Raw genomic sequence first — 72,089 nt, forward strand, 5'->3', positions numbered from 1 at the left:
TCCACTAATCCCTCACAAGATCCATCAGGACAACATCCACCACGCCTTCCTACACACAAGATATGAGACTCACAGAATTCAGTGATTTCCCCAGGTTGCTGTCTAAAGGTTGCCATCACTCCTGGCTTGTGGAGAGCCCCCAAGAACTAGTTACAAGACCTCACGCTGGAGTTCCCCCCTCTGCTAGCCACCTTGCTCTTGCATTCTTGGACTTTGCATCCTCCCTCCCCAGGCAGGAATGGAGTGGCTACATTGACCATCACCTTTCCCCCTCTCACAAGCTCCACACCTGCCAATGTGTGTAGTGATAGTTAATTAGTCACTGATGTGCAGCAGTAGAGGAGCCCCTGGGACATTTACCCCTGACATAGCTATGCAGGAGAGCCAGCAGTGACACAGGAGTGAAGTCAGGGGAGAATGCAGATCCAGTCAGCCTCAAAACCACTCTGACCTGATCTAATCTTCTCAACCTTCACTGTGTGCTCAGCATATTTTTCCTTTTTTGTTTTCTAATTTCAGGTTTTGCATATATTATTATAGAACTTTACTTGTCTTCTTTAAGTGTCTTCTTTTTTATTTTTTTTAATCTTTTTATTGGGGCTCATAAGGCTTTTATCACAATCCGTACATACAGCAACCCTTATACATTCGTTGCACTCGGCATTCTCATAATTCACCTTCCACTTGGGTTCCTGGAATCAGCTCAGTTTCCCTTTTTTTCCCGTCCCCCTCCCTCCCGAATCCCACCCCTGGTCCCTTGATAGTTTATAAATAATTATTATATCTTATCTTACACTTCCCGGCGTCTCCCCTCACCCGCCTCCCCATTGCCCATCTCCCAGAGAGGAGGTTACACATAGATCTCAGAGATCGGTTCTCCCTTTCTACACCCCCTTCACTCCTGGTGTCGCCACTCCCACCGCTGGTGTTGAGGGGTTCTTCTGTCCTAGATTCCCTGTGCCTCGACATCCCCACTGCACCGCTGTACATCCTCTGGTATAACCAGGTCCGCAAGGCAAGGTAGAATTGGGGTCATGATGATTTTAAATAGGTCTCCCTCTCCATGCTCCCCCATCTCCCTCTCCTCCTACCTCTCCCACCTTCTCTTCCCCTCCTTCCTTGCCCCCCCTCATTCACTCTCACTCTGATTGCTCCCGGATCCCTCCCACCTCCTCCTTTTCCCTTTTCCCTTTTCCCCTCCCCCCTCTCTCTCTTTCCCTTACCCCTTAATGCTCTGGCTCAACCCTGCCTGACTCAAACTCCAAAGTCCACGCTCCATCCTGGTTCAAACTCTGGCTCTGCCCCTCTCGGTCAGGCACCATGCCTGACCCTTTGTTCTCTGGAGCTCAGGGACTTCATTTCACCATGTTGCTGCCTCTCTGGCTCAACCCTGCCTGACTCAAACTCCAAAGTCCACGCTCCATCCTGGTTCAAACTCTGGCTCTGCCCCTCTGGGTCAGGCACCATTCCTGACCCTTTGTTCTCTGGAGCGCACGGACTTCATTTCACCATGTTGCTGCCTCTCTGGCTCAGCACTACCCGCCCCCCTCCCCCGCCCACCCCGCTCTTCTGTGGTCCCTGATCACCCTCTGTCCCAACCCCAGAGCTTCCCAGCCCAGCTTCCATGTCAATTCTCAGGGCCATGAATAGGACACTCGGAACAGCAAAGGAGCCCGGGTGCCAAAGTGGTCAGCAGTTTGAAACCATAAGCCACTCCCTGGGAGAAAGTAGACTTTCTAGTCCTATAACAAGTCATCGTCATGGAAACCCACAGGGGCAGTGTGCCCTGTCCTTGGGGTCAGGATGAATTGGAATCAACTAGATGGCAGTGAGTGCTCGTGAAGTGTTTTATGCAGGAATAGCTAATATAGGAGCATGTGACTCCTGCTGCTGGCCATTGGGCTAATGCCCAAATGTACACCTCCATCCAGCGGTTCTCAATCTGTAATGATCCTTTCACAGGAGTCGCCCGATTCATAACAGCAGCAAAATGACAGTGATGAAGTAGCAACAAAAATAATGTTATGGTTGGGGGTCACCACAACATGAGGAGCTGTATGAAAGGGTGGCGGCATGAGGCAGGTTGAGAACCCCTGCCTTCATCATTCCACCAACTCTCCTCTTCTGGGCCACCAGCTTGGCCAACCCTTGCTTTCACTCTTAGATCCCTCCCCGTAATTCTTTCCCCACACAGCAATTACCACTTTCTTTTTCAACATGTGAATTATATTGCATCACTTCCCTTTCTAAAAGACCAACAGCTTGAAGCCCGCCCTCCCCCCTCTTCACCCTGGCCCCCCTCTGTGTCCATCTCCTCAATCAGCCGCCTTGGTCTCCTTCTCCTTTCCCCAAACACACTCTGCCCAGAGCCTGCCCTCTGCCTGCAACATGCTTTTTCTGGTTTTCAGGGGTTTGGGGTCCTCCGGATCACTCACTCAAATATCAGTTCCTCCGGTGGGGGCAGTATGTGTGGGTGGGGGGGGGTGTCTTTACAGTCCCTTATCCCACCCCTTTACTACCTCCAGTTGCTTCATAATTCCCATTAAACTTCTGAAATATGTTGCTTGACTTTCATCTGTAAATGCTTTTGCCTACTGCCTGGCTGAGATTTGGAGCTCAATAAGTGTGTGTTGAATTAATGAACTCATTGCCTGATTTAATTCCTACAACAAAACTCCGTGGTTCTCAACTACAACTATAGGTTATAATCCAAAGGGAACGCTTTAATTTAAAAAAAAAGTACTTGATGCCAAAGCCCCAATTCAGAGTGACCCTACAGGACAGAGTAGAACTGCCCCTTTGGGTTTCTGAGACTTTAAATCTTTATAGGTAGCCTCGTCTTTCTTCTACAGAGTGGTTGGTGGGCTTGAACCTCTTACTTTGTGGTTAGCAGCTCAATGTGTAATGTACAACACACCAAAGCAGCTCCAACCCGAGAAGGTCTAATCTAATTTATCTGAGGTGAGGTGAACCTGAAAGTCTGTTTAAAACCAACCAACAAACAACCCTGAGGCAATCCTTATGTGTAAACATCTACGCCAAAGTCCACACTTAGATTTGTAACCGCTTGGCAGGGAGAATGCCATGAGGAAAGGGGCCCCGGTCAGACAGAGTATTCCTCTCCACTCAAGCTCCTACCTGGAGGAAGCCTTGTTTCTCTCAGCCTCCCTGGAGAAGCTCTGTGGCACTTTAGAGAAACGTTGGCCCGCAGAGCAGGCTTCTGGTGCTGGCTCCTGGCTCCTCCTGGTGTTTAGGGCAGAAGCTCCAGGCAGCCTGGCAGTCTAGAGAAATTCAGCAGCCTAATGAGGTGCTTCACTCTTGAAATCACAGTTAGTATAGTTGCAGTGTTCTGAGTTCTGGGGTTCTGAGACACCAGGGGTGCCCCCCCCCTTCTGAGAATAATGAGCATTGTTGAGTAAGGCCCTGCCCAGGAACCCTTGCTGAAGGGAGTTTTATCCCAGCATAATGGGTCCTAGAGTTTTCATGGAGGACCAGAAGAGCATACTGTGGTGTGCATGGTGTGGTAGAGAAGGGTCTCGAACTCAGAGCCTACAAACTTGGGCTTTGAATTCCTACTCTGTCCCTAAAGTGCTGGGTGGCCTCTAGTGTGCTATTTACTCTTTCTTTGGATGTTTCCTCACTGTGAAACAGCATATAACCCTGAATAGATAGATAGATAGATAGATAGATAGATAGATAGATAGATAGATAGATAGATAGATGATAGATAGATACTAGATTGTGATTGAGATGCCATTGAGTCTATTGCCACCCATGGTGATCTTACATATTACAGAATTAAATGTTTCCTGGTCCTGCCCCATCTGCACGATCACAGACATGTTCAAGTTCATGTCTTTGACCCTGTGCCAGCCCCCCTGATCTTTCCAGCATCTTCCTTATGGTGCCATGCTGTGCATTAGCCACGTTGTAGCGGCATGTGCTAGATGATTATGGATAGACAGGGATTTCGATAGCTGGTTACCCAAACCGTGGTAGCTTTATATTAGTTGTACTGGGAATAGTTTACACCACAGGCATTGGTAAACATTACAACTTGGAACCTTTTATGTTGGTTCTTCAAGAGCCAGTTTATCATAGCCCATGACAAGTCAGACTTCAGAGAACAGAAAAATCAGTGTGGCTGGAACAGTGAGCAAGAAGTTAAGTGGAGAGAAGAGCACAGAAAATTCTTTGGACCTTTGTATCTCCCCCTACACCCAGCTTTATTTAGGTACCTAAGGGAAGTCAAGAAGTATTGCTATAAAATCATAGAAACATTTATTAAACAAAAATATTGAAAAGAAACTATTGTTTCTCAATATATCCTCCAAGAAGGTCCATACTCTTTTTTTCATTCGCCGCATCCTCCTCCTTCCCAATAATATCCAAGCACACCTCTTATTACTGACGAGCATTGCCCATCAAAGCAGTATATCATTTGATTGTTATTTATCCTTTATTCTTTGCTGTTGCTTTCACTTTTTACTATGAATTGTGTGAAGATTTACAGAGAAAATTATTTTTTTATTCCACAGTTCATAAACATTGTGTTAGTCTGGGTACTTTAGAGAAACAAATCCACAGAAATGCATATGTATAAGAGAGAATGTTATATTAAGGTTAAGTGCACATCAAGAAAACATCCCAACCCAGTGCTCCCAAAGCCCACACGTCCAACATTAACCCATACATCCAACACCAATCCACAAAGTCCTCCTCCATCTCACAAAACACACAATATGACACCAACTACAGGAGGAAAGTCAAATCAGTGAGTGTGTAAACATCTCAGTGCTGGCAGGGGTCTCCACGCGGCTGCTCCAGCACCCAGGGCTGCGTCAGGGTAGGTTCATGTGTCTTCTCCTCAGGGATGTCTTACAGGAAGTCAGCCTTGCCAGCTGAAGCAGGGAACTGGCTAAGGCAGCTGCGCCCTGGTCCAACTATCACAAAGAGACCTGAGAATTAGAAAGGCGAAGCTCACCAAGCCATTTATCTCTTTGTCCTTCAATTAACCCCACATGTGTTAATTGGCCAGGTTGGCACAATAAACTAACTACCTCACCATGCATGGATGAGCTGGGACCTTAGTAGCAGTACTTTTTTGACTTCTTGTGATTTATAGATCACACAGTGGACTTTCTCCTTCTTTTTAAGTAAATGTACAGAGCTATGAAATTGTCACGACCACTCAGACTTAGAACATTCTGTTGCCCCAAGGAGAGCCTTTCTGCCCATTGTAGTCATTCCTATTTGCATCCCTATCCCCAGGAACCAGGCATCCTGGGCCATAAGTATGAGTCTGTTGTTGCAGCCTCTTTGAGGTTCTTCCTCTCTTTTGCTGACCCTCTACCAAGAACGGTGCCCTTCTTCAGGGACGGGTCCTTCCTGACCTTGTGCCCAAAGTACGAGAGACAAAGTCTCACAATCCTCACTTCTTTATGATTAGTATATCATTCTGCATGGACTTATTCCAAGACAGATTTGCTCATGCTTCTGGCAACCCATGTGAGCGTCAAGATTCCTCACTGACACATAATACAAAGGCGATGATTCTGATTCAGTTTTCTTTACTCATTGTCTAGGGTACACATGCATGTGAGGTGACTGGTTAGGACAGCTTCTTGGTTGAACCCAAAGGCAGACCTTGCTTTTGGCCCCTCAGTCTTTGGCCCTTGACCCTTCCATGGGAAATGCTACAGCGCTCTCTGTCACTTCACCAACGAGTACCTGGAGACACCCTACTTCCCCAGTAAACCTCCTGAATTGCCTAGTGACCCCCTAACTGTGAGTAGGGTCTCTACATTACGTGTGGTCATTATAACAAATGAGCGTGCCTCGCTGGAAAGTAAAGAGTGCCGTGGGAGGGATGTGTAGGAATAGGTTAAAAAAAAAAAAAAGGTGAAGAGGGATGGTGTGTCTGTCCTCCACCTCTTAGGAATCAGCCTGGGGCTGATGTTGATTCTGATTCCCACCCCTCCCCCTGGATGACGTTAGAGGAGGCCTGATGATGCCCCTAACTTCCCCTCCCCACAAGACCCAAAACCACTGTCGATTAGAATTCATAGTGACCTCGGGGAGAGGTCTTGAGACTGCCAAGCAGGCAACCTCATCTTCCTTCTGAAGAGTGACTGCTGGGCTTCAAATGCCGACCTTGTGGTTAGCAGTCCAAGAGATGCCCTGCAGCGACACGAGGTCTCCACCATGATGTCCTGAGTGCACCCCGGGACCGGGCCGTTGTGATCCATAGGCTTTTCATCAGCTGACTTGCAGAAAGATATCTCCAAGCCTTTCTTCTTAGGCTGTTTTAGTCCTGAAACAATGTGGAATGTGTTCTGCATCACAGGAGCATACAAGCCTTCACGGAAAAATGGGCAATAGCTGTACATGTGGTATTTTGACCAAAGATCAAAACCTGGGTCTCCCTTATCAAACAAAAGCCAAGCCCACTGCCGGTGAGCCAATCCCCACTTAGAGCAACCCTACATAAGGTCCCAAGGCTCTTTATCTTTACCGGAGCAGAGAGCCTCATCTTTCTCCCACGAAGCAACTGGTGGTTTTGAGCAGATGATTTTGTGGTTAGCAATCAGACACTGTGGTAGTAGCATAAGTTCATGTCAACTTGAAGATATAGGTAAGTGTATGGAGGGTATTCAACCTGTCAATCAGGTCACAGCCTGATGCTGCCGCCTTGTAGGGAATGCCCTGGGAACCTCCCCTCTGTCTCTGCCTTCACCTTCCTGCTTGCAGGCCACTCTGAGACCTGCCATGGCCCTGTCATGCTTCCACCGCCATTGGTTCCACACCACATTGCCCCTAGCAGCCTGTGATCTTCCTGCCTTCTGCATCATTGCATGTGGCTGCGTGAGTCTGAAGAGGGATTTACGGACTAGAGTTGGACTGGGCTGGGAAGTCTTCTCGATAGGTAATGACGTCTTGATGCAAAGCTCTTTCTTAGACATAAATGCGTGTCTCTGAACTTGTTTCTTTAGTCAACCTGGCTGGAAACAGACACCGCACAGTGATGCCAGGGCTCCCTGTACGGTCTCCCATCTAGAACATGCGAATTTGCTCACAGAATCACCATGACCCTCCTTTTAAGATTAGATCCATTGAGTTTTCAGCAGTGAGGGGGAGGGCACCCACCAGGCCTTGCGGTGGTTCACTCATGGGTTGCCACTGAGGCCACTCAGTGACTGTTAGAAAATGCGGAATCGGGCATTGGTGCTGTGAGATGCGAGAGTGACTTGGGTCGGAGTGCCTGGACAACAGTAGCCACTGTGTGCCCTGCTGGCTTCAGGCCCGGTCTTCTCTTGGCTGCACTTGCAGCCAAAATCCCCACGGGCTGCTGAATCAGCCTTGCCTTTGCCAGTGTCCTGAGTAGTCACAAAGCACAGGGGCAACAAAGCTGCGCTCAGAGGAGGCAAACCCAGAAGCCTTTGTTTTTCCTGGGCTCAAGAAGGAGGTAATTCTTGGAGAAATTCCTCAGCAGCAGGTGTCCACTTCCCCTGCGCCTTTACTGATTAAGCTACAAGGGGGACGTGGCCTGGAATGACCTGGAGGACTTAGTAGCGAGACCAGTGGATTCTAATCACCAGCTGTTGAGAGACCTAGGGGGGCAGGAGTAGGGAGGCAGAGGTGAGTGGCGTGTGGAGAGCAGGCGGGTGGGGGGCAGGGACAGAACACCTCTGAGGCACCGCAAAGTGGCCATGGCAGAGGCCTGGGCCTACCTGAGACCTCAAAGTCACTTTGCCTCTCACGTATTTTCTTTATCTATAAAGCGGAGACAATGAAAACCTCAGCGTTGTTCAAAGGACTCGATGAAATGTTTATAAAGCGCTTTCGAACTGTTGGGCTCCCAGTGAGCCTTCCACGTTCTGGGCGGTAGCTGGGGGTGGAATCGACGCGGGTTCGCGGCTACCTCGCGTGTTACAGAGGGAGAAGTGCCACGCAGGGGGTTCTTCCTTTTCTTGAAGGACACATTCATTAAATGCTTAAACAGGACAAGGACAAGACGCTGAAGGCATACAATCAGGTTGAGACCATTAGCATAAAATCCTAATGGTGTCCAAGGGTTTGCTGATATACAGAACTTCCAAAGGACAGGACAGACCAAGGACAGCGGTCACAAATGCGTGGTGGGCAGCACATGCATCCATCAAGGTCACAGGTGGATGCCTGGAGTGGAAACGGGGTCCTGCTTGGGTGAGGCACACTGCAGCCGTCAGGGGCTTTTCAAAACTGGTCCAGGGAGGCCTCCGCAAGAACTTAGCGCACAACTGGGGACTTGGATGGGGGCTTCTTGACTGGAATCTTAAAGGTTGCCCTGAGTCCGAATTGGCTTCGTGGCGGTGAGCGGTTTGGTTTAGCATCTTCAGCATATCGCCAGCCTTTCCTTCTGTGCTGCTGCTGGGTGGGCTTGAAGCCACAACCTTAAGGTGAGCAGTCACGTGCGCTGTTTGTACCAACGAAGGACCTTTTCAAGATCCCTGGTGTCACAATGGTTCGGTGTTGTGTGGTTCACACCCACCATGCCGCTCATCAGCAGAAACACTAGCGAGCCGCTCCTGGGCAGACACGGTTTAGAAAGCGCAATGGGGTCCTTCTACTCTGTCACGCGGGGTCACTTTGAGTTGAGCCTAACCCAACGGTACCTAACTACAATAACAACTACAAATAGGGATCTTTTAAATCGCATGTGTGACTCACATTAAGGTGACCAGATTTTAACATTGGTAAAGTGGGACACCATCGATAAAACTCATATCCTGGTGAAATAGCCACATCGCAGCCGAAACCCGTATACCCTAGCTTGTCATGCATTTTTTCCAAAAATCGGAGCTTTTTTAAAACGCCATGGGATGCGAGAAAATTTGTTGAAAATCGGGACTGTCGATTTCTCTTAGGCATCACTGCCCTGCAGCCTTTGTCCTTCTGGTTTAGGGTTGGCCACAGTCTGATTGAGGGCGTACTGCTAAAGCGCTCAGTCTTGGGGAGCAGAGTGTTGACTTATTGAACAGCAGACTCACGGACACCCTAGGCAGTGTCCACTTAGCCAATAAGCAAGGCAACCACGAGCTTACTTGTGCAGAGTTATTAATCTGCAGTGAACAGTTTCACATGCCTTTTACTACTGATTAGTAAGTAAGCACAAGGGAGCCCATGCTTACCTTGCTTCCTGGTCATCTGCACCTGTGGCCCTAGCTAGTGAGAGGTGGAGGGGATGGACCGCAGACTCAGTGATAAGCAGTGACTTGACCACATCACACAGCAGTACGGAGACCACAACTCAAGACTGTGTCAGCAAGTCAGCATGTCCTACCAGCACCGCCAGGGCTCACTGCAGCCTTCTCTTCGCTCTCAGCTTGCTCCCCGTGCCCAGCGTTCAGGGGCAATGCTCTCTCCTTTCTCTGGTGGCAGGCAGGCAGCAGCACCATGAGACTATGGCTGAGAAGTCTGCTCCTCCAGAGCCTGAGAAGTTCCCGAGGATTCTGTGGGCCCCCAGGGAGGCCACCCCCCTCACCTGTCCCTTCCGAGATGGTGGCCACCTGGGAAGCCATCAGTCTGGGGAGGCAGCCGGTGCCCGAATACTTCAACTTTGCCCAGGATGTGCTGGATGTGTGGAGCCAGATGGAAAAGGTGAGCCTGCTGGTGTCCTGCTGTACACGGTGGGCACCTGAGACTGACCTCGGGCACCCCCACGAGTTATTGACTTATTGACTTATTGAACTTTTTGAGACTTTAAAACATGTCTCACAACCCAAGCCCTTTGCCACCCAGTCAAATCGACTCCAGTTCACATCGACCCCATGGGATGGTGTAGCACTGTCCCTGTGGGTGACAGAGGCTGTGATGCTTTACTGGAGTAGAAACTCTCATCTTGCTCCCACAAGGTGGCTTGTGCTTGTGCTTAGCAACCGAACAAGGACTCTGCTTTGCCGCCAGGGAAGGCATGTAGGCGTGGAGATTTGGCCCTGGAAGCTTGGTGAGTCGCTCTACCGAAGAACGAAGTAACACATCATCACTGTTATTCATCTGTTTTGTGTGAATTAGGGGGAAATTTTACATTTTAGATGGCTAATTTTTTACACAATAGTTTAAACTAGTCGTCAAACCCCATCTTGTGGATTAACAACTTTATTGAAGCTAATACTTGTCAATAGACCCTGTAGTCTATTCCTTCGTCCTCCCTCTCTTGCCCTCCCCTGCTTGATCATCTCGAAAACTAGGTTCCCTTTGGTATGGAAGACTTTGGCTTGGTGCGTTTTTTTTTCTATTTCTTTTTCTTACAACCATGGTTTCATACAATATTTGTCCTTTTGTGATTTACTAATTTCATTCCATTTAATGTTCTCCACATCAATTCATGCTTTGTGTTTTATAGTTTCATCATTTGGGGGGCTCTGTTTTGTTTTCAGTGATGTGTACTATGCCATTATCCATTCCATAGCATTCCATTCCATTTTTTTTTAATGATACACAGTACTGCCTTTAGGCATGCATAGTGTTCCAATGTCTGGGTACCTATGATGCATGTAGCCAAGCTTCTTTATCCATTTGAGTTAGTTTATTGTGCCAACCTGGTATTAAACACGTGTGAAGTTCATTGAAGGGTGGAGAGATAAATAGCTTAGTGAATCTCACCTTTCTAGTTCTCAGGTCTCTTGCTTTGTGATGGTTGGACCAGGGTGCAGCTGCCTTAGCAGGTCCCTGCTTCAGCTGGCAAGGCTGACTTCCTGCAAGACATCCCCAAGGAGAAGCCACATGGACTTACCCTGATGCAGCCCTGGGTGCTGGAGCAGCTGTGTGGAGACCCCTGCCAGTGCTGAGATGCTTACATATTCACTGACTCGGCTTTCCTCCTGTAGTCGGCATCATAGTGTGTGTTTTGTAAGATGGAGGAGGACTTTGTGGATTGGTGTCGGACATATGGGTTAATGGGTTAATGTTGGACTTGTGGGTTTGGGCAGCACTGGGTTGGGATGTTTTCTTGATGCACACTTAACCTTTATATAAAACTCTCTCTTACACGTGAGCGTGTGTGGATTTGTTTCTCTAAAATATCCAGACTAACACACCATTCTTCTACTTATGGGCATTTCCATCTTCTTGCTATTGTGAACAGCGCTTCAATGAGCACAGGTGTGCCTCTGCTTGTCCGTGCTGACTCTAACATCTTTAGGGCATACTCCCAGCAGAGGGACAGCTGAATTGTATGGCATTTCTATTCCCACTTGTTTGAGGCAGTACCATATTGCTTTCCACAGTGGTGATACATATTTGCAGTCCCACCAGCAGCGTATGAGCATTCCAACCTCCCTGTGCCCTCTCTGGCACTTGTTTCTTTCTGTCTTGTTTTGTCTTGAATTTTTCTGTCACTATTGGTATAAAGTGGGATCTCACTGTTGCTTGGATTTGCATCTCCCAGATGACTAGTGATGACGAATATGTCTTCATATATGTAGCCATTTAATATCATGTGTCCTTTGCCCAATTTTTAGTTGGGTTATTTGTCTTTGCCTTATTTAGTTATTGTAATTTACTATAGATTTTACAGTTTGGTCCCTCATCCATTGCGTCATTGCCAAAAGTCTTCCCCCGGCTCCACGGGTCATTTTTACTCTTCTGATGAAGTCTTTTGATGCACGTAGTGTCTCATTTTAGTAGGGGCCACAATCATGTTTTGCCTTCCTTCATTATATTTGATAGCGTGCCTAAGCCCTGCAATAGGGCACTTATGTTAGTTCCTATTTTCTCACTGATGGCCCTTATAACTCTGAGCTCTAGGTCTTCGATCCACCTTGAGTTCATTTTGGTACATAGGTTGAGGTATGGGTCCTGTTTTATTCTTCCTCCTATGGATTCCCAATTTTGCCAGCGTCATTATTGAAGAGACTATCTCTTTGCCATGTAATGTTTTTGACTCTATTGAAGATCAGTTGTCTGTAGGTGGACAACTGTCTGGGTTTTCTATTCTGTTTCATTGGTCTATGTACCTATCATTGTACCAGTGCGGGGCGCTATTTTTGTGTTAGTACTAATCATTTTTATTGGGCACTCTTGCAGATATTATAACAAACCATAATTCAATTGTATCAAGCACACTTGTACATATGTTTACATCATCATTTACAAAACATTTTCTTTCTACTTGAGCCCTTGGTATTAACTTCTCTTTTCCCCCCCTCTCTCCCCTACCCTCACACCCTTGTAAATCCTTGATCAATTATATATTGTTATTGTTATTTTATATCTTACACCATCCCCTGTCTCCCTTAACCCACATTTCTTTTATTCATCCCTGTTGAGGTGGTGGTAGATATTCAACCTTGTGATCATGTCCCCCTTTCTTGCCACCACCACCCCCCCCCCCACCTCCATGGTATCACTACTCCCACTGCTGTTCCTGAGGAGTTTATATGTCCTGGGTTCCATGTGTCCAGAGCTCTTATCTGTAACAATGTATATACTCCTGTCTAGTCAAATTTTTAAGGTAGAATTGGGTCATAAATGGGGGGGGAGCATTAAAGAACTAGAACAATGTTATGTGTTTCATAGGTGCTACACTGCACCCCAACTAAATTGTCCCTTCCTTATGACCCTTCTGTGAGGGAATGTCCAATTGTCTACAGATGGGCTTTGGGCCTTGTGTTAGTCTAGGTTGACTCGAGAAACAAATTCATAGACACTCACATGTGTATAAGAAAGAGCTTTATATAAAAGAGTAATTGGATATTAAGAAAATATCCCAGCTCAGTCCAGTTCAAATCCATAAGTCCAATATTAGCCCATATGTCCAATACCAGTCTATAAATTCCTCTTCAGACTCATGCAACACATGTAATGATACTGAATGCAGGAGGATCACAGGCCAGGGGGTGAAAAGTCTTGTAGATCCAGAGGCAGTGGGAGCATGTCAGTGCTGGCATGGATCTCCACCTGTCTCCTCCAGCTCCAGGGCTCTGGTGCCATGTGGCTTGTCAACAGGAATGTCTTGCAGGGAGAGTGTATCTGACCTCAAGGGAGCTGTTTATCTCATTCATGCCTCTAAATGAGGTCATCAAGCTGCAACCTGGTTGACACCACCCCTTCACAGGTTGACAGGAAATTATGTAACTGCCACAGGTCTCCACTCCTGACACCCCTCATTCGCATGGATATAATTGTTTGTCTTCAAACTTTTGATACCTGGTACCTAATCCCATCGACACCTTGTGATCACACAGGCTGGTGTGCTTCTTCCATGTGGGCATTGTTGCTTTGAGGCTACATGACTGCTTGCTTAACTTCAAGCCATTAAGACACAGATGCTATATCTTTTGATAGCCAGGCACCTTCAGCTTTCTTCACCACATTTCCTTATGCACCCATTTTGTCTTCAGTGATCATGTTGGGAAGATGAGTAATACAGAATGCCAGGTTGTTAGAATAAAGTTTTCTTGAATTTAGGAAGGCCTTGAGTAAAGGCCTACTATCTTAATACTTAACATATTAACATATGTACATCGACCTATATTCTTATCATTATAAATTAATATATTTACATACATACATGCCTATACCTATACCTCTATAAATGTCTTTCACCTCCTAGTTTTTTCCTCTATTTCCTTTCACTTTCCTCCTATCCCACTATTTTGCTCACCCTTCATTCACCTCTCAGTAAATCCTCTCAGGTACAATGCACTTGATCAAACCCCACTAGGCATTCTACATCATCCTCACCATTGATTCCAGGTCCCTTATTGTTCCCTTGTCCCCGCGTTTGTTGGCTCCACGCTCCCTCTCCCTGCCCCCTCCTCTTCCATGCCCCCCTGTAACTTCCATCCCTTTGTTTTCTCCTTGGTATTGTTTATCTTGCCTATCTTATGTAGACAGACATAGAGAAAAAGAAAAGAAAGAGAAGGTAAAAAAAAAACACATACCTATAGATTGTTCCAAGTCTGTCTGCTGACCCGTATGAATGTTTTCCAATTGGGTTTGATGAGGTGCCAAGCCCTGTTCCCCAAGTCAGAAGTCTAGTTTCAGGATTTCTCAGGGACTTTGTTACTTTGCTCCCCTTGCTGTCCTGTTGCACTTCCTACGTGTTTCATTCTGCTGTGTGGTGGAGGGAAGTCTGAGCACACTTTCCACACTATGTCTCCAGTGCTGCCCCATGTAGTGCTGTGGGTCAGTGAGGGACAGCATGTCTCATGGCAGGGCCAGCCCTATGGTCCTCTCTGTGCCTTGGCTGCTCTGAGCAAAGATGTTGTCCTTAGGGCTTGGTGGGCCTTGAGGTTATCTCTCTCTCTCTCTATCTCGCTCTCTCTCTCTCTCTCTCTTTCTCTCTCTCTCTATCTCTCTCCATTCTATGGTTACCTTTTGGCACCTAACAATAACATAAGTGATGTTAAGGACCCCTGGTGGTAACCACCAGCAGATCAAAGTAAGAAAGACTGAGCTTCCTACTCCCATAAACAGTTACAGATTGAGCTTTCTACTCCTATAAACAGTTACAGATTGAGCTTTCTACTCCAAAAAGCAGTTACAGATTGAGCTTTCTACTCCCATAAACAGTTACAGATTGAACTTTCTACTCCCATAAGCAGTTACAAACTGAGCTTTCTACTCCCCAAAACAGTTACAACCAAACCACATGCTGCCCAGTCCTGGGCCAGTCTCACCATTGTTACATTAGAAACCATTGTTTCAGTCACAGGGTCAATGGAAAGTTTTACTCTTTTCATCAGATCCTCAGAGCCCTAATGATGTAGTGGGCTATGCGATGAGGTGCTGATTGCAAGGTTGTCAGTCTGCGACTACCAGCTTCTCTGTGGGAGAAAGGCAAGACTTCCTACTCCAGAAAAGAGTTACTGTCTCAGAAACCCACAAGGGCAGTTCTATCCTGCTGTCCTGTAGGGTCACTATAAGTCAGAATTGACTTGGATGACAGAGAGTTCAGTCCGTAGGAAAGTTGGAGGGCAATGCAAGTGGTGTGATCTTTTACTGTAAGAAAATAGGATGGGAAATAAAAATATACTTGCATTTGCATAAAGAAAAACTAGAACTATGGAAGAAACTAATCAAAGAACCATAGATACTCGAATATAAGCTGACCCGAGTATAAGCCGAGGTAGCTAATTATTACCTAGGAAACCAGAAAAACTGATTGACTCGAGTATAAGCCTTTGGTGGAAAATGCAGAAGCTATTGGTGAGTTTCAGTCATCAAAACAAATGAAAATAAAATTACTAAAAATTGAGACATCAGTAGGGTAATGTATTTAAATATTTATTTTAAACAAAAAACATAAAGGGCAACAAGTCATTTAACATTAGTAAACCAGCACAGTAAGTGGAAAATAGGTTCAACAAAAACAATAAGGTATCAACAGTGATACCTTAAGAGTACTATTCCCTGAGCTCAATCAGCAACCGAGCTAAAATGTAAAGAGTTAAAATCCTGCAAAACTGGATTCCTCATCATCATCCATATCCCAATGTAGAGCTTCAGCTGGTATTAGGTCATCATAGATGCTGTCCTCACTGAGATCGCCGTCATCACCATCACTACCGTCATTTTCATACAAAGCGCAGTCTTCACTGCCATCCATAGCATTACTAATACTATATTTCTGGAAGGTACGTCGCACCATGTCTTCTGGAATGTCTCCCCATGCATCTCGAACCCACTCTGCTATTAACTCTGTCAGGCTTCATGAGATTTCCTCCTTTTGTTAGTCTGGCTTGACCAGATGACATCCATTCATGCCACATCCTTCGCACATGGTTTTTAAAAGGCTTATTCAAATATACAACCAGAGGCTGCAGTACAGATGTAAGCCCACCTGGAATAATGGCTAGAGCAACTTTACTAGATCTTGTCAATTTTTTTATGTCATCCGCTACGTGGGCTCTGAACATATCTCAAAGAAGTAACGATGGCTTTTTCTTTAAGGCTGCTCCTGGTCGTCGGTTCCAAATTTCTTCCAGCCATTTTTTTGTTCTGTCTTCATCCATCCAGCCTTTAACATGTGCACACACAGTAATTCTTGGTGGGAAATTGATCTTTTTAGGCAAAGTCTTTCTTTTAAAAATAATGACAAGACACAGCTTACTTCCATTAGCCAAACATGATAGAACAACTGTAAAGTGTTGTGTTTTTTTTTTCATTTCTGTGGTTTTGAGAAAATGGATTTTTCTCCTAAACTTGTCACAGTTCTGTTGCTTGGAAGATCAAAAGTCATGGCAGTTTCATCCATATCCCCAATATCTGCCAGGTCATAATTATATATCCTTCTTTGTTTTATAATAAATGACTGGAATGACATACAGTAATTTTTTTTCAAGGTCTGGTGGCAATTTCTGGGAAATCTTTGTTCTTTTTCTTAAACATAGTAGGCCAAACCTATTCATGAAGTGGGTGCACCATCCAGCTGATGCAGCAAATTTTTCAATGCCTGGTGCTTTATATTTGTCATCCTTAGCTATTTGTAGAGCACGTATGCGGATTCCCATGCGTGTTACGCAGTAACCATTTTGACGACACTCCATAACCCATTTATGCAATTCACTCTCTAGAACCCCATAAAAAGATGTTAAACCACTACAAGTTTTATTAGCTTTTGGAATCTGTTCCCAGTCAGCTTTCATTTTCTGCCACTCCTTCACTTGCTTTTCGTCAACACAGAATTCCCTACTTGCAATACTGTTATTGCTCTTTTCTGCTCTTGACACAACCTTCATTTTGAAACCAGCCTCATACGACTGGCGTTTTTGTTTTGGTCCAAGAGTATCAATTTCTAATAGGATAAAAAAAATAAAAGACTTTGAAAAAGAACTTTCATGGTAATGTGCGGCCCCCACCCCCCACCCCGCAACGTGTTAGCTGGGAGGAGTGGGGGGGGGGCGGCGGGGAGTCCATGCGGGCGGGGGATGCAGGATGTGAATTAACACAGAGACCAGAGGGGAGGGAGAGACGGAGCACAGCCACAGACACATCCTTACCAGTTCAGCTGCCAGCGTAAGTGAATCACTACGGGTGTTTCTGTGAATTGGAGCCATCCACGTCATAGGATGGCTCTGATTGGTTAGATGTGAGTAAACAAGCATTCAAAGCCCTACAGTGTCAACGGGGCTTTGAATGAACAGCAGAGAAATGGCAATCACTGGCGAGATAACTGGCACTCATCCCTTTACCTCGGGGGTGGGGGGTAGGGGGGTGGGGAGGGCAACAAGATGTTACACCTCGCCAGGGTACCACTGACCCGTGCATAAGCTGAACCCGTTTTTCAGCACATTTTTGGGGCTGAAAAACTCGGCTTATACATGAGGATATATGGTAGTTACACATCTAGGCAAATATAGATAGCACACATGATGGGAGCCAACATCTCAATTCCTTTCCATATTGTTCTGATTTTTGTGACTCTTCTAACTAGTTGAAAACAATAAAAATTTTAACTAGTTTTTTTTAATGAAACAAATATCTTTTAAACAAGCAACTTTTATTTTGTTTCTGCCTACTATTATGTAGGCTGGACACCGACCTCCAAACCCTGCATTCTGGTGGGTTGATGGCCTGGGAACAGAGGTCAAGTGGAGCTTTGAAGAACTGGGGAAGCAGTCCAGGAAGGCGGCCAATGTGCTTCAGGGCATGTGTAGCCTGCAGCCTGGGGACAGGATGATGCTGGTGCTCCCTCGGATCCCAGAGTGGTGGTTGGTGAGTGTGGCGTGCATGCGGACAGGTGAGTAAGCACGGCTAGATGTTCTGGGTCAGGGCCTATACAACCCACCAGAACTTTTTTGTCTGGAGAACAGATCAAAACGACTCTACAGGGGAGGGAGATGGTTTCTTCCTACCTTGTTGCTCAACTATCTGAAATGTGGGTTGTTTACAGGAACTAGGCAGTGGTGCAAATGAGGAAAGCCAGATACCCCTCGCCTCTTCTAACAGTAGCAGCTGCTTCTCAGCTTCAACCGAATGCTTCGGGGCAGGACGAGGGCCAATATTACCACAACTTATGATTTTGGAGTAGGTCTTGCATAATAGATATGATCATTATTATCTAATACCCAGGGCTGTAAGGGTTAAATGAGATCAGGCAAAGCCTTTAACTCCACAAACATTTTTGAATATCACTGTTATCTTTTTCAGCTCATACAATCCAACCCTCTCCAGCCCCATTTTCCTCCCATCTCCCCAGGGGGTTACTAGGTTTAGACCTGTCCACAGAGGTCTCTCTCTTCCCCTACTGCCAAGCCATCATCTCCTCTTTGTGTGGTGTCAGGGGCCGTCATGATCCCTGGTGTCTCCCAGCTGACGGAGAAGGACCTCAAGTACCGGCTGCGGGTATCCAGGGCCAAGACCATTATCACCAGTGACGCCTTGGCTCCTCGGGTGGATGCCATTAGTGATGACTGCCCCTCCCTCCAGACCAAGCTGTTGGTATCAGATAGCAGTCGGTCTGGCTGGCTGAATTTCAGGGAGCTCCTCGGGTAAGTTGGGGCTCTCCAGGAGAACGTACACACAATGAAGTCAAGGCATTCATTCCCCTTGAGACAAGACAAAGCATTGCTGGTTGCACGCAGGGACTGAAAGCAGAGGGGGACGTTCACTTTGGTAGCCAGCCTGATCTGAGGCATGCTCCTGATGAACCACTGCAAGGTTGTCCAAGGTCACTCGCTCACTCAGCACTGGAGGTGTCACTAGCTTTGCTGTGTCTCATTTGCCTCTACAGGAGGCCTGGCAGTACAGTGGGTTGCCTGTTGGGCTGCTAATCACAAGGTCAGCAGTTTGAAATCACCAGCTGTTCTACCTGAGAAAGACAGGGCATTCTATTCCCATAGTTACAGTGAGAAACCCACAAAGGTGCCTGTACTCTGTCCTACAGGGTTACTATCAATTGGAAGCTACTGGATGGCAGTAACTCTTGTTGGTTTTCAGGGATTCTTTTTGGTATTTGTCTCCATAATGGCGATGATAGTTAAAACACTGCCATCGGTTGATTTTGACTCATAGAGACTCAATAGAACAGAATAGATCTGCCTTATAGGGTCTCCAAGGCTGTAACTCTGTATGGAAGCAGAGTGCCACATCTTTCTCTGATAGACTCACTGGTAGATTCAAACAACTGACCTTCTAGATAGTGTCATGCACTTAACTAGCTATTACACAGCTATTGCCCAGAGTAAATAAAAAATCTACATGGTGTGGTCAATACACAGTTGGTAGTTCATTATGAAATAAATAAGAGATGCTATGTATTAAGAATACAGAGTCACTGGACCATGAAGAACTAATCGACATTCAACCATTTCAAAAGGTAGCATATGAGCAAGAATCAATGGTAATGAAGGAAGAAGTTCACACTGCACTGAAAACAAAAACAAAGTTCCAGAAATTGGTGGATACCAATGGGAATGTTTCAACAAGCTGATAAAGTGTTGGAAGCACTCACTCTTCTATGTGAAGAAATTTGGAAAACAGTTATTTGGCCAGCCGACAGGAAGAGATCCATACTTGTACCTATTCCAAAAAAAAGATGAACCAACAGAATGCTCGAATTATCAAATAATATTATGAATAGTATATACAAGTAAATTTTTGCTGAAGATCATCCAACAATGGTTGCAGAAGTACACTGGTAGGGAGCTGCCAGAGGTTCAGACCAGATTGGAACAAGGGATCTCAATTCTGATGTCAAATGGCTCTTGGCTGAAAGCAGAGAATAACAGAAAGATATTTACTTCTGTGTTTCATTGACCATGCTAAGGCATTTGACTACATGGTTTCATAACACACTATGGATAGCTTTGAGAAAAATGGGTATCTCAGAGCACTACATTATGCTCATGCCAAAATTACATGAATCAAGAGGCAGTTGTGGGAGCAAGACAAGAGAATACTGCATGGTTTAAAATCAGGAATAGTGTGTGTCAGGATAGTATCTCATCACTATACTTATTCAAAATGTACACTGGGCAAATAATCAGAGAAGCTAGATTATCTGAAGAAGAATACAGCATCAGGATTGGAGGAAGGTTTATTAATAACCTGAAATATGCAGATGACACAACTTTGCTTGCTGAGAGTGAGAAGGACTTGAAACATTTGCTGATGAAGATAGAGGATTACAGCCTTCCGTATGGGTTACAAATCAATGTCAAGAAAACCCAAATCTTTACATCTGGACCAATAGATAGCATCGTGATAAATGGAGAAAAGATTGAAGTTTTCAAGGATATCTTCTTGTTTGGATCCACAATCAATGCCCATAAAAGCAGGAATCAAGAGACCAAATGATGCATTGCCTCATGTAAATCAGCTGCACAAGACCTCTTTTTACAGTGTTGACAAGGAAGGTTGTCACCTTGAGTACTAAGGTGCGCCTGACCCAAGCCAAGGTCTTTTCCATTGCTTTATATGCCTCTGAAAGTTGGACATTGGATAAGGACGACCAAAGAACAATCAATGCATTTGAATTGTAGTGCTGGCTAAGAAGATTGAGCTTACCATGGACTACCAATAACACGCAAACAAATCCGTCTTAGAGGAAGAATGGGGTATTGAGACTTGTCTCGTGTACTTTGCACATGTTGTCAGCAGAGGTCTGTCCCTGGTGAAGAGTACCATGTTTAGTAAAGTAGACAGGCAGCAAAAACGAGGAAGACTCTGGACAAGATGAGTTGACACCATTGTTGCATCAATGGGCTCAACCATAAGTACAGTTGGGAGGATGACACATGACTGGGCAATGTTCTGTTTACATAGGGGCACTATATGTTGGGACCAACTCAACGGCACCTAAGAACAACATGTAAGAAGCCCTGCTGGTGTGGTGGGTTAAGTATTAACCTACTAAGTGCAAGGTTAGTGGTTCAAACCCACTAGCTGCTCCTCAGTAGAAAGGCGAAGCTGTTTGCATCTGTAAAGATTTACAGTCTTGGATATCCTAAGGATACTAACTATACAACGGATTGCCAGAAAAAAATAAGCAAAATTCTCTTGGAAGAAGTATGTCTAGAATGCTAATTGGAAGCAAATGTGAGATTTCATTTCACTGACTTTGGACATATGATCATGAGGGAACGGTCCCTGGAAAAGGACATTATGCTTGGTCAAATAGAAGGACAGTAAAACAGGAGCCGCCGCTCAGATGGAGGGACAGTGGCTGCCACACGGGACTCAAACAGGGTAATAACTGTGAGGATGTCACCGGACTGAGCAGTGTTTCGTCTCTTGGGCATAGGGTCACTGGGAGGTGAAACAGTGCCTCACAAGAACCCTGAGTCCATTCCGACCCATGGTTAACCTGGAAACAGTTCCAGGGCTGTAAGTCTTCACGGGACCAGGCAGCCTCATCTTTCCCCCTTGGTGCAGCTGGTGGGTTCAAAGTGCCGAAGCAGCAGTAGCAGTCCAAAGCTCACCCAGCAGTGCCACCAAGGCTCCTATGACAACAACACATTCAAAAAGTCTCTTTTCATTTTAGACAGGGCAAGGCAATGGTATTTTTGTCGTTGTTTTCACTTTCCAGTTGTAAGTTGATTTCATCTGTGTCCTTAACTAGTTAACAGTAGTACAGTTGCTGTCTTTAAGTGGTGACACGTGTTTGAAGGTTCTTGTGGTTGGGGGCCAGCAAATCAGCTCTGAACAAAACACTACCGGGTCCTGCACCATCCTTAGCCACCAGAAGCGTAGGAGAATAAATTTCTGTTCTTTAGAGCCTCCTGTTTGTGGCATCGGTGAGACACCAGCACACAGAATTTAAGATACCAGATAATTCTAAGGTGCAGTCAGAATTGAGAACCTGTGGGTTAGATGATTGTCCATACTACTTCAGGATTTATCCAGATCTTAAGCCTCCAAATTTGGGGTGCCCTTTTTGTAGAGACGATCCCAAAGTCATCAGACCTGGTGTGGAAGAGAGGGGAGGCCATGCCCAATGAGGTAGGCACATGGGCCTGTGTGTGACCCACCAGAAAGTCCTCAAGCTCTGGCCAAAGAGGATGGGCTCTTTCGACTTGAGTCTTTTCACCATTTGGAGCCTCACTTTCCTGCCCCACAGAAAGGTTTTAGCACCTGCCCAGTGAGGGGGTGGTAAGGATGAGAGACAGTGCAAGCATGTGCTCTCACCACGATGCTTGACCATGGGATGCATCAAAATAGCAGCCAGTATTATGGTTATAAATAGCCGAGAGCTTAAAAACAAACCATGGGGGAGGGGAGAATGTAAGTAAAGGGTAATCGGAACTTTCCATGAACTTTTGGAAGCACTCCTATGTTCTTGGTATTGCTGTTATTTTTATGACTGGCACGTTCACGTTTTACAGAGAAGCCTCTGCAGAGCACAGCTGCGTGAGGACCAAGAGTGGAGACCCACTGGCCATCTACTTTACCAGTGGCACCACCGGAGCACCCAAGATGGTCGAGCACTCCCAGGGGAGCTACGGTCTGGGTTTTGTGGCCAGTGGAAGGTACGGGGGGGGGGGGGGGTAGCTCGCTTGGTGAGTCCAAGACACAGACAGTTGGCAAGTGAGCTGGGGAGTGGGAACCAGCCAACAGAGTTGTAGAAGGTGAAGTCGGAGCTGACCCAAGGGGCTATTCAGGTGGGAGAGTGGAGATTCTCTCATTTAATCTGATGAAGTCAAGAAGCCAGTTGATGGCCTTCAGCAAACACGTGATGTGATTTGATTTTTTTTTAAAGGACCACCTGGAATGCTGAGTAAAAAGAAAAGTGTAGTAGGAAATGGATTTGGCAGGAGATCATTATACTGAGAGACCATGGTAGTAAGAGATAAGGGAAACAGCAATGGAAGGACTCAGAAGAGATCAGATTCTGAACGGATTTGGGATTCTGAACGGCAGGCCTAATAGTATTTTCAGACAGAGTCAATATGGGATCAGAGAGGAAGAGAAGAGTCAAAAAGATGATTCCATGGTTTGTGTGCAGTCGGAATCATCGAGAAGGGAGTCTGTGAGATTGACTGTTCAAATGGAAAGAAAACCAGGCACTCATTTTTGACGCAGGAAGTGTGAGATGCCTGTTAGACATCTCCATACGGGTAAATAAATTGTAGAACCAACACACACAACACTTTCAAAGACCGATCTTTCAAATTCTCAGGTCTTTCTTCCCAAGAACCACTTGGTGGACTTGAACCCCCAACTTTTGGATTGGCAGCTGAGCACCTGAACCATTTGCACCATTCGGGGGCTCCAGACATCACTGTACCCATAGTTAAAGGGGGATATGCTGAGAAGGTAGTTAGATATCCAGTAAAACTTACAAAGTCTAGATCCTGGGGAAAAAGGAAACCTGTCAGAAAAGGGGTGCTCAAATTTTTTTCTACCTAAATGAGCAATGGAAAAGTGTCAATAACACATCTGCCACAGGTAGAAAACTTGAGAGGTTGGGAAAAGGCAGGCACACTATGTTCTGGCTCTCACAGGTTGGGCTAGCATCTATAAGAGAGATTCACGCTGAAGCATCAGCAGCAAAGTGGTGTTGAAAGCTATTGAGCAGGGAGAAAAGGTCTAAGGACTGGGTATTTTGACATTGAGGAGACCTTGAATACGAGGACCAAAGAGCCAGTGGGAAGCTAGAACTGCAAAATTGAACCATTTTTTTCTGTCTTCCATGTTTTCGAGAACCCTTTCCCCTTCCTAGGGTGGCCTCCGTTCATGCCTCCCCCATGTAACTAACACCCCATAGGTTTCCATCTAACCCAGGTGTTACTTCCTATACAAAAGCATTTCTGAGACCCCACCTCAACCCTCCCTGGCTCTGTGTTAGATTGTCTGTCCTGACACCAGGTTCTGTATTTCCTCTTGCGATGTATGTTCTTCAGGGTGTTCCCGTGTGTTTGTTATATTTATTGAACTACAAGCTCTTTAAGACAAAACTTCCTGTTCATTTCCATATCCCTAATGTCCATCATAGGCTATGTGCCAATTAATGTTGACTGAGTAAGCAAAGTTAGCTTGTCACAGCACATTGAGATGATTTGTTCTCTCCTGTATCACTCGCTAGACTGTGAACTCCTTGAAAATAGGGGATTTGTCTTTTAAAAAATCTGGATTTTATAGCCTAGGACATACATAATTAGAAGGTACTCAATAAACACTTGCTGAGCAAATGATTGGCTTCATGGGTCTTTTCCACATTTGATCGGCATAAGTGAGGCCCGACTATGGGCAGGCCTCTGATTACAGGGGGAAGACGGTTGAATCCTTTTGAAAGGCATAGGGATTCCTGAGAATACTGATTTTATTTCTTGGCAGGCGGTGGGTGGCCTTGACCGACTCAGACATTTTCTGGAACACAACTGACACTGGCTGGGTGAAGGCGGCCTGGACCCTCTTTTCTGCGTGGCCCCAGGGGTCCTGCGTCTTTGTGCATGAACTTCCTCGTGTGGATGTCAAAGTTATCCTGAATGTAAGCTATAAAACTGTTAGGTCTCTCTTGTGGGAGAAATCTACCTCAGTCGTTGGCTTCACGTGAGAAAGAATTCACGCCAAAGCCTGGTTTGTGATCCAAGTGAGTTTTATGAAGGTTAGAAGCAGTTTCGGGTTTTACAGTAAATGGAACACGAGCCAGACAGAGTCCACGGCATGGTTGCATGGGACTGTGACCCGGCCACACTGAACTGTGTGGCAGCCATGGGGGGAGAGAGCCAGAGAGAAAACTTCTGGCTTTTCAGGGCCTGTTGGAAGGTGTGGTCAACGATGCTGTTTGACCCCACTGACTGAATTAAGTCCACCTGGCCTAGATGGGATCCCACCCAGGTTTACCAGCTTCCTGTTTCAAAGACTTGAATGTGTGTATGCCCTCCTGCCTTGAGCAGCTTCCAACTTCCTGTTGGGGGGGGAGAGGAAGGGAGGCTTTGACATGTAGAGAGACAACCCTTTGTTCTGCCTCTAGCTACCTAACAAAACCACCATGATGTGTTGAGTGCCAATGAGTGAGAAAGAGGTTTCAAGTTTGTAAGAGAAACAGCATGAATCATTGGCACAGCCAATGCTTATATTAACTAGCAAGCTCTCAGCAACTTCCATAATCTGGCTTCTATTCACCTGGTAATCTTTTTATGTTGCCCATTCTCTATCTAGATCCCTGGACGTAAACTCATCCTATTTTTCCATGCTGTGTATTTCCTGAATAAGTGCCTCCCCTCCCTCCCTCTCTCTCCCTTCATGATCCTGTCAAGACTGTATTTAGTTTTTAAAAGCTTGAGCAAAGTCAAAATTGACCCCCCCGCCCAAGTCCATGTGGTAACATCCATTAGGTTGGGCATGATTATTTTGCTCAATCTAAACCTCTGATCACTCCTGGCCAGCCTCCAGGGCCTTCTCATGGGGAGGGGAAGGAACTGATGCCCCAGTAAGACCATGGGGCATATTCTTTCTGTCTGCTGTCCATAGTCTAACTACCATTTCTTAATACAGAGGGCCCATCTGCCCATGCTCCACCCATAGTGGAATCCTGGTGACGTAGTGAGATACATGTTAGATTGCTAACTGCAGGGTAAGCAGTTAGAACCCACCCCACGGCTCCTCAAGACATTTCTTACTTCCCCAATGTTTCACGGCTCAGAAATCCTAAAGAACATATCTACTCTGCCCTATAGGGTCACTATGCACAGAATCGGCTTGATGGCAGTCAGTTTGATGTGTACCCTCTAGTTGTTTATAGCTCAAACTGTGCAGTCCATCAAGCCTGTCCTCGGATCCATCATCTCCACTTGTTAGCTGTGTGACCCATAAGTCATTCCACATCTGCTTCCTTATCTGTAAGAAAACAATACCTCTTCATAGGATTGTTGTGACGGTGCTTCCCACAGAGTGCTTGACTCAAGCAAGGGAGGGAAAGTACACATGCCCAAGACAATAGTCATTTCAGAGCCTAGTCTGGATGTGACAGACCTCTGCAGTTGGCTATTGGTCACACAGGCTGATCTTGGTCCAGTTCAAAGGGGACTCCACACGGATCTGGAAGATATTAGGAGGTAGGGTCATGAGGGGACCTCTTGGAGGCTGCCCCCCCACCCCCCAACACATAGACTTTGCAGTCATAATAGCATAAGGACCCAAAGCATCTCTGGCAAGTTCCACCTCAGTGACTCATCATCCAACCTTTGTTTTTTGTTTAGACTCTTGCCCGATTTCCTATTACCACTCTCTGCTGTGTTCCCACCATCTTCCGGCTGCTTGTGCAGGAGGATTTGACCAGGTACGGCCTCTCTGTTCAGTACTTTGGGGGCCTCGTGTTTTAATTCAGTGCTGTCGAGTGGGCTCTGACTCATAGGGACCCCATGTACAATAGAAGGAAGCAATGGTCAGCTTGGTCCTGAGGCATCTGAACAATTGTTCTTATGTTTGAGGCCATGGCTGTAGTCACTGTGTCAATTCGTCTACTTGAGAGCCTTCATCTGTTTTGCTGCCCCTCCACTTTATCAAGTATGATGTCATTTTCCATGGGCTGGTCGTCCCTGACAACATGTCCAAAGTACTTGAGATGAAGCCCCGCGACCCTTCTTTTTTTTAATTGAAAGATCATTTTATTGGGGGCTCTTACAGCTCTTATAACAATCCATACATCAATTGTATCAAGCATATTTGTACATATGTTGCTATCATTATTTTCTAAACATTGACTTTCTATTTGAGCCCTTGGTATCAGCTCCTCTTTTCCCCACCCACCCTTGTAACCCCTTGATAAATTATAAATTATTATTTTCATATCAAACACCGATTGCTGTCTCTCTTCCCTGTGGTTTCTATTGTTGGTCCCCCTGGAGGAGAAAGGATGTGTGGTTATGTGTTGATCATTGTGATCAGTTCCCCCTTCCTCCCTTTCTTGCCCCATCTTCCCCCTACCCTCCTGGTATTGCTACTCCCATTCCTGTTCCTGAATTCCGTGTGTCATGAGTTCTTGTCTCTTATCTGTACCTGTGCACATGCTCTGGTCTAGCTTGCAGTGAAAGGCAGAACTGGAGTCAAGTTAGTGGGGAGTGAGGAAGGCTCAAGGGACATTGTGGGTTTCATCAGTGCTTTACTGCGACCTGATTGATTCATCCCTTCCTTGGGACCCTTCTGTGAGGGGATGTTCCATTGTCTATAGATGGGTTCTGGGTTTCTGCTCCAACCCCCTTAATTCTCAACACCATGGGTTTGTTTGCTTGTTTGGGGTCTTCGGATGCCTGTTCAGGATGCCCAATCCTGTTGGCAACTCATGATCACACAGGCTGTGGTGCTTCTTCCATGTGGACTTGTTGCTTCTCTGCTAGATGGCCACTTGTTTAACTTCAAGCCTTAAGACCCCAGATGCTATATCTCTTGATAGCCAGGTGCCATCTGCTTTTTTTCACCACATTTACTTATGCATCCATTTTGTCCTCGGGGATCATGCTGGGAGGGTGAGCATCACAGAATACCAGGTTATTAGAACAAAGTGTTCTTGCATTGAGGCAGGGCTTGAGCAGAGGCCCAAAGTCTGTCCACTATCTCAGTGTATTGCCATATAAATATATGTGCATAGGCCAATACCTTTATTTTTATGAATTAATGTATTTACATATATACACACCTATGTTTATACCACGATCCATAGCTTTGCTTCCCTAGATCGTTCCTCTGTTTCCCTTTACCTTCCTCCTGCCTCACTATCATACTCGCCCTTCTTCTGCCTCTTGGTTGTTCTTTCGGAAGTCCATGGTACTTTCACTATTCTTTGCCAGCATCAAAACGGGGGGCCTAAGGATGTGAATGTATGCCACCAAACTCATAGCACCCAGACCTCTCATGCCACCTCTCTCTTTCCCTCTATCCCTTCCTCTTTTTTTCTCTTACACACATTCCCTAAATAAGCACTCAGGCACACCCACTCCTCTATCAAACTCACTTGTGTATGCACACACACACACACACACACACTCAAGGACAAGCTTCTGACTGGAACGGAATAAAGTCCAGGCTTTAAGGAGTTTGACATTTCAAGTAAACTGTCTCCTCATTATATATCCTTGGACCATTTCATCAGCAGCAGGTCTGTCACTTACATGAGATTAGAACAATGTTGGGTAATCATTAGACACCTCTGAAAGAGAACTTGTAACCCACAGCCAGCACAATGAAGGTTTTATCCCTCTGATCCTAGTCCACGACAAGCCTCATTCAGTCACTCTCTGGGTGCATGCCATTGAACACCCAAGAGAAAGGCACCGGAATGTGGATCCCTCCCATCCTGAGTGCTTTACCAGCAACACTCACAGAACACAGCTAGTTGCTGGGAACATGCAGGGAGGCAATCTCAGATTCTTCTCCCACCATTTCCCACGGCATGAGGAATGGGCCATCTTTCCTCAATGCATGTGCCTCAAAGATAGAGTGCTTACAGGAAACTCAATGAACTTGTCTACAAAGTACAAATTCACCCAGTCATTCACCTGTTCTCTGTATCTCCACATTGTGGCTTTGACCAAAAGTAGGTTCTGAGTTATTGATTCAAGTATAATTTGGTTAAAAGATATTTAGTAATATTATGTTATTTAATGAAAACTAAATCAATCCAAAAGGGGGGGGGGGGATTGTTTTAAAATTCATTTGCAAGCACTGAATTTTACAAGTTGGGTAGTTGGTCAGGCTAAGGGAGAATCTTATTTCAATAAATATGTAAAAGCATTAAATATCTTTAGGGATCAAAAATTAAAATAATTAAATATATTAAATATCTTTAGGGATTTGGTGTTTATTTGTCTAAATTTAGAGATTCTTAAGAAAAGTCTTGTCTTTCCAATTTGTAAATTATTTCATTATCAAATTTTTGTCATGATCAATTTATTATAACTTAGTATGTTTCCAATTCATCTGGAGCTCCGCATATTATATCAAAGCCTATTATGAGGCTCTGAGTTTATTGAAACTCAGGTGGGATTAATTTTGTCCATGGGGAACACCTTTGAAGAAAGAGTATCCAGGTCCCCAGAGAAGATTGTAAGACATGAGTATTGAACCTCCAGTGCTTTAGAGAGAGACTGACACCTGGATTGGGGGAGCAAGTCTGGGGGACAGGGTGGAGTGGGTATCCTGAGATCAGCCATTCACCTTCCCGGCTACAAAAGGTACCAGTTTCAGAGTCTGAAGCACTGCGTGACCGGAGGGGAATTCCTCAATCCCGACGTGAGGGAGAAATGGAAGAGCCAGACGGGCCTGGAGTTGTATGAAGGTTACGGCCAATCTGAAACAGTAAGTGCTGTGGGGCCAGGTTCCTCCCAGGGGCCTCCACCAGCAAGTCAGCCTGCAGCACACTCCAGCTGGCCTGGCCTTATCCCAGGGAGACTGTCCTGCCCACAGAGAGAAAAGCTGGTGACAAAATACCATCTGCTTTTCTGACCTGTGGGTCTGAAGGAGTACATCGCAGATCTCAGATCCTGCTGTTGCTGCTGTGAGTTGCCATTGAGTCTCGCTGACTCTGGTGCCCGCCCATGGGTGTGCAGTACGCTCTGGTCCACAGGCCTCTTGATCCAAAGCAGATTTCCAGAACTGTCTTGTGAGGCACCTCTGGGGAGCTTGGAACTGCTCACATTTAGGCTCATTGTCAGGCACCTAAACATGGTGCCACCAGGAAGGGGAGATGCAACTATATATATCTTGCACCATGAAAATATTTCTGTGAGAAAAAAAAGCTTGATGAATTCAGCAGTTTGCTGTCTCTGAGTTGGTTATGTCTTGAAACTCCCTGAGATCTGAGAGCGAGGCTAGGGTGTATGCTGCCATGATCGGCTGGTTGAAGGTTTAGAATGGGAAAGGTTGAAGAGAAGAGTTGAAGGTATAGAATCAGAAAGTCAAAAGGTATAATTACTTTCTTCAAAATTCAACCACTGTCTGCAAACCAACTCTCACGGCCAAAGGGTACTTTAGAATTCCCCCAGGACAGAGAGCGGTCTGTAGTCTGGAGGCCAGGATGCTAAACACACTGCTCTATAGCTGTCCTGCTGGAGGTGTGGGGATCAGCTAAGTCCTTTGGCTTAGTGACACCCTAAGTTTGTGACTTGTGATAACCCATTAGAGTCCCCAGGAAATGTTGATTGTAGAAAGAAAAAGAAAAGGGGATAATGAAGTAGAAAAGGAGGAGAGAAGGTGAGAAAGATAGCGAGACAGTGATAGTGCGAAAAAAGCTGTCAAGATGAACGAAAAGGTGATCAAGAAGACAGGAAAGAAAAAGGAGAGGAAAGAAGAAAGAATGAGAAAGGAAGACGAGAAGAGCGTGGAGGGGAGGAAGGGAAAACAAAAGTCAAGGCGGAGAAAGAAAGGAAGGAAGAGCGAGAGAAAGAAGAACATTGCGAAAGAGAGACGGGGCTAGGAGGCAGGGGCAAACAGAGAAGCAGGAAGCAAAGGGAATAAGGAACTAAGCCTCCGCCTAACTGCACTGTCTCTCTCCAGGTTGTGATCTGTGCCAACACCAAAGGGAAGAACATCAAATCTGGATCCATGGGGAAAGCATCCCCGCCTTATGATGTGCAGGTAGGCAGCCTCGCCCAGCTGCTGGTGCTGAGGCTTGGTTTCAAGAGGAGCAAGACATACACCCTTGGTGTACTAGTCTGGGTAGACTAGAGAAATTCATAAAGATACTAATATGTGTATAAGAAAAAAATTTATATACAAGAGCAATTGAATATTGAGAAAACATCCCAACCCAGTCCAGATCAAGTCCATAAGATCAATATTAGCCCATATGTCCGATACCAATCTATAAATTCCTCTCCAGGCTCATGCAACACATGTAATGATGCCAAATGCATGAAGATCACAGGACAATGAGTGCGAAATCTTGTGGATACAGGCGGTAGAAGCATCTCAGTGCTGGCGTGGGTCTCTATGAGGCTCCTCCAGCTCCAGGGCCCTGGCTACCATCAGCATAGCTCCATCAGTCTTGTCAGTAGAAAGTCTCTCGGAGAGTCAGCCTGTATCCCGCCTCCAGCAAGCTCTTTATCTCCTTAGCACCTCCAAATAAGGTCATCAAGCTGCAACCTGATTGACAGGCCAAACTCCACCCCTTCCCTCTCAAGTCTCAAATTGACATCAGATTATGTAACTGCCACACTTGGGTTAACAACACTGGGCTCAGCTGGTGAGGTTGCCTGGCTGTGCAGCCTCCAGACACCTGTCTCCTCTCTGCCAGATTGTAGATGACCAGGGCAACATCCTGCCTCAGGGAGAAGAGGGGAATGTTGGTGTTCGCATCAGACCCACCCGGCCCTTCTGTTTCTTCAGATGCTATTTGGTAAGAGGCAGAGAATGGCCATTTGTGGAGGAATTGCTGTGTGACACACATTGCATGCCACACTTTATTAGCATCTATTTCTTTAACCCTTACAATAACCGCATAAGGTGGTACTTTTACTGATAGAGAAAAGGGAGCTAGACAGGCAAAGTGGCTTACCCAATGGCACACAACTAGTACTTGCAAGATGTCAAGTTTAAAATAAAATGTTTCTGAGAAGGTCCCTGGATGGGGGGGGGGGAAACGGTGTATCGTCATCTACTAACCTAAAGGTGGCTGGTTCAAACTCACGACCAGTGCCATGGAAGAAAGGCTTAGTGGTTTGCTTCCATAAAGAGTATATATATTAAAAAAAACATAGTTTTCTCTGTAGCACACAGGGTTGCCATGATTTAGAATCAACTTAGCAACTAGTTTTTGTTGTTGTTGTTGTTGTTTTGTGATTGGCATCCCTGGTGGCATAGGAGGTTACACTTTGGGTGGTTATCCACAAGGTCAGCAGTTCAAAACCACCAGCTCCTCTGCAGGAGAAAGATGAAGCTATCTATGCCTATAAAGAATTGTTAGATGCCTTTGAGTCAGTGGTGACTCATAAAGAGCCTAGGCACAACAGAAAGAGCATTTTCCCATACCAGTGCCATTTGCAATTGTTCCCATGTCTGAACCAATTGCTACAGCCACGGTGTCAATCTATCGCATTGAGGACCTTCCCCTTTTCATTTACCCCTCCACTTTACCAAGCATGATGTCCTCCTCCAGGGACTGGACTCTCCTGACAATATGTTTAAAGTATAGAAGATGAAGGAAAGCTATCCTTGCTGTTCAGGAGCACTCTGACTGTACTTCTTCCAAAACAGATGTCTGTCCTTTTAGCAGTCCGTGGGACTGTCCATATTCTTTGCCAGTAGAGCAATTCAAATGCATTAATTCTTCTTCGATCTTCCTTATTCAATGTCCAATTTTCACATGCATATGAGACAATGGAAAATACCATGGCTTGGGTCATCAAATAATCAGAGGAGCTGGATTACATGAAGAAGAATGCAGCATCAGGACTGGAGGAAGGCTTATTAACAACCTGCAACATGCAGATGACACAGCCCTGCTTGCTTAAAGTGAAGAGGACTTGAGGCACTTGGTGATGAAGGTCAAGGATTATAACCTTCGGTGTGAATTACAAGTCAATTTGAAAAAGACCAAAAGCCTCACAGCTGACCCAATATGGTAACCTCGTGATAAACGGAGAAAAGGTTGAAGTTGTCAAGAGTTTTGTCTTGCTTGGACCTACAATCAGTGCTCATGGAAACAGAATTCTAGAGATGGAAAGATGCATTGCATTGGGATAATCTGCTGTACAAGCCCTCTTTAGAATGTTGAAAAGCAAGGGTGCTGCCCTGAGGATGAAGGCGGTCTTCACCCAAGCCATGGCAGTTTTCATTGTCTCATATGCATGTGAAAGCTGAACATTGAATAAGGAGACCAAAGAACAATCGATGCATTTGCATAATGGGGGTGGCAAAGAATATTGAAAGTACCAAGGAAAGTTGGTGATAGGACAAATAAATCTGCCCTGGAAAAAAATATAGCCAGAGGCTCCTTAGAGACAAAGATAGGCAAGATTTCAACTTACCTACTTTGGACATGTTGTCAGAAGAGACCAGTCCCTGGAGAAGAACATCTTTCTGCATGAAACAAAGGGGCAGTGAAAACAAGGAAGGCCTCCAACTTCATTGGGTCAAGTGCACCTTTGTCTTCATAGTAACTTCTCTGCTTTCCAACACTTCAGAGAAAGTTTACGCATGCATTGTTTGTCTATTCCTCTAAACTATAGTCTTCCTTTATTCACAACAGCATTGTAGTAAGTCTTGGTACCGACTAGGGCAACTTTCTCCTTACTCAACTTCTTTACACGTGTTTTGTTTTTGTTTTTTTTTAAACCTGCTTGTGGCTCTTTGTGCCTCCGACTACATTTTAGAATCGACCTCTCAAGTTCCAGTACAATGTCTTATTGCATTTTAATGAGGTCGCGTTCAATCAATTTTGGGGAAATTGACATATTTATAATGTTAAGTCTTCCTATCTTTCCATTGATGTGTATCTTCTTTAACGTTCTTCTGTAGAGTTTCATGTTTTCTGTACACATGGTATGTTAGTCTGGGTTAACTAGAGAAGCAAATTCATAGAGATATGTGCATAAGGAAGAACTTTATATACAAGAGCAATTGAATATTGAGAAAACATCCCAGCCCAGTCCAGATCAAGTACATAAGTCTGATATTAGCTCATATGTCTGATACCAATCTATAAATTCCTCTTCAGACTCAATGCAATGATGTCAAATGCAGGAAGATCACAGGCCAGTGCGTGGAAAGTCTTGTGGATCCAGTGGTGGTGTAAGCATCTCAGCACTGGCGTGTGTCTCCACATGGCTCCTCCAGCTCCAGGGCTCTAGTATAGCTCCATGTGTCTTGTTAGCAAGAAAGTCTCCCAGGGAGTGAGCATGTGTCCTGCCTCCAGCGAGCTATTTATCTCCTTAGTGTCTCCAAATGAGGCCATCAAGCTGTGACCTGATTGACAGGCTAAACTCCACCCCTTCACAAGTTGACACCAGATTATGTAACTGCCACACGTGGTTTACAAATTTTATATTTTATTTCTTCTTCTTAAAAAAAAAAAAAGACTGTCATTGAGTCCATTCTGGAACTGCACCTGTGGGTTTCTGATACTCTTTTTTTTTTTTCAATAATTTTTTTGGGGCTCATACAACTCTCATCACAATCCATACATACATCCATTTGTACGTTTGTTGCCATCATCATTCTCAAAACATTTGCTTTCTACTTGAGCCCTTGGTTTCAGCTCCTCACTTTTCCCCTCCCGTCCCCTCTTCCCTCATGAACCCTCGATAATTTATAAGTTATTATTATTTTGTCATATCTTACACTGTCCGACATCTCACTTCACCCACTTTTCTGTTGTCCGTCCCCCAAAGAGGAGGTTATATGTAGATCCTTGTAATCCATTCCCCCTTTCTACCCCACCTTCACTCCACCCTCCCAGTATTGCCACTCTCACCACTGGTCCTGAGAGGTTCATCTGTCCTGGATTCCCTGTGTTTCCAGTTCTTATCTGTACCAGTATACATCCTCTGGTCTAGCTGGATTTGTAAGGTACAATTGGGATCATGATAGTTGGGGGGAACTGAAAGTGAAAGCCTCATCTTTCTCCTGTGGAACAGCTGGTGGTTTTGAACTGCTGACCTTAAAGTTAGCAGCCCAGAGTGGATGTACCAAATGCACGTTACCCATTACACCATTAAGGGCTCCAGCCAGCCAGGGCTCCATTATTCTTAGGTATTTACATTTAGATTTTTTTAAATCTTTTCTCAAACTTCATTTTCTATTTGAGGTATAATTTACATGTGACAAAAGTACCTATTTTCCATGTAGAATTCAATGACTTTTGACAATATACAATATATCTTTGTAACCATCACCACAATCAAGTCTACAGCATGTTCATCATACCAGTAAGAACCTTTGTGCACCTTTGCCGTCAAACCACACAACATTCAGTGCTAGGCAACTACAAAATCACTTATTGTGACATTCAATTATTTTTGCCTTTAAAAAACACTTCATATAAATGGAATTAAAAGGCATTCATTTATATGTATCTGACTTCTTTAACCGGTGTTGTACAAGGGAGCATCAAAAAGATTTGTGGGAAAATTCTATTATTTCATTCCACTTAGCCACACATTTTTTGAAGCCCTTTCCATGGGTATCAATGTTGGTTTATTTTTAGCGAGTAGTAACTTTTTCTTTAAAACTTTAGACATCAGAGTTTGATCATTTTTCTTCTTCTCTCCTCATGACAATGGACTTTTGAGCTCTCCCCTCCCTTCCTTCCTTTAGCAACCTTTAGTGATTTCAGACAATAATCTCCATGTATCCCTTTGACTGAAAAACAAGACCAAATGTCCTGGGCCCACTTTTAGACTATAGTTATGCTATTTAACTATGCTTCTTAAGACCCTCTGGAGAGGTGGCAGTGAGTGGCTTCCTTAATAATTTCCCATGGACTTATTTCCAATTTACAGAAAAGAAACAAATAAAACCACCTGGCCACTCGTGTTCCCTGTCCGCAGGAATCCTGGGCAGCTGGAGCTTTGGGACCTGCTGGACTTCCTGGAGAGGGGGCTTCAGCCTCTGACATGGGTCTGCTTGGGCAGTTGTGACCTAGATGGCTTTGCTCGGATGACCTGTCTTGGGATCTCTTTGCCTTTCAGAACAATCCCAAGAAGACAGCTGCATCAGAACGGGGGAGCTTTTACATCACAGGGGACAGAGCCCACATGGACAAGGATGGCTACTTTTGGTTCATGGGAAGAAATGACGACGTGATCAATTCCTCTGGGTCAAGCTGTCCCCCCTCCCGCCCCACTTCCCACCCCCTTTGAAGTATCACAGGAGCTTGGGGAGGGAAGAGCACTAAAATTATATTTGGTTTTGTTTTTCCTTCCAGCTACAGAATTGGACCAGTTGACGTAGAAAGTGCCCTTGCTGAGCACCCAGCTGTCCTGGAGTCTGCTGTGGTCAGCAGTCCTGACCCCATCAGAGGGGAGGTAATGAACCAATCCAGCCAAGAGCACGGCCTCCTGGTTCTCTGCCCATTAACAAGAGGAAGGTACAGATACCCCAAGAGGCCATTTCTCATTCACAGGTCACTAAGACAGTGCCATCAGACACGCAGTCTTTTTAGCTAAATATCATCCTCCTGTCTTTGGAGATGCAAATACTCTTGAGAAGGAGACAACTGGAAGATACCGAAACTTTGGTGCTCGGTAGATCCTGAGTTGGATTCAGAAAAGATTAACTATTGGGCTGGAGATCTTGATGGCATGCGCAGGCTTGCCATCCACCCGTCCAATGAAAGAGGATGCAGGGGATTTACCAGTCATGGCTTCTGGAGGTTCTAACCTGGGGTGAGAGTAACGCCAACTCAAGCGAACACAGAATACACATCCAACGTGATCTTGACCTACTAGAAAGATGGGCCAAGTGTACTAAGCTGACCTTTCGCAGGAGAAATGCAAATTCCTTCCTGTGGGAGCCAGAAAAATAGATAGAATGGTAAGATCCAACCGAAAGGTAGTGTACTTTTAGTGGTTGTCAATTCACCATGATGAACCTTTAACAAGGTGGCCCCCAACACACTGTAGCCACAGAACCAGCATGACCACAGGTGTGATTCGCAAAATATGACCCAAAGATTACCTACAGCTGCATCATCTTGGGTTGTGACTTAAAATGCAGGTTCCTAGACCTCCAGTCAGGCTTTCTACATCAGAGTGACCGGGGCTGCCTCTCAGGACTGCATTTTAACCAGAACCTCCCCTCCACCACGCACCCACCGCTGCCAAGTGATCCTGATGCCTGCTGAAGTTGAAGGCCACTGTTGTAGAAGGAGGGTGGCGAGAGTCCCATTGGTGTGCTGATGAAATCGCCGCTGGGAAAGCCTGCCTCGTTCTGCAGGTCACAAAGTAACTGAAGTCTTGACAAGGGGCTCCACGCTGAATCTGCACAGAGTGCTTGGAACGGCGCCTCACACGTAGAACGATTGGTGGTGCTAGTCGTGTAACAGAAAGCTCTTTCTAAAACCCAGATGTCTGGCCACCTTTCAGAGGTTTAGACAATTATAGAGGACATTGTTCACAAAGTTGTACGCTGCAATGGGTTGCCAGAGTCCAAGTAGTCTTTTGGACAGCTCCATTCTTATGAGAAATCCATCAGAGATTGACCTTGAGATTCTTCTCCATCCTTGGCAGGGAGCGGACCCAGGCGAGGAATCATTGCTCTATTTCGTTTTTCTAAACAATATATTCTGCTCCTCCAAAGACAAAGAGAAAGTCTGTCTGTGTTGTCCATGGGTGGTGCAAGCCAAGGGGGTGGAGATTCTGAGTTTCAGAAGAGAGGCTTGAGGGTGGATTTCTAAAACAATCCTCCTTTGAGCACCCTGGGGTGGCCGAGTGATTAGGAGCAGACCCCATTCTTTCCTGGGGGGTCACAGAAAGCCTCCTAGACAGGTCTCTAAGTATCAGTTGAATATCTGGGTCTGGTTGGCCAAGGACCCACTTGCCATCCTACAAATTAAAAGCAGACAGGAATACAGTCTCTGCAGGCAGATGGGAACAAAGCGCCCATGCTGTGAGATGCTTGAGTCACTTGCAAAAGCCTAATGAGAGACAGCAAGGTTTTCCAAAATGGAAAATCTCATCAAATTGGTTCTCCTGTATCTTCCCTTTCCACACGCGTCTCAGGCATCTCTTGCTACCTGACCTTGTACCGAGGGCTCAAAGGAATTCTGAGGTCAATCTGGTCATTCTTATGTAACTTTTAATTCAAAAGTCACTTCAAGGATTGATGTCTTCCTGACTTTGCAAGTCATTTCAGTCATAAGAGCTAAGACTGCCTTATCAGTTTCTGGTTCAATATATTAAAGATGATAGAGATTTCTTTTGTGGGTGATCATAACTCACTATTTTGCAAATATTTGATGGAAACTTGAAAAATATATAATAACTGCATGGCACAATCGCTGATAGACATGCATTAATGCAGCATTTTACTCAGGCTAAGCTAATTCTTTAGTGCCTTAATTTATGCATTGTCTATTCTATCACAGCCTGGGAGACGCATATCTCCCCAAAATGGGGTTCTTTCCATTTATGTCTGTATTTCTGAAAGTGCTTTGTTTGTATGTTTAGATGTTGGTATTTAGTTTAAATTGTTCACGTGGATAAACCCTCAAGGAGTGATACCCTTTTTGTCAACAAACAATGCCCCCCTTTGTCCATTAAATTATTTTTGCCACGCAAAAAAAAAAAGAAAATACAGTGTTCCTCCAAGTGTCTAGAGCAGCAATGTTACCAATTAATGTTTATTAACTGTGAATACACGCAGTACCTAAAGACCCATTTCCCTTTGCAAGTCGTTTGAGGTTTTATTCCACACACCCCCCGCCCCCCCGCCCCAATCCTGATAGTCTCAATCCACATCTATCAACCTTCCTCATCAGGAAAATCTGAATGAATTAGAGCCTCTGGTGTTTGTGAGGCTCCTCTCTCCAAAATAGTTGCCTTTTTAGAGAAGCAGGTTGGCTCTCTGTGATGCCGTTTCAGGTGTGGGGACTTGTTTTGTGAAGAACCTGATATCATTCTACCAAGTCAACACTCTCAATTATGGATCCTGGAAAGGCATGCAAGAAAAAATAGAACCGGTGCTGTCCGTTTCATGGGCTGGGCCCGAAGACCTGGTAGAACTTTTATGTTTGGCTAGTAAGCACCAGCTCTTACTCTCACTGTGAGCTTAAGATAGAAAGCTCTGGGGTAGCGGAAGATGGCCGACAGGGACACCGGCATACTCTGAGAGCTCCTCCAAACAAAGCGGGATTGGCGACCAGGTAGCTGAATTGTAAGAGTCTGGTGAGTGAAATATCCCCCTGGGACAGCACCCCAGTCCTACCCCACGTATTTGTCCTGAGCAGGGGTCTAGGTGAAAGAGGACCGGACTAGTGGGACATCTCCGGCCACTAAGCTGCCGTGAGCTCACTGGCGACCGGCCTAGGCTCCATCCCCAAACCGGACGCCAGCCCAGAGCCGCTTGCCTGCCCTGCCTAGACAGGCACAGCAGGTCACGCTCCCCTACTCCAGCGGCCCACTCCCCACTCGCAGATCCCCACTGGGAGAGAAGCTTTCCTCTCCCGCAGTTCCCCTCTCCCCGCAGGGCAGCGATCTGCCCTCGGGCCCACGTCCCTCCCTCCATTCATCCAAGCTCAGAGGAGCGGACCCGCGGGTTGTCTGGCGACCCCCACGGGGGACCATCCACCCGCACCGCTGCCGCGGACCTCTCCACCTGCCCTCCGTGCGCCGGCCTCCCACCCCCGCCCGCCCCCGCCAGCCCCTGGCAGCCTAGCGCCAGCTCCACTCCTGGCGGGGACCCTGCGCTGAGCACTTCCCACCAACAGGAGCCATAGCCCAACCCGCGCCTGTCCCGGACCCTGAGCTTCCGCGGAGCGCCGCGCCCCGCGCTGCTGAGTCTGCCCACCAAGGGCCCCTCCCTGCGCAAGGCACAAGAGTAGGTGCCCTCCCCAGAGTGCTGCGGGGACCCCGGCGGCGGTGACTCTGAGCCTGAGCGGAGGAAGGGTGCCATTGCCCCCTGCGGTTTCACGCCAAGCCACTACGGTCCACGGGGTTCTGAGCTCAGAGCAGGGCAGAGAGCGAACACCATTGTTCCCTTCAGTGTTGCGCAGCTGTCTGCACAGCTGTCCGAGGGGCCTCCCCGCGCCCACTCACAGCCCGGGCAGATCAAACATTCCACCTGCAGTGGAGCCTGGGTCTCAGCTTTGCAGTTCCTGAGGAGCCGTCAGTGAGCTCCAGCCAGCTCTCACCACCTGGGGCCCTGTTGGGTCCCCAGTGCCAGCCCTAAGCCTGCCGCAGCCCGCCCCAGCCACCCCAGGAGACGGCACAGTGGCCTGAGCCTCCACACAATAAGGTTACTCCTGTCTCCCAGAAGCATGGGGCCTATTAAAGGATCAAGGAAAAATCAACAGACCACATCACTCCCAACAAAAAAATCAGAGAAACGAGGCACTTTAACAGACCTAACGTCACTCATAGAAGAAACAGATATAGATCAGCCACAAAAGGAAATCTTCAGAACTCTGCTTGCAGTAATACAGGAGCTAAGAGAAGCAAACCAAAATAAGGATGCAACGATAGAAGGGATGAAATGCACAATAGAGGGGATGAAGTCCACAATAGAGTGGATGAATACTATCCACCAAAAGGAACTGCAGAAACTAACAGAGGAGGTAGCAGAGGCCACACAAAAGGTCACAGAAGCTATATCTAGGCTTGAGGAGGCTGAGAACCGTATCAGTGAACTCGAGGACGCTCAAACCAAACGAAGCAAGCGAGAAAAACAATCAGATAGGAAAATTAAAGAAACAGAAGACAGCCTGAGATCAATGACAGATGCTATGAAGAGGAATAATATTCGAATAATCGGTCTACCGGAACACAACATAACACACAAATCGACCGCCAAGATAGCAAAGGAATTCCTGGAAGAAAATTTCCCCAACCTAACAAAGGAGAATCCGACTCTCATACAGGAAGCAGAGAGGACGCCGGCTAAGCTAAACACCAAGAAGAACACGCCAAGACATATAATTGTAAAATTATCCAACTTAGAGGAAAAAGAGAAAATTCTACGAGCATCAAGAGAAAGGAAGACAGTCACATACAAAGGAGCGCAGGTAAGAATATGCTCAGACTTTTCAGCAGAAACCATGAAGAGGAGGAGAGAATGGAGCAACATCTTCCAAAAACTGAAAGATAAAAATGCCTCCCCCAGAATCCTATACCCTGCCAAGTTATCCATTAAGATAGAGGGTAAGATAAGGGTCTTCCAGGACAAGGAAGAACTCAAAAAATATACTGCAAGTCACCCGACCCTGCAGAACATACTGGCTGACTCACTATGGCCAGAAGATCAAGCTCCAACTAGAACCACCAGGAGACCACCATATAGCCCATCTCCATCTAGAAGCCAACATGCCAGCAACACGTACCAGGACAACACGGTCCCAGATGGAAAAGAGGACAGGATAGAAACCCTCCACTCAAACGCAGTACACTGATATGAAGGAAGATAGGCAAAGACCCAAAACAGAATATGGCAACCATGAAGCCAGAGATTGTAATAATCACTCTGAATACAAATGGGCTCAATTCATATGTTAAAAGAAAGAGGCTGGAGGATTGGATTAGAAAACATAACCCATCAATCTGCTGCCTGCAAGAGACACACCTTAAGCAAGCAGACAAGCATATGCTGAGAATAAAGGGCTGGCAGAAAGTTTACCAAGCAAATGGTAACTCCAAGAAGGCAGGAGTGGCTATCTTAATCTCCGACAAAATGGATCTCAAGATCCAAAACATAAAAAGAGACAAAGAGGGACATTACATAATGCTCAAAGGCTCAGTAAACCAGGAAGCACTAAGCATACTGAATATTTACGCACCTAATAATGGTGCGGCAAATTTCGTCAAACAAACTATTAAAAAAATGACAGAAGAAATCACGGAAACAACAATAATAGTGGGGGACTTCAACACTCCACTATCAGAGAAAGACAGGTCACAGGGAAAGAAGCTCAGCAAAGAGGCCAGAGAGCTAAACAATGTAATTAGGCAACAGGGCCTGATAGACATCTATAGAGCCTTTCATCCAAAAGCAAAAGGTTTCACATTTTTCTCCAATCCACACGGATCTTTCTCAAGAATAGATCACATGCTGGGGCACAAGGCCAGCCTGAGTAAATTCAAACACATAGATAATATCCAGACGTCTTTCTCAGACCACCATGCCATAAAGCTGGAGATTAATAGGAGGGCACCCAGAAAAGCAAGGGCCACCAATTGGAGAATAAACAACGATCTCCTGCGACATGAATGGGTTAAGGTCCAGATCAGAGAGGATATCAGGAAATTTCTAGAAACTAATGAGAACGAGCATACAACATATCAAAACTTATGGGACACTGCAAAGGCAGTTATCAGAGGTAGCTTGATATCACTGAATGCATACATGAAAAAAGAAGAAAGGCGTATGACAGATATGTTAACACAAAACCTCCAACAACTAGAACAGAGTCAACAGAACTACCCCTCCAATAGCAAGAGAAAAGAAATAATAAAAATCAGGGCGGAGTTAAACCAGTGGGAAGACAAAAGAACAATGCAAAGGATTAACGCAACTAGAAGCTGGTTTTATGAACGAATTAATAAAATTGACACTCCCCTGGCAAAGCTTACCAAAGATAGAAAGGAGCAATCATCAATAGCCAGGATGAGGGATGAATCGGGGGCAACAACAACAGACCCCAATGAGATAAAAAGGATAATCACAAAGTACTATGAAGGTTTGTATTCTAATGAATTCAGAAACCTGGAAGACATGGATAAATATTTAGAAAAACAATCTATCCCTAGATTATCTGAGACAGAGATCAAGAACCTCAACAAACCCATAGCGAAGGAAGAAATAGAGAGTGTCATCAAAAACCTACCAAGGAAAAAGGCCCCAGGGCCAGATGGCTACACAGCAGAATTTTACCAAACATTCAGGGAAGAGCTGACACCGATCCTCCACAAAGTATTCCATAACATAGAAAAGAACGGCAAGCTCCCAAACTCATTTTACGAAGCCAGCATTACTTTGATACCCAAACAGGGAAAAGACCCCACAGGTGTAGAGAATTATAGACCAATATCTCTAATGAACATAGATGCAAAAATCCTTAACAAAATATTGGCCAATAGAATACAAAGGAACATCAAACATATCATTCACCACGACCAAGTAGGATTCATCCCAGCGATGCAGGGATGGTTTAACATCCGAAAATCCATCAATATCATACACCACATCGAGAAGAAAAAGGATAAAAACCATATGATAATATCCATAGATGCAGAAAAAGCATTTGACAACATCCAGCATCCATTCCTAATCAAAACACTCATGAAGATAGGATTGGAAGGTAAGTTCCTCAAGCTCATACAAGCTATCTATGAAAGACCAACAGCCAACATCATAGTCAATGGAGAAAAGACAAGAACAATACCACTGAAAAAGGGTACAAGACAAGGATGCCCCCTGTCCCCTCTTCTATTCAATATCGTTTTGGAGGTTCTGGCTAACAACATAAGACAGCGGAAGGACATCAAAGGGATCCAGTTGGGAGAGGAGGAGGTGAAACTATTGTTATTTGCAGATGACATGATCCTATACATTGAAGACCCCCAAAACTCCACAGTTGGAATACTTACAGCAATAGAGGAATACGGAAGAGTAGCAGGATACAAGATCAATAAACAGAAGTCGGTAGGGTTTCTATACACATCGGACAGGGCCATGGAAGAGGCGATTAAGAGGGAAGTACCCTTCACAGTAGCCAAGAACAAACTGAAATACCTAGGAATATACTTAACAAAAAATACTAAAGACCTTTATAAGCATAATTATAAAACCCTATTACAGGAAACCAAAAGTGACCTTCACAAATGGATGAAGCTCCCCTGCTCATGGTTAGGTAGGCTGAACATAGTAAAGATGACAGTTCTTCCTAAAGCACTCTACAAGTTCAATGCTATACCAATCCAATTACCATCAACCTTCTTCAAAGAATTGGAAAAACTGACCACCAACTTCATATGGAGAGGGAAGAAACCCAGAATTAGCAGAGAACTCCTCAAGAAGAAGGACACAATTGGAGGACTCGCCCTACCTGATTTTAATGCCTACTACGCAGCTACAGTGGTCAAAACAGCATGGTACTGGCACAATGATAGACACTCAGACCAGTGGAAAAGAATAGAAAGCCCAGGAGTAAAATCATCAGCATATAGACAACTGATCTTCGACAAGGGTCCCAAAAACGTCAAGTGGGAAGCAGATGCCCTCTTTAATAAGTGGTGCTGGAAACAATGGATATCCACATGTAGAAAGTTGAAACAAGACGTCTACCTCACCCCATGCACAAGAATACACTCAAGGTGGATCACAGATCTAGAAGTCAAACCCCAAACCATCAGGACCATTAAGGAGGGAATCGGGACTAATCTCAGAGCACTGGCCCAGGGAGCACATAGGCTCACTGCAACAGGGAAGGGGACACACACAGGTGATCTGGAAATCGACAAATGGGATCTAATAAGAATAAAACACCTGTGCACCTCGAAAGACTTTGCCAAGAGGGTGACAAGGCAACCCACAGACTGGGAGAAGATTTTTAGTAATGACACGTCAGACAAAGGGCTCATTACTAAAATCTACAACACCATCATGACCTGCAAAAAGAGGAAAACAGTTAACCCCCTAAGGAAGTGGGCAAAAGAAATGAGAAGAACTTTCACTAGAGAGGAGATCAATATGGCCAATAAATATATGAGAAAGTGCTCGAAGTCCCTTGCCATAAGAGAAATGCAAATCAAAACAACCATGAGATACCACCTAACACCCCTGAGGCTAGCCCAGATCAGTAAATCAGAGAGCAACAAGTGTTGGAGGGGCTGTGGTGAAGTAGGAACCCTCCTCCACTGCTGGTGGTCGTGCAGATTTGTACAGACACTGTGGAAAGCAATCTGGCGATACCTAAAGAAAATGGAAATTGATCTACCTTACGACCCAGCCATCCCTCTACTGGGCATATACCCGGTTGAAGCAGCAAATAAAACACGACCAGTCATATGCGCTCCAATGTTTATTGCGGCACAATTCACAATAGCAAAGACTTGGAAACAGCCTAAGTTTCCATCGATAGACGAGTGGATTAGCAAACTTTGGCACATACACACAATGGAGTATTATGCAGCACTGAAAAGCACCGATGAGCACATGAAACACGTTATTTCATGGGAAGAGCTGGAAGGAATTATGTTAAGCGAGGTAAACCAGACCCAAAGGGACAGGTACAACATGAATCCCCTGAGATAAGTACAATCAGCATGACAGAAATGGGGCATTAATCCACCCAAGGGGAGGGTATGGTTTATATCTCCACAGGGAAAGTGGGACCAGACTTCAACCCAGTGTCACAAGGTGTGAATGCAATATCCCGGCGTGGAGGAGGGAACCGGTGGAGAGGTCTGGGAGGCTGGCCCCAGCACCATAAATTAAGTGGATTCCTGCCCCTCCCCCGAAAAGAATTTGTTCCAAAGGACGACATTGACTCTGCAGCTATGGAAGATGGACATATTTGATCAGAGCACACGGGAGCAGATGAAGGGGCAGGAAGAGAGAGTGGAGCACAGCCTGGCCCACCAGGCCGTGATGATGATGTTCCTGAGTAGAGCAGCCAGTCCACAGAGAGAACAACATGGCTGGCCCTACTATGAGACATGATGCCCCTCGGTGACTAATGGCGATACAGGGGACAGCACCGGAGACACAGTGTGGGAACTGCACCTGACCTGATCCCACCACACCGAGGCAAATCACTGGGGGAGTGCAGCGGAACAGCAAGGGAATGGAGTGGCAAGGTCCCCAGGGAATGCTGAAAGTGGACTTTGGGGCCAGGGCGTGGTGCCCCAACAGACTGGACTGGAAAACGCTCCTAAGGGCCAGCAAACGATCCCTGAACTAACTACAAGCTTTTCTCTTGTGAACTGTTTTGTTCTGTTCTTTGTCAGTGGTTTGTTTTTGTTGTTTTGTTGTCTGGTTGTATACGGTTGCTTTGCGTTCCTCTGTCTAGTTTTCGTGCATGTTAGTGACTCCACAGGTCTGTCTGAATAGGACAGGCTGGATGAACTATCTGGATGAAAAACAACGGGATCGACAGTTCCGGGGGGACTTGGGGTGGGGGGTAGTGGGGGTAAGGAAGTGGTGTTAACAAACCCAGGGACAAGGGAAAAACATGGGACCCCAAATGGTAGAGAAGGGGGAGTGGCAGGCCTGGTGGGAAATGATCAAGGGTAAGGTTGCTTAGAGAAGAGGTATACTCTAGCCCAGGTGGCGATGAAGCATGGTAGTAGGGCAGGAGGAAGGTTAAGGGAGATGGAGGAAAGAGCTAGGACTCAAAGGGCATTCATGGAGGTCTAGACAAAGACATGTACATGCAAATATATATAGGAGGATGGGGAAATAGATCTATGTGTCTATATTTATAGGTCAAGTATTAAGGTGGCGGAAGGACCTTGGGCCTCTACTCAAACACTCCCTAAATGCATGAATACCTTCTTTTATTAAATTGGAACTCTATGATGCTCACTCTCCCGACACAACGGCTGGAGCCAAAGTGGGTGAACAAGTAAATGTGGTGAAGAAAGCTGATGGTGCCCGGCTATCAAAATAGATAGTGACTGGGGTCTTAAAGGCTTGAAGATAAACAAGCGGCCATCTAGCTCAGAAGCAACAAAGTCCACATGGAAGAACACACCAGCCTGTGTGATCGAGTGGTCCCAAAGGGATCAGTTACCAGGCATCAAAGAACAAAAAATCATACCATTGACTGCACACCTCCATGATAGGATCGCTGAAGACAAATGGGTGCATAAGCAAATGTGGTGAAGAAAGCTGATGGTGCCCGGCTATCAAAAGACATAGTGTCTGGGGTCTTAAAGGCTTGAAGGTGAACAAGCGGCCATCTAGCTCAGAAGCAAATAAGCCCACATGGAAGAAGCACACCGGCCAGTGCGATCACGAGATGCCCAAGGGACCAGATATAAGGCATCATGCAAAAAAAAAAAAAAAGATATAAGTGTGTGTATGTATGTGTATATATGTGTATATGTATATATGTATGTGTATATATGTATATATATCATATTAAATAAAGGGGGAAGTGCAGAGTGGAGACCCAAGGCCCAAGTGTCGGCCAATGGAGATCCCCTCATAGAGGGGTTTAGGAAAGGAGATGGGTTAATTAGGGGGTGAGGTAGTATCGATGAAGAACACAGCTTTCCCCCAGATCCTGGATGCTTCCTCCCCCCAACTACCATGATCCGAATTCTACCTTGCAGGGCTGGATAGGACAGAGGCTGTACACTGGTACATATGAGGGTTGGAGGTACAGGGAATCCAGGGTGGATGATACCTTCAGGACCAAGGGTGGGAGGGACCATGCTGGGAGAGTGGAGGGTGAGTGGGTTGGAAAGGGGGAACTGATTACAAGGATCCACATGTGACCTCTTCCCTGGGAGAGGGACAGCAGAGAAGGGGGGAAGGGAGACTCCGGATAGGGCAAGATATGACAAAATAACGAGGTATAAATTACCAAGGGCATATGAGGGAGGGGGGAATGGGGAGGGAGGGGGGGAAAAAAGAGGACCTGATGCAAGGGGCTTAAGTGGAGAGCAAATGCCTTGAGAATGATTGGGGCAGGGAATGTATGGATGTGCTTTATACAATTGATGTATGTATATGTATGGATTGTGGTAAGAGTTGTTTGAGTCCCTAATAAAATGTAAAAAAAGAAAAGAGGAGAAAAAAATGATTAGGGCAAAGACTGTACAGATGTGCTTTATACAATTGATGTATGTATATGTATGAACTGTGAAAAGAATTGTATCAGCCCCAATAAATTGTTAAAATAAAAAAAAAAGAAAGAAAAACAAGTTTGAAAGTTGAAAATTTTCATGTAACTGAATGCCAACCAGTGAGCTTAAAATTCTATCCATTAACTATATCACAATTATAATCCCCTTTTAATATTAAAGGCATATGTATACTAAATTTCTAAATTTTTACTTATGCTGAAATAAATATAGTTTTATTAAAAAAAAAAAAGAAAGCTCTGTCATGCAAGGCCTGATCCTTCTCTTTTCCCTCTTGGGTAGGTGGTGAAGGCATTTATAGTCCTTTCTCCAGGCTACACTTCTTGTGCTCCAGAAGAACTGATCCAGGAACTCCAGGAACATGTGAAAAGAGTGACAGCTCCATATAAATACCCCAGGAAGGTAAGCATCTGGGAGCAGATCTTGGCCAGCAGGAGCTGGGAAAGCAGCGCTCAGCACCAGGCCCTGTCCCAGGAACTGGGGAAGTGAAACACACTTGCTTTTCAAACCTTCCCTATTCCTCCCTCCCCAAAGCACCAAAAAGTGACGTAAACCAGATTCGGGGGACTGGTAGTTGAACTGTACTTGGAAAGACTGTGTTCTCCAGGCTCTCCCTGTTTGGAGAGCATCCTACATTGTGTTTTCCCAATGAAGTGACTGAACCCAAACAAACAAAAACAAGTTCATTGCCATAGAGTCGGTGCTGACTCATGGCAAGCCTATGGGATGGGACAGAGCTGCTCTTGTGAGTTTCCAAAACTCTAACTCACTAAGGGAAAAGAAAGCCTCATTTTTCTCCCTCAGAGCAGCTGATGGTTTTGAACTGCTGGCCTTGTGGCTAGAAGCCCAATGCATTCCCACTGTGCCACCAAGATTCTCTCATGAAGTGGCCGATGGGGAATCATTCTTTTAAGACAAAAGTCTTTCTAATAATGACACCTTAAGAGTATGCTTATTTTATTTGTTTATTGGTTGTTGTTTGCTTGTCCCTAGGTGGCCTTTGTCTCAGAACTGCCAAAGACAGTTTCTGGAAAGATCCAAAGGAGTAAATTGCGAAATCAAGAGTGGGGAAGATGAGGTGCAACTCCAGAGAGACCCCAGAGGCCCCTAAAAGTTCCAAGAGGGATTGGTGGGATCACTGGTTGGTCTCCTGCTTGAAGCATCTTCCTCTCAATCCTGTGGACACAGAGACTTTCAGCTTCCAATTGGGGATCTCCAGAATCACGGAATTATCCTGGAAGCAAACAGAAGAAAATTGCTGATCCAGAGTACATGGCCACATCTGGTCTAGTGACTGCTTGGCGCCTCCTCTCTCTGGAGGCACATTGAACATGTCCTCACTGGCCCTATTTAATAAGGACTCCCTGCTGTCCCTCTGTACCATAGGTTACCATAAATGCTGGATTCTTGGGATCTTATGCACTGCTAGTAGAAATATAAGAGTTGGGATTTTTTTTGGTGAAGCCCTTTGGTGATATAATCCTGGGGCATGGTCATACCTTTAGCCCAGAAATTCCATCTTTGGAAAGCACTACAGGGAAGGAATTAAAAATGCAGAAAGGTTTGAGGCACAACCTCAAAGCAGTGCTTAGACCTCTGAAAAAGGGGTGGGGTAAATGAGTAACTAAATTGTAGTATATTAATTCAATAACATTATGTACCACTAAAATATTTCAGGGGAAATTATTGTCCCTTGGGGAAGGCATACACTATGCTCATTTTGAAAACCAGAATAGAAACTCTACATCCATCCTGGTGAACCATAGCTCTGGAAAATAAGGGGGAAAAACTGTAACTGAAAAAATGACGGAAAGATTATAAAAAACAAAACAATGTTAGCTGTAATTCTCCTGTGACTGAGGAAGTAAAAAAAGGTAAATGAGATTTTTCCTCTTTATTTTTGTTTTCTAATTTTTTTACTTTAGTATAGAAAATAATACTTCAAATAAAGAATCCCCTAATATCACCCCCTGCCTCACATCCAGCTCTTACTCCACCCACCAACACCAACACCACCAACACTACCAATACAAATGCTGGTGTGTCATGTCTTAGCCAGGAGGGGCACAGACTTGAAGCCTCAGCCAAGGCCCTGAAACTTGAAGGAATGGCTCTGGTCAGCCCTTTGGGAAAGAAGCAAATGAAACTCGGGGAGACTCAAATCCCTTCACTCAGCCTGCAGTACCTTCACTTAGTCACCAATAAATATTCATAGAGCACCTGCTCTGTACTGGGCTCTGGAAATGCAGTGATGAGCAAACACCAGAATGGCCATCACCATAATGGACGATCTCACCTCGAACTATGGGAATGTTGGCATTACCCATCTAATAATAAGACAAATAAATGCACGACTGTGGACATGCCATGAAAGAAAGAATATGATTAAATTAAAGATCGAGGATGATGGAGGGGCGGGGCGACTTGAGATAGCAGAGGAACCTTCCATAAGGAAGTCTCAGGTGGTGAGCTGGGATCACAGGCAAAGCAGAAGTAAATGAAGGAACCAGATAGTGGACAAACTCTCTGGATGAAGGATACAGCAGGGACCTTTAAGGTAGGAGGGGAAGGTAGATGCACAGTCGCACTCTCAGAACAGCCCACACTCATAAACTACTAGCGTCATCAAGGCAAACTTGTGTGAACCATTGCCTGATTTAAATCCCTCTCTATGTACAGACACACATACAAGCATCATGGGCTTGGCTTACCCAGAGAACCCAGTCTAACCGAGCTGCTATCACAGACCTAGAAAGCAAGCCCAAGAGGACCAGCTCTAAAGCCCACAGCCCCACACCAGAGCTGGAGGGAAGTCTGATTTAGGAGTGTTGTCTTTCTTCTAGGGGTACAGAAAGCCACCAGCAGTTTTCAGCGGGGAAAGATCCTCTTAAAATCTCCATAATCCTTTAAGAATGAAACAACCAAACTCCTGTGTAGGACTCCCTGTTCTCTGTGCTCTCTGTCTTGATGGCATTCCTGGACAACCCCAGTACTCTTTTAAAGGGGGAGGATCCAGGTTTGCTCTTGACTGCTAATCTGAAGGTGAGTAGTTCAAACCCACCCAGCAGCAACATGGGAGAAAGGCCAAGGAAACCCTTTGGAGCGGTTCTACACCGTCACATGTGGAGTTGCCTGGAGTCACAGTCAATTGACTGCAGTGGATTTGGTTTACCCCACGGTTAAACAGGAGGTTCAGGCAGGAGCAAGGAAAGCTTGTGGGCCCTGACTCCCTCCCTCACATGACTGGAGCACTGGGATTGGCTGGTTGCAATCATCTGAAGTCTACACTCCTATCTCACAGCCCTCATGCCCATACAAAGACATAGACACACACATGCAACAAACTCACATGCACATGCAAAGTCTCTCACACACAGAGATAGATTTACATAACAGCTATACACACAATCACACACACATGTCATGTGTATCCATACACCACCACATTCACACACAGCCTGTCACCATCACACCCACTATTTCACATTCTTCATAGCCCTGGTTCCTCCAATCAATAGATACCATGTGCTTACTGTGTGCTAGATGCCATTTTAAGTTATTAGGGAAAATTGAATAAAGCAGGTAAAAGTCTGCCCTCAAGTAGCTTAGGTGCTAATGAAGAAACTAGAGGCAATGAGAAAATAAAATGAAAATAGCAAGGAAAGTACACACAAAGTTAGGAGGTGATGACATTCAACGAAAACACACCTATATACGCGAGTATAAGCTGAGTTTTTCAGCCCATGTTTAATGCAGTTTTTGTGGTAAAATTAGGTGCCTTGGCTGATATTCAGGTTGGTTGATACTCGAGTATAAACGGTAGTTTCTGGTTAGAGGCAATGGGAGTAAAGTCAAGTTGGAGGCGGTAAAGGCAGGTGACATTGAGACAGAGATAAAAATATTTGGCAAAACCTTGAAAGAGGAGAGAGAGCTGTCCATGGAAATAGCTGGAAAGAGAGTTCGGAGAAGAGGGAGTGGCAAGGGCACAGGTCCTATGGAGGGGGGTACCTTCAAAGGACAGCAAGAGGCCAGGTAAGTGATTGAAAGAGGAGTGGATGCCAAGGCAGGAAGGGGTGGGTGGCAGATCGTAGGCCTTGTGTGGCATGCACAGACTTGACACTTCCTGCGCTCAGACTTGGAATCCAACCACAGTGCTCTGAGCAAAGAGGCATGACGTGCTCTAGTCCACCTTAAAAGTATCTGAAAAGAGCTTCTTGACCATTTTACATGTTTGTTGTGTCCCTCGCCTACAACTGAGAGACATCTATCTCCATCACTTCTGTGACCACTGCAGGGCAATCCTCAACAACTATTTGTTGGCTGACAGGAACCAGTATTTCCAGGAACAGAGCATTCCCTGGCTTATCTTAGGAATGTGGTTCTAGGAACTCTCAAGTCAAAGAAATCTGCGGGACCTTTTGCCAAGAGGACAGATAGCTTTTTCTTGGGTTTCCATTTGGGAACCTTGATTGCTGTTCCCCGGACCCTGCCCCCCAAATTGCTGTGTCCACGTGATCATCAGGAAGAGCAAATGGCCCTCAGAGTCTCAGGCATGCAAATGTGGGAACCCAAGCTCCCAAAAGCCCCTCCAAGTCACCCATTCAAAGTTGAAATCTCGGTGATATATCGACTCAATGCCAAAAACACTGGTGGTGTAGTGGGTAGCACATTGGGCTAATAACCGCAAGGTCAACAGTTTGAAAACATCAGCCAATCCCATAGGGGCAGCTCGACTCTGTCCTATAGGGCCACTATCACTCTCTCCTATAGGGTCACTATCACTGTCCTATAGGGTCATTATGAGTAGAATTGACTCGATGGCAGTGAGTTTTGTTGTTGTTCACTCCAGGCCATGGTTTTTTTTTAAGTTTTATTTATTAACTTTTTGAATAAAGATCTCTTTTCACATATTTCAAAGTGCAAATGACCTAGCCTCCCCTCTCCCGAAACAACATAGGCTACCAGTTGCAAGTATGTCATTCTAGAACCATTCTAAACGCCTCCATGTCCCAGGATTTGCCAAGCATTATGAAATGCAATCCTCAAGAAGTGAGACCTAGGATTAGCCCGTATTTTCCTGATGAGAAAGCAAAGCCTTCAAGTAGGAGGAAGATAACTTTCGGAACAGCCCACAGCTCCACCGCGGAGTAACCCGGATTCAAACCCAGACTGTGGTCATGGGTCATGAATGAGGTCGATAACTGTGAAAGCTGAAAAACAACATGGCAGAAGAAAGCCCAGATCTAGTCTTAGGAGAGAATTGGGTTAGGCACTGACAGCAGCAGTCATGGCTGGGTGGGGTGAAGCCTATGCACCCCTCCCCCCCCCACACACACAGTCCAGGGGAGACAATATGGCAGAGGTGATATTGTTATCTTGTTATCTCTGATATTCTCCCAAGATGGGCCACGGAGAGTTTAAATGGGCAGAAAAAAACAGAGGAAGAGGTAATCGCCTCTGGACTCTCAGAAGAGCACCAAGCACTGAGGTAAATTCTCATTTGAGTTAGGGCTTGCACTGCTAACCTCAAGGCTAGCGGTTCAGTGCCACTAAGCCGCTCCTCAAGAGAAAGAGGGAACTGTCTACTATCATAAGGGTTTACAGCCTTGGAACCCCTCTATAGGGCTGCTGCCGCAGTCCAGCTGCAGCAAGGTCCAGGGGTCCCTCAAGGTGGGTCACGGCATCAGGGAGCGGGAGACAGAAACCACACGACTCAAAGGTTGTGGGTGACTGTTCCAATTTTATTCATGCAAAGCTTCAACTTACATATTCTTTTTCTTGGCTTAAAGCTTATGGCCTGATATCATATGTCAGGAAATTCTCAGGCCACAGGACCATGACAAGTTACATAAATCACATCATGATTCTTGGTTAAAAATTAGTACATCTTGAAACTAAAACTGTCTCAACCACAAGGGTGATAGACATAAACCTTCTAACAATAACTGAGCACACTTCATCCAACTAGGGCGCATTGTTCTAACTATGAAAACAAAAAAGCATTAATGCATTTCATTATCAATCACAAAAATTACTTGAAAGACTTTTGCTGTTCTTTCTGTTCCTTCTTAGGCTGTTCCTCTAGGGCTTTCATTTCTTGTTCTTTCTTTTCCACTAAGTTCCCATAAATTAAACCCCCAAAAGTCTTTCTGTACCAAGGCATGAGTTGCCTCACAATAGGTAGCTTTGCTTCAGTGGACTTCAAACACCAGGGGGGCCCTCCTCTTGCTAACCATTCCATAAAACTTAGACTACTAAAAGGAATTTGTACACCTTCTTTGTTAACTATTCTTATGCCGTTTTCATTACAAGCTCCTGTATAAGATAAATCAGGGTCAGGAACTCTATTTCTCTTTAGGTTATTTTCTGGAGGGGGATACCATATTCCACCCCCTTTGCGGTAACCAATATAAGGAGGGGGAAAAACCATGGGAAGAGGATGATAAACTTTTTTAGTGTCTCGCACAAAAGCTTCCAAACGAGCCTCTGAAATTTCCGTGGGTTTCGATTGCAATAGCTCAGCCTGCTCAAGATCTAACATACATTCCTTAAGGGGGGTTTCTGGCTTCCAGTTTCTAGTTTTATTATACGATACGCTATGCACGCGCAGTCAGGACATGGATCTTTCAAAGCCGTGGGAAGGGGAGTAACCTCAACTTCTGGGGAATATTCCTCAGTTGACATCAGTTGTTTCCTAAAAGGGGAAGTGATCAAAATTATCGGGAACTAGGGAGCAGCTACAATTATAAATAATGATATCAGGCCAATAATTGCAAAGGGTTCATGGAAGAGACTTCCTTGGTGGAGCCTTCTTTGAATGTTCCTCCTCCATGCATTGACTGTGTCAGGGGCCATGGTTGGAAGTGGTCTTGGCAGGTTGCTGTAACTGAAAATTGGTTCTATGAAAGTGAGTTTGTTATGTTGTTGTTGTGTTTAGCTCCTTCAGAAAGTATCTCCCCTCCCTTTCCAAGTAGATACAACTAGTTATTAAAATTCTTAAAGTAAAATTCTCCCTAAGGGAGACAGGTGCATTCGTCTATAAGCAGGTGAGTTCTCCGATAAGATTTCCATCTGTCTACCAGAGGAAAGGGAAAAGAGGGAAAGAGGGAATTGTGAAGATCATGTAGGACCTTATATGACATTGCAAAATCTCTGATGTTTATTTTTCATGAAACTGTAATCCACTGCTAGGTGGATCACAATTTATTTGTCAATTCAAGGGGTCTGCTCCCTTCTCCTATATGACAAATGGGATAGAAAAATAAAAGGGGGGTTGGGAAAGAGGGGAGCATCAAACAGCAACAGTAAGAGAGATTTAGAGTAAACATTGGGGAGAAGTTCCTGGAAAAAAATTAAGAGGCACATGACTAAGTGATTGATTCTGCACCATTCAGAAATGCCCATGGCAGGGGTATTTAAGAAAGAACAGATGCTGTGAAGGATTCCAGGGAAACTGGGTGACCGAAACAGTTGCTGCTCCTCATAAATAAGATTTTCAAGCCCGGTTGTTTCTAGGATTGGCCCAGAGAAAGGGGAAAGACAGACAGAGAGAGAGAGAGAGAGAGAGAGAGAGAGAGAGAGAGAGAGAGAGAGAGAGAGAGAGAGAGAGAGAGAGAACCCAAAATGCTTCATAGGGCCTGTCAGATGGTGTCCAAGCTCTCAGAATCCTCAAGCCCCTCTGGCTCCTCCCATTTCACCCCAGTGTGAATTTCCATCACTTTTTGTCCAAGCGATAAACCATTGCCGGGTACCTGGAAGCCCTATCTCACCCCTGTCCTGTGGGTCTCTATTGCTGAGGTTTGTGTCTCTAACAGAGATGGGTATTTAAGGAGCCACCGTCGCATATCCACACTGGAAGGAAATGTTGCCAAGTCCGATGCCATCCTCGCTGTCTTGAGTCTAGTGCTGCAGCCCCCTGTATTAATCCATCATATTGGTCTTTCTGAGGTGGAGAGGGACAGTTCATTCAACACAGAATATAGACCTGCCCAGGAGAACAGGAGAGCAAGCTGTATGGTGTCTCTGTCATTAAGGAATCCCAGATGGCTTTGTATTGGTCTGGGTAGACTAGAGAAATAAAATCCAAGGAGACTTGTATGTGTATAAGAAAGAGCTTTATATCAAAGAGTAATTGTATGTTATGAAAACATACCAGCACAACTCTGATATTAGGCCATATGACCATATACCAGTCTATAGATTCCTCTTCAGACTCACGCAAGACATGCAATGATGCCGAATACAAGAAGATCACAGGCCGGTGGGTGGAAAGTCTTGTGGATCCAGTGGTGGTGGAAGCATCTCAGCACTGACGTGGGTCTCCATGTGGCTCCTCCAGCTTCAGGGCTCTGACTCCATTAGTGTGTCTCTATGTGTCTTGTCAGCAGGGAAAAAAAGCAGAGAGAGAGTGTTTCCCACCTCCAGGGAGAAAGACAGGATTTCCCCGAATCCTCAAGAGAAAGAAGGCCATGCCCACATTATTGGCTATGACCTGATCGACAGGCTAGACTCCACACCTTCACAAGTTGAGAGGAGATGATATAAGTGTCACAGCTTGTAATGTCAGTCAGCAGTCCTTATCAAGATGATGCCCCTGGAGCCCTGAGCTTCAAAGGAAACAATCAAGATGAGGGTCAAATACCAGCTGGAAGAAGAAGCTTTCCAGCTACTCTCTAGGCTGGCAGGTACTCCTTCCAGGGCCATTCACCATGTCCCCAACTGTCTTCTAGACCAGCTGGAGTGGATACCCTGCCCCTGTGGTCTTCTCTGTCTCATCCATTTTGTTCACTTTGTTTTCATATTCCTTTCACTCACCCTCATTTATTCTTTTCTTTCTAATTTCACTTTTTGCCTTCCTTTCTTTTTCTTTATCCTTTCTATTTATAATTCAACTATGCTTCTTCTCTTCTCTTTCCCCCCTACCTTGATTTCTTCTTCTTCTTTCTTTAATCTCTACATCCCTCCTTATTTTTTTCTTTCCTAAGTAGTATTTGTCACTTTTTGTTTCTTCTTATTTTATGTGTGTTGCTGTTTGTTATCCCACCAGAAAAGAGACAGTCATTAGGCTTATGATGCCCAGACACACCCACATCTCCTACAGCCCCACCCACTGAGGAAGGGCCACCTGATCAACTACAGACATTGACCAGTTCCTAAACTAGCTGATCAACTATGGGCATTGACCAATTCCTGCATCATGTGATCAACTGTAGACATTGTACTAAGTGGTGCCCTAGCAATTACTTTGGAAGGAATCACATTAGAAGGGAATTCATTAGAACCCGTTCTCCTAGAGACAATGGGAGATAGCTGTTGAACAAAACTCAAAAGCATAGACTAGGTCAGGCTTACTGGTAAGACAGATGTGGGATACAGAAAAGTTTCTCCCCAGGTTGTCATGCTGCTTGCTAAGACAGCTGTTTAGAAGGTATTCTCCCTGAGGGTATCAGCCACCTAGAGCAATCAGACACTATTGTCTGTCCCACCAGAGGTGGGGCTCACTCCCTGCTGATAAGGGCAGTGGATTGCATTCCTGAAAGAAAGCCAAAGGACTAGGTCAAGCCAACTCAAGGAGGACCAAGGTTAGGCTGCCATCTTGAATCTAGGACCCGCCCATGTTGTCACATGTGTACCCCCAGAACCTCCCCCTTCCTATTGTGCGTACAACCCTAGCACCTCCCCTTCCTGTCACATGTATGCCTTCCTGTTATGATGTGGTTGCCTATAATCGGAAGGGCTTACATGGCCCCCTAAGGTTATATAAGCTGTGATTTGAAATATACATCTCCCTCTCCTTCCTCTCTCTGCGAAGACCTAGCTGCTGAGATCATGGCCATCCCGGATATGAGCAGCTACTCTGAAATGTGTCTGACTCCTTTATTTTATCTTCTCTCCTACCTATCTCTCCTATCTTCTATGACTTTACTATAATCATTATATATCATCACTGTACAGTTTTACCCATGAAACCTATGATTGTTAGAGGCTGGTTTTCTCTAACAGATAGACACTGGCAAAACCCTTGAGACAATGACCTTTAGTCAGCCTTGTGCCCTTGAACTGAACTCGCCACTGCAATACACTGCATGGGGGGGGGGCGGGTTTGGCATATGCGACCTCCCGTGGCTTCCCTATTGCCCCAAGGCAGGCATCAGACATGCCATCACCTCCAATTCCCCTTACCTACTCAGACCCCAACCATTTCTCCTATATCACCTTACTTCTGTGCTGGGTTCAAACATTCATTTCAATGACCACACAGAACTCATAGACAAACTCACAATTTTGTGGGTTTAAGTAAGCAGTCATCGAACCACAACAACACTTCTCCTCAGCCAGCAGCCAAGCCGCTCTCCAATCCTCAGTCTCTTGGCCATGTAGCCCCTAAGCCTTCACCTCTGTGGATCAGCAAACCCCTTTCACTCTATCTCACAGTCCCATAGTCTGCTCCTCTGTTGTTTTGTGTCATGATTTCCTTGTCTTGCCTTATAGTCTCACCCAGGTTCATTGGCTCTGCCCCAGAGTCTCCCTGCCACTGTCTCTAGGGCCTCTGTTCTTGGCCTGTGCCACTTTAGACAAAGATCTTGAACAGGTTGTTCCCAGGGCCCCGGGAATTCTCTGTGTGTCCTGATTCTGAGATGGTGCTGATACAGTGGCAGCATCTGCCCTGGGACAAAGTGCAGAAGGCAGGAAGAGTTGGGAAAGAAGAAGGAACAGAAGCTGGGGTGAGAGATATGATCTCTCATGATGGAAACAGCAAGCATGGTCATGAAGCATGACGTGTAGGAATTGTTCAATGGAAAATGAATTCCGTCTGTAAACCTCTATCCAATTCACAATAAAATGTTGTTTGTTTGTTTGTTTGTTTTAAGTAGTGGCTGTTCAGTTTATAATAGCAAGAAGCTGAAAATAGCCTAAATTCACATCAGTAGATTTGATTAACCTCCCTGGTGGTATAATTATGTAAGTAATTTTGTACCCAAAGCGGTACATTGTTTTGCATAAAATTTGTTGTTTTATATTGTAGGCCTGTAATTCTTAAGAAATCACTCGTTTTAATTTCTCTAGTAGACATTCCAGGTATGATCAACTTTAATACACAGTTAACATTTACCCTGAGCCACACTCGGGATTACCGCCAGGGATTAAAAAACAAAAACCCTCTGGTATAAACACACAGTGGAATACTACACATCCCTATAAAAACAGCACTGGAACTATGAAACACCTCAAGACATGGAGGGAACTGGAAAACATTATGCCGAGTGAAGTTAGTCAATCACAAAAGGACACATACTCTACGCGTCCACTGCTACAGAAACAAGCATCAGAAGGGCACAAGCTCAGGCTTATAGGACATCCAATCGACTGGCCAGGGGGACCAGACAGCCTGGGAGAGAACCTGACTGTTGCCAATGAACCAGGCACCATATGCTCTAGGTAAGTATTTTGAAGGTCACCTTGTCAGAGGACGCCTCATGTCTGCTGGGATCAAATAGTCAAGGGAGAGGAAGGGGCTGTTGTCTACGGAGTGGCTGCCATGTAAATTTATGATGAAGTTCTCCCCCACTCCAACCCCCAGTGACAGGTAAACAGCCGTATCAGAGGGGTGCGGCATACTGATAGGAAAAACAATGCAGCAAAAGGGGCATGGAAGCAAACACATCTGGAACACAAATGCGTGTCTCTTGGTAGGAGAAGGGAGAGGACAGTGTGAGAGTTACATAATCTCATGTCAACTTGAGGATATTAAGAGTGAATGGGGTGGAGTCTGACCTGTCAATCAGGTCACAGCCTGATGGTGCCTCCTTGTGGGCATGACCTTCTCATGAGGATTCTTGGAACTTCCTCTCTTTCCCCCTTGAGGTGGGCCACTCACTCTCTCTCTATTTCATCTTCCTAAGGCAAGACAGAGTGCTGCAGGAGACATGTGGAGATTAGGCACTGAGATGCTTCCACCACTACTGGATCCATAAGACTTTTCACCCACTGGCCTGTGATCTGCCTGCATTCGGCATCATTGCATGAGCTCTGTGAATCTGAAGAGGAATTTGTGGGCTAGTCTCAGACATATAGGTTAATATCAGACTTATGGGCTTGATCTGGACTGGGCTAGGGTGTTTTCTCAATATACAACTGCTCTTTGACATAAAGTTCTCTCTTACACACATGTGTCAAAGAATTTGTTTCTCTAGTTAACCATGACTAACTGACCAGCCTCCAGTTGTAGGGGGAAAAAAATGCCTGAAAATGCTTTTAGGGACCCTGGCAGGGGTGGGGGTAGTGTCTTTGGTGGTATTCACCAAATGGGCACATTGACCCAGGCGTCAGGGTGCATCCTGGGGATGCAGGCCAGGTGCTATGGAATTCTGGGACACTGAATCCTAGATTTTCAAGATTCACAGTATGCTCCAAAGGCTACATCAGTGAGATCCGATGCAGAAACTCCACTGGGTGGATGGGATTCTACCTCAGACACATTTGTAACAGAGCAGAGGCAACTGTACCAAGATTGTTTAACTGTTGGTAGGCAGACAAACATGGCCTTGCTACATCAATGCCCGGTATGCTGTATTAAGCTATGTAGTACTACAACAAACCTGTTGATGACTTTCTCAGTGATTATTATTGTAAGTTCCCCTGACAATTAATCCCCATTGTGTAAATAGTGTCCAGTCACAAAAAGATTGATTCTGCACAAGTAAGTAATCCAGGTACTGTGATATGGAGTTAGCCTACATTGGTCCAATCTCTCTCTCTCTCAACAGGGCTTTAAAAAAATTAGAACCAGGAGTTAATCATAGACAAAATTAATGGAAGACTATTATGCTCCAGGGGAGATGATCATAAGAGTCTCTACCATAAATTAACAAGTAGATCTTGTAAAGGAACCAAAGGCAGATTAACAAACAAACAAAAAAGCATAGATCCAGGAATGGGTTTGGGGCACTCCCTAGATCCTAGCTCCAACTAAAGAACAATTCGTTCTTACATCATGGCCCTGCTAGATACCCGCCCTCAGAAAAGGAACACAGAAGACAGGGGCGCTGTGGCGAAACGTGGCAAAGAAATTAGATGGTGCCCAGCTATCAGATAAAGTAGCATCTGGGGTCTTTAAGGCTTGTCTCCAAATAAGCAGTCATCTAAATGAGGTGTCAACTAAGTCCACATGGAAGAAGCACACCATCATCAGTCACCAAAGGATTGTAAATTATATAACCCGAAGTTGAAGGGGGATTAGTATCAGAGCCTAAATTGTGAGAATTCGGTTCACAGGGAGCTATGGATGACAGTGGGAGGTCAAGAGATGTTGGTGGAACTACATAGGGAATACGATCTCCCTCTATCCATCACTGGGGGATGGGAAGAAAGTGGTTACTGAACAGAGGGCATGCGAGAGATGAGTGCAGATCAAAAGGATAAACGTGACTTGAACAGGTAAAAATTGTCAGTTGATCCCGCCCCCCCCCCTTTCCGATGCATGCTGAATCTGCTCTGGTTTTCAGCATTTTCTGTCTTTTGGGGAGTTTGTTTTGTTTATGTTTGTTCAAATTAAAGTTCATCGTAGAGGTGTTATGTCATTGGGGGTCATGCTCTTGAAGTTGTGTTATGTCTCTCAGTATACGAAACCCAGGATTGATGAACCTATGCAGACAGCAAGTAGAATGAGGGTTTCAGGGGAATACAGTGTTGGGAGGAGGCACAGTAAAAGAGAGACAATGTCAAGGAGTCCAGGAAGAAAAAGAATGTTAGGAAAATGATTGTGGTAGCAATTGTACAATACTGCTTGATATGATTGAACTATGGAGTGATATGTATTAACTCCCAATTAATAATACATTATTAAAAATATATAAAGTAGTGGCTGTTGTATAACATGCTAAATAAAAATGTTGAACAGCATTTAATGAGTAATGATGTAAAATAAAGCAATGGTTATCCTTGAAGTATTTTGAGGGGAGCAATGAATTCAACCACTATGCACTTTTAAAATTAAATACTTTTATTGGGGCCTCTTCCATCTCTTATCACAATCCATACATTCATCCATTGTATCAAGCACATTTGCACATATGCTGCCATCATCATTTTCAAAGCATTCTCTTCCCACTTGAGCCCCTGATATGTGCATTTTAAATGATTGCTCTGGTGGCTGGATGGTGGATGTACTAATGGGAATATGAGAAACACTAAGAAAAAGAATTCCTTCTTTTGGGAACTCGGTGACTTTAGTAACTGAGTCAGAGTTAAGGGAAAGAAGCACTGAAGCGTGACTTCTAGGTTTTTGATTATGTGCATTGGGTAGATGTTCATACTTTTGGATAGGAACTGGGTTGCAGCAGAAGGCACTGAGCTCCCACGGTGTTGCGGTGAAATAAAGGTCGGTGCTTACAGTCCACCTAGAGGTACCTCAGAAGAAAGAAGAAAGACCTAGCAATCTATTTACAAACAAGTAGCCTTTGAAAACGCTTGGGAGTAGTTCCACCACATGTGCTCATCAAAGGCAAAATTGACTATGGTCAATGGTTTGGATTTTTTGGCTTGTTTGTTTTTAAAATGTAATGTGGTTTTTTGGTGCCCTCTGGTCATTTCCAACTCACAGCGATTCTATACACAAGAGAACAAAACGCTGCCTGATCCTGCATCATCCTCACAATTGTTCCTGTGTCTGAGCACATTGTTGCAGTCACAGTGTCCATCCATCTTTTCGAAGGCCTTCCTCTGTTTTACTGCCCCTCTTGTTACCTAGTATGACATCCTTCTCCAGGGAAGGTTTCTCTGACAACATGTCCAAAATAGGTAAGGCCAAATCTCCCCATCCTTGCCTAGAGGGAGCGCTCCAGCTGTACTTCTTTCCAAACAAATTGGCTTGTCCTTTGAGTGCCACAACTCAAATGCATCGATTGTTCTTTGATCTTCCCTTTTCAGCATGTGAGGCAACTGAAAATACCATGGCTTGTCTCAGGCTCATCTTAATTTCAAAGAAACATCCTAGCTTTTGATTACTCTAAAGAGATCTTGTGCAGGAGATATAATGCACAAAGTGTTTTCATCTCTTGGCTGCCATTTCCATGAGTATTGATTGTAGATCCAAGCATGACAAAATCCTTGACAACTTCAACCTTTTCTCTATTTATCATGATATTGCCTATTGGTCCAATGATGAGTAGTTTGACCTTCTTGACAATGAGTCCTAATCCATGCTGAAGGCTGCAGTTCTTGATCTACATCAGCAAGTGCTTCAAGGCCTCCTTCCTTTCAAAAGCAAGGTTGTCTCATCTTCATTAGCTTTCAATGCAGCTAGAACTTCTTCCTTCAGCACCCTGGGTTCTTGCTCATACAGTATCTCCTGAAATGGTGGAAAGTTGAATGGCTCCTGATAGAATGTGAGGAAATAAAGACAACCTCCAATTCGTAAAGAGAAAAGAAATCCAGACTTAATGGACTAGCTCAGACTAGAGGACTCCCTGAAGTCATTGCCCTGAGACACTTTTAAAACTTTTAAACCAAACTAAATCCTTAGGTCACCTTGTAGCTAAATCACAGATTGGCTCACCACATAATTAGTGTCATCTATAAGTACTGTGCTCCTTAAAAAAAAACAAAAAAAAACACCCTACCTATGTGAGGCCAAATGGTCAACAATTGCTTTAAACAAAGAGGAAAATGTAAGCGAGGCAGGGAAACTAAATGAATGGAAACAATAGCCAGAACAGGAACAATGAGAGTGTTCATGCATGATCAATTTATTAAATGGGAAACCGATCTGCTAGTAAACCTTCACTGAAAATGTGCTGTTGTGGTTGTTAATGGTTGTTTTAAGGAAGGGCAAGAAGTGCCATATTAATGTAAAGGAAATAGGAACATAGGAAATAGGTTAGCAAGGAACTAGGAAATACGTTAGCAAGGTAGCTAACCTCTAGAGTCAAAGGGTAAGAGTCTGAGCTCTAGTTCTGTGACTACAGAGGAATGTCCTGTCCAAGGAGAACCTCCGTTTCCCTGTTAAGTAGTTAGCATAGGGCCTAGAGCATCCATTATGCATGCTCAGAAGTTCCAGCTTCTGGCTGGGAAGGGGTGGTACACCTAGGTGGGAATTACACCTGGATTGGCCCATCTAAGCCAAGTGAATTTGATTCAGCCAATGGGGTGGACCAGTATTGTCAACCATGCCTCCCAACAGGGCCCCTGAAAAGTCCAGAGGTTTTGCTCTGGTGCGCTCTTTCCCAGCGACTGCTACACAATGTAGCCCTGCCAAGCTGAAGTCTGGAGCCGCCAGGCCACAGTCCCACAACTGTGCCACCAACTCTGTCTGGCTTGTGTTCCATTTACTGTAGTACCTAAAACTGCTACTATTCTCTATAAACTCACTTGGATCACAAACCAGGCTTCCGCAGTGAATTCTTTCTTGTGCAGAGCCAAGGACCAAGGTCTATCTCTCCCCCGAGAGCTCTAACATAATTTGGTGCCGTGACTCAGACATATAAGGTAAGCTGACTCCAGATACTTTCCTGGAACGGGTCCTTACATGATGGTCTCACTCTCACCACCCTCCGGGAAATGGCGCATGACTGGAAAGGAAACCAGCCTGACCTCCTCCCACGATACCGATACCATGAAAGCAGATGACTCCCCGAACTGACTCATGGGGACACTCCTAATGGATTACCACAACCCCATCCTTTTGTGTCCATCTTTTTGCCTATTCTTACTGGTGTATGGGATTTTACGTTTGCCTTTCTGTGCCTGCCTTCCCGGGAGCTTGCATGCCTTCCCCAGTATGGATTTCTGGGAGGGGTCTGGGACGCTGTTGCCTGCAGGGTGGGAGGATTTCTATTCCCAAAGCCTTTTCCAGTCTCGGTGGTATACTTTGTGCTCTGGGCAGCTGAATGGCTGGGTGTGCCCACATAAACCCTGTTGGTGTCTGCAGGACTCTGGCTCCGGTGGCTGGCCCCAGGCTGGCTTTCGCCTAGGCCGCTAGCTGTGGCCGCCATTTTGGATGTGGGGCAACGGAGCACGTGACCCTAGCAAAGATGGTGCCCACCCCTCCAAACACGTGGAGGGGCGGTGCCTAGGTAGCTAGTTGCTTGGGCCCGGGAGTTTTCCCTGCCTAGTCCTGGGAGCTCAATGTTTACCTTCTCCCCTCCATTCCCTTTAGCTTTCTCCTGGTTTCAAAAACAAACTGCTTTAGTGTTCTACTGGCGTGGGTTTGTTCTTTGCTACTGGCTGGTTTTCCGTTGCCCAGGCCTAGGCCAAAGGCATCCAGAAGCCGAGCCTGAGTAACTGTTAACTTTCACCTTGGGAGGATGATCTTTTCTTTCTTTTTTTTTTTTTTTGAATCTATACTACCTGAATTTCTTTTTTTTTTTTTTTTTTAACAATTTATTAGGGGCTCATACAATTCTTATCACAGTTCATACATATACATACATCAATTGTATAAAGCATATCTGTACAGTCTTTGCCCTAATCATTTTTTTCTCCTTTTCTTTTTTTACATTTTATTAGGAACTCATACAACTCTTATCACAATCCATACATATACATACATCAATTGTATAAAGCACATCCATACATTCCCTGCCCCAATCATTCTCAAGGCATTTGCTCTCCACTTAAGCCACTTGCATCAGGTCCTCTTTTTTTTTTCCCTTCCCTCCTCCCTCCCCCCTCCCTCATGTGCCCTTGGTAATTTATACATCGTTATTTTGTCATATCTTGCCCTATCCGGAGTCTCCCTTCCCCCCTTCTCTGCTGTCCCTCTCCCAGGGAAGAGGTCACATGTGGATCCTTGTAATCAGTTCCCCCTTTCCAACCCACTCACCCTCCACTCTCCCAGCATCGTCCCTCACACCCTTGGTCCTGAAGGTATCATCCAACCTGGATTCCCTGTACCTCCAGCCCTCATATGTACCAGTGTACAGCCTCTGTCCTATCCAGCCCTGCAAGGTAGAATTCGGATCATGGTAGTTGGGGGGAGGAAGCATCCAGGATCTGGGGGAAAGCTGTGTTCTTCATCGGTACTACCTCGCACCCTAATTAACCCATCTCCTCTCCTAAACCCCTCTATGAGGGGATCTCCATTGGCCGACACTTGGGCCTTGGGTCTCCACTCTGCACTTCCCCCTTCATTTAATATGGTATATATATACATATACACACATATACACATACATACACACACTTATATCTTTTTTTTGCATGATGCCTTATACCTGGTTATATGTACTTCTTAAGAATCACCTGAAAGCTTTCTCTACTGGCTCCTAAGATCATGGCCATCCTGCAGATGGCAAAGAACCCTGAAGGTGGAGAGGACTTGAAGCATTTACTCATAAAGATCCAAGACTAAAACTCTCACAACTGGTCCAATAAACAACAACATGGAAGAAGAAATGATAAAAGACTGCTTTATTTATTTTGCTTGGCTGCATCACTCCGTGGAAGTGGAACAATTTCTTTTCCAAAAGCTTTTAAACCAATTGAGAAAAGAGAAGAAGAAGAAAAAAACGTCAGAAGATGGATTAAATTCTGAGAAGGGCTGATTGGAGAAGGTGGCTTGATGTGTGTTCCTAATAGCCCCCCACCTCTCCTCACACAAGAGCCCTCCCACCAGCCCTAGGCAGCAGTTGTCCCCAGATGGAAGAGAAAATAACTGACATTTCCTCACAGTATATATATATGTGTTTTCTTTCCCCTCCTATCTGCTCCAAGTAAGCACTAATAAACTTTGGTCCCTCCATACATGCCTAGTTGCAATATTGCGTCTAAATGGTGCCATACACTTTAAGCACAGGGTCGGCTTAAAGCAAAAGCAAAATTTGTGTGTAGAAGGATGCAGTCATCTGGGGTAGCACAGAGCAACCAGGCAGTTACAACGTGCTCCAAAGTCTGAGACCACAGGGCTCAGATATAAAAATATCGGACACTAACCGTAGACCCAAATGGTACTGATTGACTAGCTAACCAGGCTATTTTGAGCCGATCATTAAAGACCTTTTCGCAGACAAATCTATTATCAACCACAGCCTTCTGAGGTGCAAGCTGTTCTCTCCTTGTTTACCATCAGCAATCAGATGTCAAATAAAGTCAGGAGCCAGACCCTAGGTGTGCCATATCAGATGTTGGAAGGGATCATAGACAGTGAGATCATGCAGTTCTTGTTTTAGTCGTAGATGACCTAATTCACTCAACATAATGTGTCCAGGGTTCATCCTTGCCCTGGAAGGATCAGGACTTCATCTGTCTTCGTGGCTAAATATGAGTTGTAATATTCCGTGGTATGGATAAACCATATTTAGTTTATTCACATGTGGGCACTTGGATTAAGATGAACATTGGTGTATACTGCTCCTTGAAATTCCTGCTTCCAAGGATAAATTATATATGAGGGAGTGACAAGACATTCACGGAAGAATGGAATGAAAAGTTAAAGGAAATTGAAAATGATGATGACAACATAGGTACTAATGTGCTTGATGTGTGTTGTGATAAAAGTTGTCTGAGCCCCCAACAAGATGATAAAGAATAATAAAGACATAAAACATTCTTTCATATATATAAAAAAGAACCACATCAAAAGAGGAGACCTCACATCAATTGGGGTCACAAGAAGGGGGAAAAGGGAGAAGACCATTTACTTCATGTCATACAACAGTGAGACAAGGGTGAGATAAATCAACAGGCCTTCCGCAAAAATGAGAAGAGAACCTTACTGGAAAAAAATCAAGTCAAGACCTGGAAGGGGAGCATCTACATGTCAGAAGAGGACTTTATATTTTTTGGGTGGGTGTGTTAGTCTGGGTTGACTAGAGAAACAAATCCAGAGACACTCGTGTGTGTAAGGCAGAACTTTTTATCAAAGAGAAATTGTACATTAAGAAAACATCCCAACCCAGTCCAGATCAAGTCCATAAGTTCGATATTAGCCCATATGTCTGATACCAGTCTAAAATTCCTCTTCAGACTCACACAACACCTGCCATGATGCAAAATACAAGAAGATCACAGGCCAGAGGTGTGGAAGCAACTCAGCACTGGGGTGGGTCTCCATGTGACTCCTCCAGCCCCAGGGCTCTGGCTGCATCAGCTTGGAGCCAAGGGTCTTGTCAGGAAGACGAAGTAGAGAGAAAGGGGTATGGCCTCCAGTGAGCTATTTATCTCCAGGGCATCTCCAAATGAGGTCATCAAGCTGTGACCTGTTTGACAGGCTAAAATCCACCCCTTTCACACTTAATAGTCTGAAGTTGACACCAGATTATATGTTTCTGGGTAGAGACTTTTCAAAAAGTTTCTGCCCACCCTCGGTGAACCACACCGTAGACTAAGCTCTATGATGGCCTTAGCCACTGTCCTTACAGAGAACATGGCATCCCCTAACGGCCACACCAGGACTTGACCTAGTAGCCCAACTGAACACACTGAGTTGTACCTCAAAACTACTTGTAGCCCTTGGACTTAGGGCTGAAATTCCCTGATAGGGAAAGAAGCAAATGATGGCCACCCCGAGACTGTGGAAATGGTAGTCACTGGGCCTTGGGTGGGACCCCTGGCTTATTAGGCATCCAATGAAAGGGGACACAGAGCCACCATGTGTTTAGTACATGCTCCCTTTGCATTTATATGGCAGGTATTAATCTCATAGACAAGGGTCTTCCCTTGTAAGGACTGTTAAGGACAATTTCCCCTAGCACCAATTCCCATACTCAATGTAATCAGAGCTCAATCGTTTAAGAATTTGATGTATACAAAGCAACAATTCATGAGTTTCAGTTTCCATCTGGATGATACTCACATAAACTCCTCATTTCAACAGTACCTTAAATTCTTTTTTTTTAATCGTTTTATTAGGGGCTCATACTACTCTTATCACAATCCATACATATATCAATTGTGTAAAGCACATTTGTACATTCATTGCCCTCATCATTCTCAAAACAGTTGCTCTCCACTTAAGGCCCTGGCATCAGCTCCTCATTTTCCCCCTCCCTCCCTGCTCCTCCCTCCCTCATGAACCCTTGATAATTTATACATTATTATTTTGCCATATCTTGCCCTGTCTGACGTCTCCCTTCACCCACTTTTCTGTTGTCCATCCCCCAGGGAGGAGGTTATATGTAGATCCTTGCAATCTGCTCCCCTCTTCCAACCCACCCTCCTTCTACCTTCCCAGTATCGCTACTCACACCACTGGTCAGTACCTTAAATTCTATGCCATTGGCTAAATTATTTGTTTTAGTAATGCAATTATCTTATACCCCAAGGGGATGATTAACAATGCTTTTTTTTGGGGGGGGGGCAGGGAGCTGTGGTTCTGTTTTTTATTGTGGTTGCTGTTTGTTTTGTTTTGTTTCCCGCATAAAATGATAAGATGACTGCTGAAGTACACCAGAGTCGTGCACAACCCATGCATGGTCAAGCAGATGGATTCTGCACTCCCACATAATTCTAACCCTAATCCAAGAATGGTTAGTTCTTATAACATGGCCCTAAAGAGAGCACTGAAAATAAGGCTGCTACCACAATGTGTGGTGCAGAAAACAGAAGGTGCCTGGCTATCAATTGGAATAGTGCCTGGGGTCTTCAAGGTTTCTTTTCAAACAGGAAGCCATCTAAGTGAGGCATCAACTAAGGCTACATGCAAGAAGCGCACCAGCCTGTGTGATCCAAAGATGATAATAACATAGCCCAAATATGATGACAGGAAAATACCATAACTTAAAATTGTGAACTCCAAGTTTGTAGAAGGCTAAGGAGGACAGTGGGAGCCCAAAATCCATGGGTAGTCAGAATAAGCCTCTGGCAGATCTCCTCTGGCTACCAGCAAGGGACAAGTGCAGCTTGACTCACCCACGAGATCATTGTAAACTTGATTATGGTGAGTCAAACTACAGTAGAATATGGTAGTTGATCAGTTGACCTTTCTCTTGACCCACCCTGAATTTGCTCTAGGCTTAAATATTTCTCAGTTGTTCCACAACAGAAATGTCTTCTTTGGCTTTTTTAATATTGCTGGTGGTTTTTGTCTTTCTTATTCTTTATTTTTCTTTTCATCTTTATATTATTATTTAGTTATGTTTCCTTTTTTTGTTTTTCTCTTGTCACTGTTAGGTGTCCCACTTCATGAAGCACAAAAGGAGCGAGTGCATAGAGACAATACTGATGCATAGAAACAATGCTGATACTTTGATTTATCGGGGACAGGGGATGGGGAGTGAGGGAAATTGGGGGCAAATAATACAGGAGTGGGGAGGGAACACTCCATGTGCTGATTGTGATGATGTATATATGTACAAATCTTTTTAACTATGGAAATGTTTTAAATGTGAATTTTATATAAAAATCTTTTAAAATTATAATCAAGAAAATCCTATGGCATTGCAGATACAGTTAGATTAAAATTTAGCACCCTATCAGTTGATTTCCTTTATGGTCCATTTAAATTTGTTTCAGTTTTTAATATTTTCTGCTTCTTTCCCACTGAGGTTTTGATCTGTTTTACTTTTTTATTCTTGTTAACTTTTTTTCTTTTTTAATGTTTACCTGTATGTAAAACCCAGAATAGGTAAATCTACAGAGATAGCAAGTGCATTCGTGGTTCCTTGAGGTTATGGCAGGGAAGGTTGATGAGAAATGGGGAGCCAATAGCAATGAGTGCAAGTATGAAGAAAATGTTCTAAAGCGGATTGCAGTAGTGACTGTATGAGTCTTCTTGATGTGATTAAACTATCGAATTTTATGATATGTCAGTTGTATGCAAATAAAACTGTTGAAGAAAAAAAAAAAGAAGGTACCACTCCAACATGTTCAAGCACCTCTTACGTACAGCATTTCAGATCCTCTAGCCTCATCAGTCTCTTGTTCTAGAGCAGCGGTTCTCAACCTTCCTGGTGTCGCGATGCTTCCATACAGTTCCTCATGTGGTGGTGACCCCCCAACCATAAAATTATTTTTGTTGCCACATTATCACTGTCATTTTGCTACTGTTATGAATCATAGTGTAAATATCTGGTGGGCAGGATATATTTTCATGGTTACAAATTGAACATCATGAAAGCATTGTGATGAATCACAAAAGCAACATGGAATTATATTGTGAAATATTTCTAATTACCAAAAAAATGAAATTTTGTCTTGAAGCATGGTGTAGCATGGGGAACAGTCTTCACCCGGAGTACTCTATGTGGGTGTATCTACATGTGGGTGGACCCGCCTAGAGCCGATAGAAGACCACCGGTGTCTCGGTTCCCAAGACCATTAGAATCTGTGTTTTCCAATGGTCTTATGTCGGCGGCCCCTGTGAAAGGGTCATTCGAACCCCCAAAGGGGTCGCGACCCACAGGTTGAGAACTTCTGTTCTAGACCAACACTTTTCAACCAGTAGCTAGCTTGGCTCCGAGGAAATGTGTGGCGTTGTCTGGAGACATTTTTGATCGTCACAACTCAGGCGCTGTTTCCTTTAGTAGGTGGACATCGGGGGTGCTGCTGCACATCCTACACAGTACAAGACATCACCCTCCTCCGTGACAGAGGACCATCAGACCTACAATGTCAATAGTGCCAAGACTGAGAGATGTTCTAGATATCCTCAGCAATCACGCTCCGATATGGTAGACCAACTGTGATGCTGTTTCTCATCATGTCTACACTCACTCATGTCGACACTCCGCTTGGCTTGGATCACTACAGGTATCCACATCTGTGTGATCTTGAAGCACAGTGGAGGTATTGCTTCTTGAAGCAAATCTTATACCAATAAGAGGCACATCAGTAGATAAATTCTTCTACCTCTTCCCCAGCAGACGTAAATTAATACAGTTCTTGGAGGATGATTCTACCCATTTACACACAGCAGTGGAAAGCTCAATAACACATCATCCTATCAATTCTCCCTTTGTCCATTTCATGGCCTGTCTTCCTGCTCCCTAGGATCATATTCCCTATGAAGGACCGGTACATTCCGTTATTAACCAAGACGTTGGCAACTCCAATAGACCCAGCGGTGCTGAAGAACGTTATGGTGTGTTAGTCTGGATACTTTAGAGAAACAAATCCACAGAAACTCATATGTATAAGAGAGAGTTTTATATAAAGGGTAAGTACACATCAAGAAAACATCCCAGCCCAGTGCTGCCCAAAGTCACAAGCCCAACATTAACCCATTAACCCATATTTTCAACACCAAACAGATGCAGAGATGCCGACTGCAAGAGGAAAGCTGAATCAGTGAGCATGTCAGCATCTCAGAACTGGCAGGGGCCTCCACATGGCTGTGCCAGCACCCATGGCTGCATTGAGGTAGGTCCATGTGACTTCTCCTCAGGGATGTCTTGCAGGAAGTGAGCCTTGCCAGCTGAAGCAGGGAACTGGCTAAGGCAGCTGCACCCTGGACCAACCATCAGAGAGCAAGAGACCCAAGAACTAGAAAGGCGAGACTCACTGAGCCATCTCTCTACCCTTCAATTAATCCCACATGAGTTTATCGGCCAGGTTGGCACAATAAACTTTAACTATCTCACATGGCAATTTACTTCTGTAACATTTATAGCCTTTGAAAATTCCTTGGAGCACAGTCCTACTCTGGAAAATATGGTGTCATAATGAGCCAGAAGCAGAATGACTCAGTAACAACAGGTTGGTCAGTTTAAACTCTGTCTTAGGCTGGGCTTTCTGGAGAACCCAGGATGAGACTCAGACTCTGAGCTTTAA

General features: G+C 45.0%; 1 protein-coding gene across 1 annotated transcript; it reads left to right on the forward strand.

The window, feature by feature from the left end:
* The first annotated feature begins 9,435 nt into the window (after positions 1 to 9,435).
* On the forward strand, positions 9,436 to 48,461 carry ACSM5 (acyl-CoA synthetase medium chain family member 5). The gene is made up of 13 exons (XM_075528358.1): positions 9,436 to 9,639; positions 17,515 to 17,725; positions 18,269 to 18,476; positions 22,311 to 22,454; positions 24,262 to 24,415; positions 26,130 to 26,209; positions 29,100 to 29,223; positions 30,421 to 30,501; positions 31,160 to 31,261; positions 35,553 to 35,680; positions 35,789 to 35,888; positions 47,667 to 47,786; positions 48,378 to 48,461. Exons 1-13 carry the CDS (start codon positions 9,436 to 9,438, stop codon positions 48,459 to 48,461), a joined length of 1,740 nt encoding a protein of 579 aa, XP_075384473.1.
* The last annotated feature ends 23,628 nt before the right edge of the window (positions 48,462 to 72,089 follow it).

The sequence above is a fragment of the Tenrec ecaudatus genome, chromosome 12, assembly GCF_050624435.1.
Source record: "Tenrec ecaudatus isolate mTenEca1 chromosome 12, mTenEca1.hap1, whole genome shotgun sequence".
Classification (NCBI taxonomy): Eukaryota; Metazoa; Chordata; class Mammalia; order Afrosoricida; family Tenrecidae; genus Tenrec; species Tenrec ecaudatus.

What these genes read in the sequence shown, in the direction of transcription:
- ACSM5 (XM_075528358.1), top strand. Translation starts at nt 9,436, where the DNA reads ATGAGACTATGGCTGAGAAGTCTGCTCCTCCAGAGCCTGAGAAGTTCC. An exon ending in AATTTCAGGGAGCTCCTCGG is followed by an intron (nt 18,477 to 22,310) that starts GTAAGTTGGGGC and finishes CACGTTTTACAG; the next exon opens with AGAAGCCTCTGCAGAGCACA. An exon ending in ATGTCAAAGTTATCCTGAAT is followed by an intron (nt 24,416 to 26,129) that starts GTAAGCTATAAA and finishes TTTTTTGTTTAG; the next exon opens with ACTCTTGCCCGATTTCCTAT.